This window comes from Pseudopipra pipra, chromosome 1 (genome assembly GCF_036250125.1).
Source record: "Pseudopipra pipra isolate bDixPip1 chromosome 1, bDixPip1.hap1, whole genome shotgun sequence".
NCBI lineage: Eukaryota > Metazoa > Chordata > Aves > Passeriformes > Pipridae > Pseudopipra > Pseudopipra pipra.
The window spans coordinates 110,774,312-110,841,608 of record NC_087549.1 but is presented as its reverse complement, the minus strand read 5'-3'; the positions used below and the strand labels follow the sequence as shown (position 1 = coordinate 110,841,608).

The following is a 67,297-nucleotide window of genomic DNA, read 5'->3' as shown; positions in this document are numbered from 1 at the left end:
TTATTGGAGTGGCCATGGAGAGATAAGAGCTTTGCCTGCTCTCTGAGCCAAAGTCCAGCCCAAAAACCCTATTGCACCCCTCATTATTTTTAGACGGATATTTGTTTTTTCTCCTGGAGTTTGAGTTAGAGGAATACTGTGAGCAATCTACATCTGGTTCATCCCTGACAGTGTGATGGTTTTGGTTATTTGGTGGATAACCACTTCAAATACACTACTTGGCTTCAGTGGCACTGTGGTAATGTTGCATACCCAGGTGGTGACTTGTCCTGTTCCAGCATGACTGCATTAGCTCCTCAGAGCCAGCCAAAGTTCTTTAAATTCTACTTACCCTCCATGTTACTGGCATCAGGGAGGACATAAAGTGCTGAAAGGGCATGTGCCTGATACTGGACTGTCCCTGGAGATGTGTTACAGCAGATTTCCACCACTTGTGCATGAGAGAACTGGTTTTGTCCACGGGGCAATGCTTCAGGCAACACTAAGACTGAAGTTTCCCCACTGCCGGCTCTCTGTTGCTGTGGCACAACCCCATCCCATGTGAGGATGATGCCAGAGGTGTGGAAAGTTGAGCAGAAGCCATGGAGTGTTTCCCAGGCAGAGCTGCAGCCACTCGTGAGGGAAAACTTAGCAGTAGTTCATTAGTTATATTTGTGAATGCAGTGTCAAAATGCTTCTGCAGCCTTTTCCTCCATAAACTGCTGGGCTTCATGGGGAGCAGAAGCTCAGTTTGCTGGGGCCCTCAGCAAAACTCCTGCAGCCCTGGCCTTGGGGCTGTTTCCACACTGCAGCATCTGCTGATGGAGCTGTGGGATCTGCAAGCTGCAGCAGTGCTGCTGCGGTCACAGTGAAGCTCCACTTCGTGTTCAGGCAGTGTTTGTGCTGCTGTGCCCAAGCCACTGTAGATAATGTGCTAAAGTGCTGTGGCTAATGAAGAAGGCATGGTTTTTACTATAGTGATGGAGTTTTTTTCTCTTTACCTGGCCTTGAGCCCTCCAGGTACCTTATATAAATAAATCTGATAATAACCTTCATATTTTGAAGTTCCTAAACATCTACCAAGTCACTGAATTATTTACTTTGCTGCTATCTAAAAACCCCCCAAAAGTCTCCTATGTGTGAAATGTTTCTTAATTAGAGGAAGGTTTGGATCTGCAGGCTTTTACAGGAGAAGCCTTGGTTCCCCCAAACAGCTTTGCTTTGACAGAGGGAGAATGGAGAAAGGGGAAGGACACAGCAGCTTGGGATGTTTCTGCAGCTGCTGTTCCCCAGAAAAGTGAGTTAGTAACACCATTTAAATAAAGTTCCACCTCCTACTAACCTGATCTGCACGCTTGATCACTGTGATAGTTTGCCCATCCTCAAGCAGTCCAGGTAACAGTGCTATGCCACTATGGTTGTTTTCATTTTATTTTCAACCGAGCTGAAGTTATTTTTTCTCCCTCCCACATTTCCTGGACAGAAATGACATTGGCAGCTTCAGCAAGCATTGCTTGGTTCCCACCAGGGAAGCTCTGCTGCTTTTATATTCTGCAGCTGTTTCCTTGCAAAGCTTTTTCATTGCCTGTATGTAGCAGTGTTGGGTGCAGTGTATCCTTACTCCCGTGCCAGCCTTAAGGTGGGTGCAGAGCTGCTGAATTTCTAACCTACCTGCTTGCTATGCCTGGGACCAAACCCTCCCGATTTCCCAGATCTGTGAGCTGGGTTAAATGATGCTAAATCCCACTCCAGTTTCCTTAGGCATGAGCCTCCAGGGACCAGAGCTGAGCTCAGCACAGGGGGCTCTCCTGTCCAGCCGCTGCTCTCCTGCCTGGGTCTGGTCCCCAGGAGGTGGAGAAGACCCTCTGTGGTTGGCCCTCTCCTGTTGCCACCTTCAGGTGACTTTTGTCCATTGGGTCTTTTCATTGGGGTTGGATGCTGATGCACACAAAGCTTTTGCTGCTGGCAAATAGCATCTGTCCATCCATCCCTGAGTGGCTGTCAGCTCACCTCCCTCCACCTGCATGCTTGGAGCACCAGCCACAGAGAAATCTCTTTTTCTCGCTGCGTTCTAGTTTTGCCGTCAATCATGAAGGAGCGGTGGAGAAAATATTATCAATTCTGAAATATTTTAAAATTCACTCATCTTTATCTCGGTACCTGTGTGGATATGTGCTCACACAGACTGTCTCCCGATGTGTGGGAGCCTAGTGGCCTACGTTTGCTAAGCCCGTGGAGAAGGTGGATATTCCCTGAGTAGCACCACGTGTAGTAGCCAGTTTAAAATTTAGAGACAATGTTCACAACTGGATTTGGATGTCTATAGATGGCTGAATTGAAGGGGATCCCAGGGAGTTGGGTCCTGTGATTGCAGCAAAGCCAAGCCTCCCTATATTAGCTTGACACGGCACAGCATTGTGTTGGTATGGTCCATTTAAAACAATGCTGAATTCTGATTCAGCATTGATGACTATGTTGTGTGAGAAATGGGCCAGGACCTAGAAATCCTTGGTTTTCAGAGTTGCTTTTTTCCCCAGGGGAAAACTGTATCTGAGCATTTGTGAGTGATAAAGCCTTGGCTGCAAATGAAGCCGGGCTGCCACCTGCCAAAGGACAAGCTGCTGCCTCAGGGCTTAGGCAAGCATCAGGAAAACCATGAGAGAGAGGAAAAAAAAAATCCCCACAGCTGTCAGGCTGGAGAGCTGATAACATTGCATGCAGAATTAATCAAAATGGGGTGGAGGGGAATCACTCTTTAAAGCCTTTTGGCAAAAACTTCTCTTTTTTTCTTTTTTTTTTTTTCCTTTTTTTTTTTCTTTTTTTTCTTTTTTATTTTTTTCTTTCTTCTTTTTTCTTTTTTTCTTTTTTTCTTTTTTTTTTGATCAGGACATCACTGCTTTGAAAAGATGTGGTTTAGAGAGGCAGTGGGGTCAGGCTTCAGAGGTTCCCATCTGACCTGCTTTGGTGGCAGCGAAAGCACCTGATATATGGTTGTGGAGAGGGGCCTGAACATGCTGGAGTGCAGGAAGGTGGGTGACCTGCTGTACCCACGGCCTGCTCAGGGCAACTCAGGGGCCCACAGGACATTAGAGTCTTAGTGCATCTTCACCAGCATGGAAGCCACTCTGCTGCTCCTGACACCAGCAGAACCCCTGCCTTGCTGGGTTTCTGCCAGTGCCAGCCTGGGAATGCCCACCTTTTAGTGGTGCAGCTATTTCTAGAAATAACCCATTGAATTTTCTGTATTTGAAAGCAAAATGCCATTATTTAATTTTGAAGGAATTCTGAAGTCTCCTTTTATTTCTGAAATTCTGAACTCTCTCCCTCGTATCTCCTGGAAGTACTTCTCCAGGGCTGTGGTCTCCTTTAAAAGCACAGACATCAACAAGTGGGCTAAGTCTCTACAAATAAGCACAGCACATTCCTGTGAGGAATCAGATGCTTAAATGCTTTTGTTGGGTTAGATCTTTAAAGAGGAATCCTTTTCCAGTCTTCTTCAGGTCTGACCTAACTGGACCCCTTTGTTCAGTTCCTGGAAGGTGGACATTCCCAGACTGGCACTGGCAGAGCCCTTGCCCAGCCAGGCATGCTGAGCAGCATATCTTGTGGGGCAGGATAAACTGCAAAAATACCAGTTTCCATCATCAGGAATTTTCTCTGGGTGTGGTGAAATGGCTTTTTTTTTTTGCTGTCTTCCTCGCCTGGATTCATCAGCATAAGTTTCTCAGGGTAGGTCTCAGTGGATGCTAGAGCCCGTGCAGCTTGTGGCCCCTGCCCCTACAGTGGCTCTTGCAGTATATGGAGCCTCTTTGTAGCTAAGAGGTTTCTTTATCTTAGATGTCCAGATGACATCCCTGAAAGAAACTAAAAATCCATCCCCAAAGCTCTGGTTTGTTAGCTGGTATGAGGAAACCCTCTCCTCCTGCCATGAGCAGTGCTGTGCAGTGAAAAACAGTGAAGATTCTGAGGAAGAAAGGAGGTGGATTACTCATGAGACTTCCGTAGGTCAGATTTTCAAGCAAGGTGACAATCCTATGGCCATGAAGGTTCAGAATGTGTGATAAATGGTTTTGTCACAGTGCAGGGTCGGCTATAGGAGCAGAGGATGAAAGAGGGCTCAAGATGATCTTGACTGCTTGTTTGGAGTGAGGGAGGTTATGCTCTCCATGGTAGTGGCATGCAGTGCTTGTTTCCCTTTCTCTCCTCGGAAAGCTTCATATAAGCTACCTGAGAATACAAGCTCAGATGTTTCAAGGTTTTCTTTTGAAAGGAACTTATTCTCCTTCTAGAGCAAAAGCTGATTTTTCTGCTTTGGTGAAGTCAGGGTGCCTTGGTACTGAATACAAAATCAGTGTGTTCTTTGCATTCTTTTCTGGCTTTATGAGCAAACCTGTTTAGTGGTGTCTACTATCTTATGCTCATTGCAAGTACAGAGCAGTTTGTCTCATACTATGGCTGAGCACATTATGGTAGAAATGGTTGAATGGGATTTTTTACCCCAAGAGAAGTGTACATGTTGTCTTCCCTTTCACAGCTCATGTTTAGCCACATGTGTTTTGCAAAATTGCCCTTTAAAAAATTATTTTTTATTTTGTTGAAATTCCTGTTCATCAGTAACACTGAGCAGATGCTCTGTCTGGCCATGCAAACTAAAAACATGCCCACAAGAGCTGCCTGTTTAAAAACAAACCTTTGGTGAGAAGAAAAATAATTAAGCTTAGGTATTTCCTTGGTTTTTACCAAAACCTTTTGAATGCAGCGTTTGATCTAGTGGCAATACAAGATGGTAAAATTTGCAATGCAGAGGGCTTTTCCAGTCATATATGAATGCAAACTTTTCTCTGTGTGAGATGTTACTAGGAGTCTCCCAGTACTCACAACTGAGCTTTTTTCTTTTGTCTTTGCCCTTGAAGTTAGACTGAGCCCTGGAGGAAGCTTGGGATAGATATAGTCTTTCAGCAAATGTTGGGAGGTTGGAAATTAATGCTGAGTTCTCAGACAAGAGCTTATTGCTGTTCCTAACAATAGAAAAACAGGGATGAAACCAAACACTACTGAATATTCCAATGACTTTGTGGAGTTTAACCTTCAGTTGCATGTGAGTAACTGGTAAATGGATTCAAAACTCCAAGAGAAAAATAATCTTTTCAGTCAATACAAGGACTGAGGGTTGGAATTTTTACCATTTGCAACTGTGCTCTAACAGAGGAGTTAGGGAAGAGTTGCCACTGGTCTGTAGAAATTGTTCAGCTGATACTATCACTCTCGTATCCTGAAGTCTCTGAGCTTGCAAAACACATTGATCAATGCATTATAATTAGAGATAAGCAAACCTTGAAAGATTAATTAGCTAACGGGCAGTTGTGTGCTCCAGAGATGGCAAAGTGCTTTGTAATGTTCAATGTTATTGCAGGTCTGAGTCAGGGGCCTGATTCGGAGAGCATCCAAATTCTGTAGTAGTTACTCATCTGGTCTAAGTCTGCCTCTTCTTCTTCAGTTGTCAAAACCTGTCTGAGTTCCTTATGGCTTCTTCATAATGTTTCCTATTGCCCTTATATTCCTACTTTAACTTTCTTCCACGTATGCACATATGTATGCATGCACATTTCCAATCTCTTTCTGTTTTCTAGCAGAGGTGAGTGAGATTTGAAGCCGCATTCTCCCCTTTCCGAATGATTTTTCAGTGTGATCTGAGAAGCGCAGAGGAGGCAAGTCCTATTCCTTGTTATGCAACTATTCCCAGATACTAGAGTGTTCAGGGCAGACCAGCTGGGCTGAAATAAGGGCACTGTATTGTTTCTGTGACATGCTTCTGGATTAGCAGGCTGACAGCACCTTCCCCCAGCACTTTCTGACCAATATGGACACCTGCAAAGAAGGATGGGGGGCCACAGCTTCTGTCTCCTGAAAAAGGTCTTCTCTTGTCTGACTTTTTCCAGCAGAGTGACTGGGCATCTCTGCGAAGAGAGATGGCAAGAGAGGTCACCATAGCTGTGTTGCATCAGCAACTCTCACAGCAAAGAGGCAAGACAAGACCTTATCTATGAGACCCAGCTCAGAGAAATCTCCTTCCAAGGCTAGGAAATAAATCCGCTGAGCAGTTTTTATCGTGGAGGCCCTGGGAGAGCAACCAATCCTGACCATAGCAGTGTGCCTGGGAACAGCCAAACCAACTTCAAGATGTGCACCAGGAACAGCTAGTTCTTGAAATAAGACATTGACTCCTCTGTATTTGAACGCACAATGCAATGATTTATTTTTTGAAGAATTTCTCAATTTTCCTTTTATTTGCCCCTTGCTTGTATTTTCTGGAAGTACTTCTCCAGGGCTCTGGTCTCTTTTATAAAGCAGAGATCAACAAACAAGCTAGATCTCTATCAACAGATAAGCACAGGACAATATTGAATCTCATAATTCCTATGAGGAATCAGATGCCTAAATACTTTTGTTGTTTTGGACCTGAAAAACTGAATGTTTGTTTCAGCCTGCCTTATATCTGACTTAACTGGACCCTTTTGCCCAGCTCCTTGAAGATGGATGTTCCCAGGCTGAAGGTCAAATGCTCTGTGCTCTGTCAAGCTATAGAGGAGAAACAGTTTACTGAGTTTGCTGTCCTGACCATAGCATATATGACAAGATTTGTGGCGTTTAATGGAAAAATTCAAAGTGAGAACTTTTAAATCCAAATATTCCGGCTTTAGTGGAATTTTTTCTAGCTATGGTTATGGATTTGGTTTTACTGAAGAAGTTAATTTTTTATAGCAATTTTAAGAACAACAAGACATGTTGATCTAAGCTGCCTTAGATCAAGGGGGGGTTGTGTAAACAACAAGAAGAAACTGTAGGTGTAAAAGAGCGGGTCAGCCCAGAGAAGCTCTGCCACGGGTTTTGGGAAGTCCTGTGGATATAGAAGATACGTTCTGAATATGTTCTGAAATTGCACCAGGAATTTCTAACTGGTTATAATCAGAAACTAGGCCAAAACACTTAGTCTCTCAGTTGTGCTGGGTGGTGTTGCTAGACTAGGAATCCTATCCAGGGATTGAAATAGTGGTACAAGCTGCTGTCAACAGACTATGAAAAGAGGAACCCAGAGAAAGTGGTGGTGAGATTGAAACAAAAATATGAAAGTTTGGAGCAGGTAGACTGGAGAAAAGCTATCACAAATGCAGCTGACAAAACGTCCTGCTCTACCGGTTTAATAGGAGTCCTCTACTCCTAGTAGCAGCTGGCTTGCAGCTGGACTGGGACACTCACTTTTTTTGAAGAACACTTAATTCCTCGAGTACAAGGACAGCAAAAAAACCTCCAAACCACCTCTATTGAAATGACAGGTAAACTCACACCACTTTTATTAATTAAAGAAGCCTTTGGAAGGACTGACAGGCAGTTGTTCCACACAGCGAGCCCACCACTGTTAGTGCTGCTGTTAGTGGCCGCAGGGCTGCGTCCTGTGTGGAACAGTGTAGCAGGGCCACAGCTGATTTTCATTCTGGCTGCCTCCCATTTCCTCTGCGATCAAAATCAGCGCAGCCTTTGGAGGTTACAAATCCAAAGTACTACTAAGTGTCTAAACAAATCTCTATTAGGTAGTGTTGGATAGATAAGAGACCATCACGAGTGGATGTGCAACATTCAATAATAATTTCCTGCTAAAACTACAGTAGTTCATGCAGCACCTCTATTTTAATGTCAGATGGGAGAAGCATTGCCGAGCTTATTAAGCAGCCTGTAAGTAGCGTGGCTGCCCTCTCCCTCTTCCAGGGACTAGTCCCCGTGGGTGCCCCCGTGGCCTGGGCTGGCCAGGATACGGTGCCCAGACACCTGGTGTCAGTGGCTGTGTCACAAACACGTGTGATGGTGGGGTGAATGCTGCTCCTCTCCCACCAGTCATGGGGCTGCCGTCCGGGACTGCTCCTCTGCCGGGTTTCCTGACAGGGCTGGTTCTATCAGGAGACTCCATTTTCTTTTCTAGAGCAAAGATTATGAATGTTATTTTCTTGAGAGCAAACACTACCTTTTGTCCTCTCCCCAGTGGCTGCTGTTTCTTCTGTGTGCAATAACCAGAGTGTCTGGGGATTTGTGTTTGGGCATCTGAGAGAAGAAACCACAAGTAAGACCATTCAGCCCCAGCCAACAGCCAGTACATGTCTCTTCTGCCCAAGCCATTTTTGCAGGTTCTTACTGATGCATTTATAAGACATGATAATCCTACTAGCTGTGCTGGTACACTTCTAGTCACGGGGTGGTCATGGGTAACTGCTGATTTTAGTCTTTAGTTTCAGTGCACCTGAAACACTGCCAGCACTATTTCAGTCTAAATGATTGCCCTGGGTCTGCTCTGAGGGGAATCTGTGTTGGGTTACTCTAAACTTTCCAGCTCATCTCAGCCCATTTAATGCAAGCACTAGTGGTGCTAATGCCACTAATGGTGGCACTAATCTGCTTTCCTCATCTTTATCAAGATAGAATTAAAATCTTTCACATGTTTCTTACAAATGAGAGCAGGAGGTCTGCCAGTCAGGAAGTGACTGGTTGAGACTGAGCCTGGAGGATCCATTTTCCTTGAAAGTGCCCAGATTCCGATGCCTCCTCCTGCTTTTTGGACCCCCACAGCAGAGTTTACAGCATGCATTTATTTGCCCTAAGACCAATGCACTTCTGTGAAAAGCTTCTGTCTCATTCATGATGAATTTTCCAATGAAAACCTCAACTCAGAAAAAAGTCTGTGCCTGACTCAACTCATCAGCCCAGAAAAAACACTGGAGTTTAAGCATTGTTCCCAGAATAAATTGCTGGTTTCATGACCAGCATGGTTAATAGCTGAGATGTGAATTATAACTTTGGATTACGATTTCTACACTGTGATAAGCCTGTGTGAGACACGATCTAACAAGTCCCCTTACTGGGTGTCTATTCGCAGGTGGACTTCCGTGAATGAAAAAATCTATGCTAGTTATGCTCATCTAATAGCTTGCAAATGTGTATCCCTCCAGTTTCTCAATCCTACCCCATCATTTTGGTGCTACATGAGCCTTTTCAGAAGTATTAAAGGGACATTGCGTTTTACCTTCTTCTTGGTTGGGGTGACTTTCAGTCTTCGTACTTGGTGTAAGTAAATCCTCCAGATCTTGCAGCATGGGGTTGGTGGTGGCTTTGTTGTTTCTTTTGTTTTTCTCCTCTTCGCGTTGCTGCATCAATAAGAAACATTGGGGTTAGTTTAAAACTGCAGATGTAATCTGTGAAATGGTGGCCTGGTGCCATGGTTGACCTGGCTAAGTGTTTGTTGGTATGAATGCAAACTCTTTGCGAAGTTCAAGGGGCTGAATCTTTGTCCAGTGACCAAGTGTTTTTGGGAAAGAAAGTATGTCCCAGGTAGGGGGACGAGAGCCTGGGAAGGAATGGCTCTGCTCCTGTTAGGACAAAGCACTTGCTCGTAACATGGTTTAGGTCTACCAGACTCTGCATGTTTCTGCAACTTCCAATCTATCCTCTCTGTCGTTTTGGTTTATTTGAAATGTGGAGCTCTTGTGAGAGAGAGTGTCAGGGATAAATGCCAAAGGAAGAGGAGGAGGGTATGGCAGCACGGGGATGGGCTATAAGGTTGTCTTTGGTTTCACTTGCATATATTTATGTCCTCAGAAGATTTTCTTCTGGATGGTAGAGGGAAGAAAATAACCTGTTTCTGCTCAGAACAAGCATGCTGGAAAGGGAAGGGAGAGGCTGCCCTCTCTTATGCAGTGAGAAACTTTGGATGGACTCCACTCCAGCTCCATCTCTTGCCCTAAAAGAGGTATTTGCTAATGGAAGTTTTTGTGTACTGGAGCCATGGAATGCAGGGCAGCTCATGGCCTTGCTACAGCTGAGTGGTCCCAACCCACAGAACAGCCTTCATCCACTTGGCAAATGTGGCAGACTTTGGGGACAGCCACGACAGGTCTCTCTGAGCTCAGCAGGTCGTCATATGGGGGTCTCTGGTGGGCTCCAGCTGCTGACTATCCCTGCCATGAACAGGCAGCTCTCATTCCTCTCTCCCTGAGCAGCAGGGCTGTGCCAATACCCTTCCTTTCCGCTGCTCTGCTGTGTACCTCTCCTCTTGCCTGACTTGGTTGTCTCAGCAAACCTACAGGTTCCTGTGGCACAAGGATATGTAAAGGCAGGTCCTTGTGTTGAGGTGTTTCTGTTCCTTTGGGTAGCACATGGGCCCTGTTTTGTGATGCCTTAAACCCTGATCACACCGTGGTTGGGCAGTGTGGAATAGACCAAGTGCCCTTAAGTCCAAGTGTGCTGCAGCACGTGTTCAACTCTTGCAATATTTGAGGATGCCCTTTGCACCAAGGCACTTATTTTAAGCCGTATGCACGAGTGATCAATTTTGGATTTGAGCATTTGAATGTAATTTATGGAGTCTCATTTCTCAGTGCTCACATCCTCACTTTTAATGTTGCACCAGTCTCTGCTTTATGCAATGTTTTGCTTTATGTGGCACTGCTTCTTTGGTTTGCAGCCTGCCTGTGCTGGTAAAATGGCTGATAACATTTGATGACATCACATCCTCTCCTGATGCAAGGCTTGGTAGTTTGGGCACATCTATGTCATACCAAACAGCACCAGGAAAGCTCCAGAGGAAACTGCCAGACCAGTACAAGCCATGGTACCAGAACACCTTTGCTGTTTCTCACTGAGAATCGTTCTCTGAGCAAAGTTGTGCTTTTGCAGGTGTTCTGCTGCCAGACCTTGTTCATATTAGTTCAGGATTCCCTGTGTTATAGTCCTCTACATATTGCAACCTCTCACAGTTCTGGATACCATGAGGTCCAAATCCTACCCTGCTAATTCAGGTCATTGCATTTGTCTGTACCTTGCTTTTCCTATTTGCACAGCAGAGACAGATGCCAACCTCCTTTGTAAGGTGTTTTGAGAATTACTGGTAAAAAATATTGTTATTGCCATGTTGTTATTTATGGCTCATTGCTTTTCAACTTGTACAAAATCTGGCTGTAGTTTTGATATGCTTATCATTGTCCCTGGGAAATCTCAGGCACCAAAGCATTGCTCAAATTTCGAAGTAACTTATTTTTGTAGGTGGAAAGCACAGTTTACAGGAAAATGAACTGTAGTTTTGATGTATGAAATAGCAGCCTATTATGGGATGTGACCATTCTTTGCAGTTAGCCATTAAATGCCATCAGAGGGGACTGAACAAGCATAAAATATGTCTTTTTCTTCTGTCACCAATGTATTCAGAAGTGAAGAGTAATTTAAAAGTATATGTTACACATCAGAATTGAAAGATGTATTTCAAGGATGACTTTGCCAGATCAATACTTACCATTTGCATTTTCTTCTTCAGCTCTGCATTGGCTCGCTGATACGCTTCAGACACGGAATTTAGGTAATAGATGGCAAGGCTAGAAAAAGAAACATGTTGTTGTAGTGATAGGATCAGGAGAGAGAGAAAGTTTCACCAGGAGGGAACATTTAATTTTTTGCTTCCCTTCTAATACCTAGTTTTCCCACCAGCTATCTCCAAACTGCTTTTAGAGGCTCAAGGCTTAGGAAGAATTCAGGCTACCTTGAGACATGGTCAACTGAGATGCGCTGAGCCCATCCAGTAGCTCAGTTCTGCTCAAACAGAAGAAAAATGACAACCCTACCCTCCTGCCTCCACCTTGGATAACCATGGTCTCCCTTCACTTCCTTTCCAGCAGTCCTGGTGAAACCAGGCACCAGCCTTGAAATTGAACAGGCACCAGGTAACACGGAGACCTTAGGAAAAAAATAGGAAACTCAGGAAATAGTGGCAGAACAGGGCCTGAAGCCTCTCCTGAAAAGCAGTGCTCAAGGAACAGTCCTCCTTCCCCCTTTGCCAGAACCAGTTGCATCCTGTATCCCCAGAAGGGACCCTTGAGAGTGAGCAAAGACAGGAATCGAGGGCAAGCAAAAGCCAGGTTGGAGCAGAGCCACTGGCTTTTGTTTCAATCCCTTCTTCTCCAAAAAGGACATGCCAAAACCAGGGGAAAACCAAGCCAAGCTGGAGGGAGCTGAAAGGCAAGCGGGGGTGGGAGAGCGCATGCTGGCTGCCAGTCTTTGGCATGCAGGGAGGCTTGTGTTTTAAAACATGCCTAAGTGTCTGTGTCTGTCTCGCCACCTCTGACACCAGCAAGTAATATTTTGGTAGTAAAAAATGTCTCCATGATTTTTTTTTAGAGTGCTTTTATTTTTCTAAATTATAAAAATCATGTGCTCAGTGGCTCAAGCCATTCCCAGGAAAAGTACCAGCTGTTCAGTTCACCACTATAGCTGGTATTTTTTTTAAATAAAGTAGAAAATTCTTATATAAAAGGGGAAAAAAAAAAGGTAGGGAAAAAAAGGTTTCCTGACAATTCATAACCTGATTGTGTGGCTTCAGCCCAGATTCAGCATCCTCAAACCAGATTCCAGGATTTCATCAACAGAGTGCATGTCTCTAAGCCCAGCAAGACATCATGTACTGGCATATTAGTTTCCAGGTGGGAGATCAGGAAGGGGTACTTAGGATGACCTTTCTTGAGTCTTTTTACAGGGGTCTGTCTAGAGGAAACACATTTGCTTCCTTTTGCCTAGCATTACCTCAAAACTGGTGAACTGGGCTCTCTGTCCTCTTGAAAATTGTTTTTTTTGTTCTTCTGTAAAGATGTGGTAGTTTTATTTCTTCTGTGTTATTAAGCTCATTGCCTAGAAAATATTACTTTTTAATCAGGGCTTTGTGGCTGCCCTGCCATTTTTTTTTGTGACCAGCCAGGATGTAAGCGCCTGGAGCACCCTTGTTTTCATAAAGATAACTAGAACTGGCTGTTCAAAGCCATCTGGGATGCCATGTACTGTGTTTCTGAGCTGGTTTCTCAGGTTCACTGAGTAACTGAGAAAATCCATTTCCAGTCCCTTTCCAGCCCTTTCTCACCCTTTGCATTAGTGTCCAGTATTGCCTCCAACCACCAGGGCTTTTTCCCCTGAAGACTCCTGCATTGATGGGAAGGGCATGAGCTCACCAGGTCCCTCTCCCAAACCACTGTGAGACATAAGCCCACTGTGCCTCCAGGCTAAGCCTGAGTTTCCTCTGTCCTTGGTTTACTGCAGGTTTATTGCTTAAGGGAGGTTGTGCTTGTTCAGGATTGAACTGCCCTGAAGGGATCTTGAAAGGGAGAGGGGAAAGGGACAGTGCCACAGAAAGGTGATTTGATGGGCATGCCTTTGATGCAGTCCAAATCTGCAGGAGTCAGGCATGTTTGGATTGGGTTGTCCAAGCAATGATGAGGCAGTCTGTGTGATCCTCCAAGGTGCACACCAATATCCTGGACAGGTCCTACAGGTATGCTGGATTTATTGCTGAATTTCTGATTTGCACTGCTAGTGCTAGCTCCCAAAAAAGGCAGAGCAAAGCCAGATCTTGGTCTGACTGTAAGCTGCAACATGAGCAGCTGTAAACTTTGCTGAGGAATGGAGTAAGCATTAGCAAATGGAGTTTATCCACTTTCAGTGGGGTTCTTTAGGTCTACTTCCCTCTAAAATGGGCCTGCAGATGCACCCTCATGTTTGAGCTGCTAACTCTATCAGGTGGGAGAGAGTTAATTAATTTCTTACAGTGGTGTGTTTTGGATTTAGAATGAGAACGGTGTTGATAACACACTGATGTTTTGGGTTTTACTGAGTCATGTTTATCCTAAGTCAAGGAGTTTGTTTTTTTTGTGTTTCTTTTTTTTTTTTTTTTTTTTTTGTTGTTGTTGTTGTTGTTTTTGATTGGGTTTGCTTTTGGTTTTTGTTTTTGTTTGTTTTTTTTTTTAATTCTCATGCTCTGCCAGTGAGAAGGTGTGCAAAAAAAACTGATAGGGAGCATAGCCAGGTGACCCAAACTGGCCAAGGGGGTATTGCACACCAGAGAACACCATGCCTAGTACATAAACTGAGGGTAGTTACCCAGAATGGGGGTCTGGCATCAGTCAGCAGGTGGTGAGCAATTGTATTGTGCATTACTTGTTTTTTCATTTTTATTATCATTATTATTATAATTTACCATTATTACTATATTTTACTTTGTTTTCACTAAGTTCTTAACTAAACTTACAAGTTATACTTTGATTCCTCTCCCCATTCCACTGGGGGGGGGGGGAGAGAGAGGGGATTGAGCAAGTGGCTGTGTGGTGCTTAATTTCCATATGGGCTTAAACTATGACACCCTGACTCCTCTCTTCTCTGATTTACTGCTTCCCCAGATCGGGGGAGAGTGTGGGTCCCTGTCCTTTTGTAGTCTGCACAGGAATTTTAATTTTCCCCTCTTCTTGATGCAGTAAGGTGCTTCTAGCTTCTGCCAGGAAGCTCTGCAGGCCACGGCTTGAAATCCTGCTTTCAACCTGAATGGAATTAGGCTATGTGCCTGTGTGTACAATATCTCTGCTTCTTATTTCTCTTTATTTCCTATTTTCCTTGTTCTTAGGCAGTTAGAAGCACGACAGTAAGTTTGACACCCATGTTATTCACTGGACCCCATCATTGTTTGAGACCAGGAGCTAAGAACAGAAAGAGATAGAAGATGCATTTTGGATTGGACTTGGAAAAAAGAGAAGGGGTTATCATGGCTAGAGAAAATTACTTAATTCAGTCCACAGAAGTGGAAAAGATGTTTTTTTCAGTGTCTGCAATCAAAATCCACAGACTGTCCATTTACGATCCACATGTCACTATTGTAGAGGCTATTTTTACTTAGGCTGGATTGTAGGTTGCCTTGCCTGCTGCTTTGAGAGTGGTTCTCTGCCCATTGGGACTAAATGAAGCTTTTGCATTTCCCTGGTTTCAATCCTTTGGGAAGCTAGATGGGGAAGCGTAAGGACAAGCTCCAGCCTGGCCCTGTCTACCTGTCAGCAGCACAGCAGAAGCAGAGGGGAAGTTGAAGATTTTCAGAGACAAGGCAGGAAACTGGGGACTTGACTGAAAAGGAGAACAGAAAAGGACCGAAGCCTTAGGAAACAATCATATATGGTAGCTATGGTTTCATCTGGGATTATCCCAGACAAAGTGTGCATGCAGATAAAAAGCAGTATTTCTGCAAGACACCCAATGGTCTTGGGGCATGTGAGAGCTACTGCCAAGGGGCTGTAGGTCTGACTTGCCCAGGCACCATGGGGGAAACCACTTTTTTAGAGCTGTGACCCTCTTCAGAGCTGAATGGCTGGAAATCAAAAATATATAATATCCTCAAAGGTCACACAGGCAGTTTATCTGGGTGGGAAAGGAGAATGTTTTAGGTAATGTGGACATAAAGTATCCCTCATTTTTCAGAGAGGAAGCAGGGCAGAGACAAAATGGTGTCTCAAGGAGAAATGGACTGATGGTAAGGCCATGGTGTGGGAATAGCCGAGAATGGGAAGGGGTGATAAAAAGTGTCTCATCAACAAATAAACTGGATTTGTGCTGTTCCTTGTCCCAGCTGTCAGTGGAGGAAAGGGCAGGAGATTGTAACTGAAAAAACCCCATTATTTTCAAAGGTATTACTGCTCTCCCATCAGCTTTTTTGAGGGTTGCATCAAAGCCTCAGAAATCTGGCCTACAGCCCTTTTGTAAAGGTGGTCCATTTGGGAAGTGTTAGTTCTGCAGCCTTCATCTCATGTTTGCAATAGTATCTGCCAGTGCTACTGTGAAGCCCACAGGAATAGAGTTTATAACTCAATAATATGCTTGGTCGTAATAGGGATGCGATGTGAGACTTCTTGTCTCCTGCACGTATCTGATCTGATTCTTCTAAGTGTAGGATCTGTCTGCACAGTATACGATCATCCTTTTTAGGTTAAAATGAGTAAGTAGCTTGAGTCAGGTAGAGGGGGTGACATGTCATTTTAAGTTTAATTGGGATTTTTCTCAGGTTGTTTCTGTAAGAAGCTTTGTAACAATGGGAACTTGTGTTTGATTTAATTTAATGGCATTACCTTCGGCGTAACTATTCAGAATGAAGCATCTCTGTGCCCAAGGAAAGTTGTATTGGATCGGCCCAGAGGCCCACCTCCAATGTGTGTGGATGACCCAGGAAGAGTCAAGCAGGCAAGCTCTGTATGTAATAGGCACCCCAGTTCTGTCTCTTTCTCACATTGGTTAGCCTAAAGTCTGCCTATAGAATCTGGCCACAGCTCTCCTACTTACTTTGATAGTTATTGGAAACTTCGATAATAATGGCAAAAATATCTTTAAAACAAAAGAAAGAACTGCCCTGATCCTAGTACTGCTGAAGGTGCCATGGGTTTAAGAATGATTTCAAAGCTGAAATGATCAAATGGCACTGAAACAAATTCCAGAGGTATTATTTGGAAAATGAAAAATTAAAACTCCTAAAAACCCCAACAAAACTGACAATTCTTCACATTTTGGAACATGTAATTTTTGAATGCCCTGTCATGGCTGTGCTCTAAATACCACCAGCTGTGACAGAAATTGCTTCTCCAGAAAGCACCAGGCTGAGACTGTCCATTTATTTCCTGCTGGCTACAGAAAATTTTTCATATGGAAGCTGTGACAGCTTTGATATCTACAGGGCCTCTGTTGGCAATGTGTTTCATCTACAAAGTTGTGTTTAATTGGGTCAGGTAATTAAATTTGGGAAGTTGGGTTAGGCAAAGGTGAGGGGGGTAGAGAGCATGTGTCTGCCCCAATCTGTACTGTTATCTCAGCAGAAAGTGTATTTAGACCTCACTAATATCCCAGAATTTTGGTTTTTAACCTTCTTCCCCAACCCAGACATGTAATATTGCAAGGAAAACTTACACCATGAGCAGAATTGCAGGTATGATCAGTCCTGGATTTGCCACATAGCTGAAGATCTTGGCAACAAAAAGTGGGAAATCAAGCTCTATGGTCTCTTGAATGACGTCATACATTCTTTTTTTCCCACTGGAAAGACAAACAACCAGTTAAGGAGTGTAGATATTTCCTGTAGAAAGCCATTCAGTCTAATGATGCTAAGTAGCATGCTTTATCCCTCTTTCAGTGAGCATCAACTCAAGCTACCAAGGATTTTAAAATGCCTTATTTTAGATTATCTGTTGGTCCATTCATTCCCTCCCTTCCTCCACTGATTATAAGAACAAACCTTGCTAGGCCAACTTGCTCATTTATTTCCTTTGTGAGTTCTGACTGTTTACCCTCCTGAAATATATAAAACCTACAGACTGCAGTAACTATACATTTCTGATCAATATCTTGTTAAATATGGCCTTTTCATGACTTTCCATATGCAAATTCCTGCTTTCTGAAATAATGAGCCAACTTGAAGAGCTGCTAAGTAATGACAAAAATAGCAAGCTGTGATTATTGCTTAATAGGAAACTCACTGAAAGAGTAATTTCTAACCGGATTGATAAAGCAGATGAGAGTATTCTGTATGAAAGGAGAACAAATCTGTAGAAGGCTGGATTATGCAATCGACCTTCTTCTCTCCCCAGCACCTCTGGGTCTGGGAATTCAACCCTATCAGTACTATTCCTCCTATTTAGGGCTTGTTGCCTCTTGGGAGCTTGCAGGATTCCACGGAGGAGGGTGTTGGACTCTGTTCTGATGATGAGAGTCAATAAAGGCAAACTTGGCTAAACAGTGTCCCAACTTCATCAACTGCCAGACACTCGGGAGAGCTGAGCTTTCAGTCGAGCTGAGTGGTGTGCCAGGGTCTGAATCAGGCTGAGTGGCTTTTGAAGGGTTGATTGGGAATTGAAATAGCTCTTTCACATTGCAGATTAGTCATCTCCAAATGATAGCATGCCTGCAACAAGTTTCTTGTCAGATCTTCTGACATTACTCGTTGACACCTGTCCTTGTTATAGAACTAAGGGTATTTTGGTCTCTTGCCTTCTCCCCCAAGTCTTTCAGCTTTCTGTTGTCGTTCTCTGTTAGCAAGCAGATAACCTAAAACACTGCATCTACAAGAACAATTTGTTCCAAGCTGTCTCCTTGCTGAGTCAGATCCAGCAGGCCCAGGAAATGGCATTATTCAATCAAATTAGACTTTATTGGCATGTTAATCCAGTCCACTGAATGCTCTATGCAGTACTGATTCTGTCTTAATTAAAAAAAACCAAACCTACAACTTTTTTTTTTTTTTTTTAAGCTGCAAATCTTCAGGCCACCCCTATCCTTTTCCTGCTATTTTCCAGCTAAAGTCAACACAAAATCTCATGCTGTGGGAGTTCTTATCTTTATGAAGGAGTGTTTGGACTCATTTTGCTCCCACAATGTTCCAGAGAGCCTTAGGGATGCTCCTAATTTTTTTTTATTTTTCTGGGGGCTGCACCTTGCTGTCCTCTGGTGCTTTCATTGGTGTGTGTTGGGGAAACACCGGGAATCATGTAGCAAAGGAAAATAGCAGACAGGAGGATGTTCAGTGCTCCCAGCTGACTATTTATACCCCATAGCTGGACATGACCCTTTACCTCACATTGCTAAGGATTTAAGCTGATGGAGAAAGGAGGCATTTCACCACCTCTGTTGGAGTCCAGGTCTTCTAACTTCACAAAAATAATCCCATGTCCCAGAGCAAAAAACATCCTTTTTGGTGTTTTGCTAGTACCTGAATGGTCCACAGTCAAAGGAGGGAGGCAGGGACATGATGGTGTAAGCCACAGGCAGGAGGCTGAGGAACAGGATCAACAGCAACAGTCCCATGTAAAAATTATTAGACTTGGATGCTTTGAAGACTCTTTCGTGAGGGACATTGCTAGTCATAACAGCCCAGCACTGAAAATACATGGAGGTTAATAAGCGCAGCACGTTTATACCCACGAGCCCTGGCGCGTAAAAGGATCCCATCCTGAAAAGGAAAAGAGAGGGACAGGTGCTGTTTTTTGACAGGCTGGAAGGTTTTCTGTTTTCAAAAGCAGGAAAACAACTGTTCATGTGGTGGCAAGTGTGCCCACAAATGAAGTCTGGGCTTTATGCTACCCCGTGCTCCCAGAGGAGAAGCCACCTGCATCCTTATTAGGGTATGGTCCCATGCATTGAGGACCAGAGAGGACTTAGTCTCTTAGTGGTTGTGAAGGATTTTCAGTTTGTGACAAAAATGGCTTTGAGACAGCTTGGAAAATGTCAGGTGAATCTAACCTGTACAGGAAGACTCTCTCAAATGTGCAGAGATGTTGTGGTGTTGTAACAGGAAGAAATTATCAGTCCATGGCAAAAGGAACTTTCAGAGTAGGTGAGGGTGCTCTTTCCTGTTGCCTATTGCCTCTGGTGCTGCCACAATAGGGCAAAGCAGCTCCCATTTGCCCTCCCTTGGGGCAGTTCTGTGACATGCCCCTCCTGCCCAGTTTGATCTAGCTGGCTCTATGCCCACCCTTCCAGTGATGTGTAACCTCGTGATTCTCCCCAAACCCTTTCTAAAGTCTACATGGACCTAGTCCTCTTGGATAAGTAAGCTGGCACTTTTAAATTTTCACTTCTATAGTCAAGCACAGAAAGCCAAACAATCAGAAAAACCAGAACCTAAAGGTTTATCTAGTTGGCTTTCTAACTCCACCGACAGATTTTCTAAATAAGAAAGGAAAAAAAAAAGTATCTTACCAAATCATTCCCTGGTTGAAAACCAAACCCAAAACATTGCCGCTAATGTCAAACTCTGCATAGGACGGCTGTATGGGAAAAGAAAGGAAAGTGTGTTGTTGCTAGAGGTACCTGCTTTTGTTTTCTGCTGGGTATATGATGCTTATTTAAAGCTGGTAAGAAGGGATTCCTGGAGGGAGGGGAGGGAGGGCTCCCGCTGTGTGCCTACTGCTCGAATGACCAGCAGCACTGTGGCGAAGGCAGAATTGGAGCTACTGTGCTGTGGGCTGCTGCTTCTCTCTTGGCTTGCTCAAAATTGGAAAGATATATGGAGGTGCTTAGAGCTGCTCTGTGTTTATCTCTCCCTGCTAATATAATGCCAGCTGCAAGCAAAGGAGCCAAGGCAGGGGACTAGGTTTAAACTCCAGCTGGTGTGTCTGGTTATGGACTTACAGTTCCACTGTGGTAAAGTAATGAATGTTTAGATGGTGATAATGATGAGCTGGAGGGCAAATGCTATGCTGAATATATCCATGTACCCAGGTCCAAGCTGCTGAAGAACAGAAATATAGGCAAAGGGACAGAAATATGAGGGAACATATGACCTGATGGGTATTTGGTGACATTATACTCTGTGCTAGGTTGCTCCATATAAAGCAGTATTGTAACTATCTGATGTGGGTGCTAATAGTGGCAGGTCCAGAACAGGTTTTCCAGACCACTCCCAGTAGGATAGCTAGGGAGTGGGTGCACTGATCTACTTGTAATCTTGCAAGGTACTTCCATCTCTCTCTGAATCCATCTGGTTTTGTCTCCTCTTACATGAAACAACGGACTTCCCTCCACCCCTCCATTATTTTCTTCTGTGTTTTGTGCATCTGCAATACTGGCTGCTTTGGTAATGTAGCCTTTAGGAATACCAAAGAGTCCAATGCTGTTGTGAGTTACACATACATGAGAGGGCAAGGAAATGCTGCTTCCCCCACTGCAGCAGAAGTAACACCAGCTTCCAGCATCGATCAGAAGATGGTGCTGTGAGTAAAGCAGGTTACTGCCTGCAGGGTGGGCAATGAACAGGAAGTTCTGGGGCTTTGAGGAGAGGTATAGAAGGGCCCAAAGGTTTGGAGTTATAACAACGGAATGAATAACAGATTATTTTTTTAAACTCAGCTTCATGTTTTAAAGTCCTTAGGTGAGGATGGAACTGATTGATCCAGAAAAGTGATGCAGATATTATCCACACCAATGAAATTATCAGACAAGACCAGAGGGCCACTGGAAGCATTCAGAACAAATTCATTTGTAGCATTTGATCAAATGGCCCTAAATTACTTATATCTTCTCAGCTATAAGATACTGACTTACAAATCCAGCTTCTAGGTCCCAGCACCAACAGTAATTCACAAATCTCACAAAGCAAGCTCGGATGAAATCTCCCACCAGAATGGTTATGAAGGTCACCAGGATATCGGACACAGTGAGCCTCACAAACTCCTGAAATTTAAAAGAAGGGAAAAAACCATTTATGTCCTATAATTTCAGTAGCGGATTCAGGACTGTATTTTTTTATTAGGCCATTTGTCTTTATATGACAGTTACCTTCAGAAAAGCATAGCACAAGCAAACTCCCTGCCTGTTTTCAAACACTCGGCAGTGCCTAAGCTTTACCTTTGTGCTTGGGAACTACGAGCTCCATTACAGCTGTTAGACCCGATAGCTATGCTGCTGGCATTATTGACTGCGCTTGTATGCTGTGGCAGCTCATAAAATTGGAGCAGAATGTTAATGCCAGCAATAATGCTGGTGTAAAATACACATACACCAAGAGTAATTTTGATTGTGCATCGCTCTGGTATGGCTCAGCTCCTTGACCTTCACATGGACTCCTGAGGAAAATGCTCAGTTGTAAACAAGAGCTATGAGTAAGTGTAGACAAGGGAGATGTGCAAGACAAAAAAGGTAAAATTGCAGGTGGAAGTAACACTTGTCAGATGGAGATAACTGGTATCCCAAGGATTCTAAAGGAAAGACACAAGAAAAGGTTTAAAAGTCTGGGGAGGAAAAAAACAGCTCAGTCACACTGAGGATCAGCCCTTTCTGAGGAGTGATGGTGGTGGGTCTTCTCCCACTCAACTGAAAGCCACTCAGCTAGTGAAGACCCGCCGTGTGTGCACAGGAATGCACAGCCTCTTAGCTTGGCAAGCCCTAACTACATCAGCCAATAAACAATTCCTTTTACTTTTTAAGCTGTGGAGAGTGTGGCTGCTGAACTTCTTGGTGCAAGGTAAATGCAGGGTGGTGAAATTGAGGACTTGAAGGCCACCCTACATGCCTTTCGAGGGGGTTACTTTTGCCTAATTTTGTTTTCATTCCATGGCCTCACTGCATGTTATGGGTTGGGATATGTCAGGAGTTCCCTTGAGGCATGTCCTCTGGCTGAGTTTTGCTCCTGCATCAAAGCCTCTCTGCAATGTGAAGGAAGTGCAGAAATAGATGGAGAAGAGCAGTTTGCTTCAAAGGCACAATCATGATCTGAACAAGAACATGATGCAGGCATGGCTGCAGACTACCCAGCCTTTTATGCTCCTCCTGGCAAGTGCTACAGAGCTGTGTCTGCCCTGGTTGCTTCAGCTGAGGATTTCACTACCGAGGCTTGAGAACCATGGCCAAGAACTTGCATTGCCTTGGTGCTGCTGTATGAGAGTAGGCAAAAGATGTGTCATTTGTGAGGAAAACTTCAAGCCTGGAAATGCTAAAGACATCAACAAGAAAAACAAAAAAATGAATCACCCCAAACCAACACAGAGACTTGCTACATAACAAATTTCTTACGATGCCAACAGTTGTCTCCCAGCAGGGTCCTCTGGGCACATCTGCAGGGTCAAGGGGAGGTGGTGTAGCAGTGCTGTCATTCCCCACAGACAAGTTGTGGTGGCCAACCAGTGTCCAGTACGTGATGTTCTTTACCACGTCCTCTTCCGCCAGCTGCAACAAAGAGACCCCCACGGCTAAAAACATCACGAAATAGAGGTCTCAGTGGATATGTTTGGAGAAATCCAAGGCATTGGGCTCCCCCTTACCAGTTACCACCCATCATATAAGGCACTGCTTACAACAGATTTTATAATCTGGCTATAGCACAGAAACTGCTTCCCTTGGCCAGGAGCAGGGGAGCAGCAGCCCTTCCAGACCGAGAGCAGGTTGAGACTCCATGAGTTTTGGGGAGCAAGCAACCTGCTCCCCACAAATGGAGGAGTCAGACCTCTTTCAAAACACTGTGTGCAGAGGCAGCCTCTATCCAGTCCTCCTTCCTCATATTCCTCATAATTTTTCAGGGCAGAGCAAAACACCTCAAATTCCTCTAATTCTTCTCAGCTTAAAACAGGGTAATTTTTTTCTGTGGATCAGTTAGACGTTTATCCTTTCCTGCAGTTATCTGCCCACAACACACTACCAGGATAATGTTAAAGAGGGGAGGCAGGGAAGAGGATTATAAACTATATCCTTGGGGTCTGCGTTAATAGAAATTGCACACAGTGTCTGATGGAGAAAAAAATCGAATTACCCTAACATGCTGTGATTATAGGAGACAATAACCATGCTTTTTTCAGGGCTGTAAAGAGAAGCTGGAGACTCTGCTTGGTGAGACGATGCTCACGAGGACTGGGGACAGAGGAAGCACCTGCTGCAAAGGGGGTGATTGTGCCTGCAGGCTGTGGGGACAAGGTGCGCTCACCCTCGACTCTGGAAAATGCTAGTGGACATGGCTTTTTGGCTCAGTTCTTACTTTTTCGTTGACATCATCCATCAAGGCCAACAAAAACGTGTAGAGGTTCCCAAGGAAGAGCGCAAAGATCCTCCCCAGCTGCCATTTCAGCCCAATGCGGGGATGGTAATTTTCTAGTGCAGCGATGGTTTCAAACAGTGGAGGGCAAAACATGCCCAGCAAGGACATCACAATTTCAACCTGACACATGAGGAAAACGAGATAACTGCTAGTAGTAACAACAGTGACTATCTTACTTCGACCAGAGCGGGGGCTGCCGGCAACTGGTTGGATATTTTTGAAGGATTTATGAAGGGGAGGGAATCAAAGCAAACTCAGTTTCTGGCTTTGCTTAGTGTGCAGGCAGCACAGCGTCAGACTTCAGGGCTGGGTTGCACAACTTGCTCTTGCAGGAGCACTTTTGCTGTTATCTCAAAGCTCTGAAGGATTTGTTCCCTGTCAGTCCAGATTCATGAATATTTAGGTTCCTCAAGTACCTTGTAGTACTGCTTGCATCAGCTCCGAGGTTCTTATTTTAGTTTTGGAGGAAGCGCAAGACTGGCCCGTGTGCCTAAAGATAATTAGTTGATGCTAATGTTTATTTTCCACGTTCAGCACCTTTGCTTTTGCAATAGGTATTTACAGATTTGAATGGAAGCACATCAAGGACTCAGTTTTGCAGCTCGGGAAAACATGTCCTAGTGGCATCTTTTTTCCTCTTTATCATGTGAGATAATAAGTTGTACTGTGGTCAGTGATGTCATTGGCCAGTCAGGGTTAGCTCAGGTGTGACTTACAGGCTCTGTGTTTTTTTACAGCCCTACGGTGTCCATTGGCCTGTAGAGGACTTTGTTGGTACAGGTGCAGTCAGTCTCTGACACACAGGTCTCTTCTTTGTGCTTTTCTTTTCAGGACAAGAAATAGTACCCAGAACACTATTTTTTTAGATCTCAGGTTGTCACTAGAAAGTTATCAGGTTATCACCAGAAAAGTTCACCGTAATAAATCAAAGCATTTTGAGAGCAGGTGCTGTCTTGCTAAAGTTTTCCATGGGAATTGTGAAAATGCACGGCTTTGGATTTAATTTGGCTTTGATATATAAATACATGATAATGTAGTATATGTTGAAATTAAAGCTTTCCATAGGTTGACATTTTTGTGTGTGTGTGAAGAGCTTGAACGTTTGAACTTTTCATTCCAAAATCAGACACAGAAAAATTTTGACTACTGCAATTTTTCTTCAGATTCTAAAATCTTATTCCCATAATTCAAGGTGGATGATAAGGATTAGAGTTATGTCTGATTATGGACATTGCTAACACCCAGAGAGCTTTCTAGTACAACACTTTGTAAGCGTTAACATGCAATTTGATTCTTAAGATGGTGGTCAGTGTTGTAAGTGCCAAAGAGCCATTGATTCTTATTGTGATTTACTGTAAGACTAATTTCCCCTCTCTGCAGGAGGTGTTAATTTGTCCTAGAAACTTTCAGTGAGACCAATGTGCTTCCCAGCTACAACAAGTGCAAAGGTACTGAAGGGAACTAGTGAACTCTGGTAGCGAATCTCTCTGCCTTGGATGCTGACCTCAAACTGTTGCAACAATTATGCTGATGTCCAAGGCAAATTATCTAAACAAAAACTGGAAGCAAAGTTTCCTTACCTCATTTCTTTCATACCATCCCGCGTTTTGCATTTTGGAAAATGTCTGTGAGCGTTTCACCACAAAATAAATGAGGTAGCCACTCCCACACAAGCAGCATATGATGAGGACATTGGCCAAAACCCGCAGGAACCTTCTCAGGTGGATATTCTCATCCTTGTTGCTTTCTTGTTCATCTACAATAGACTCCTGAAAAAACAGGGGTTCTCAAAGAATTGGAATGAATATCTTGCAGCACCGAGCATAAGGTGACATCAGACGTTTTCTCACCCTATGAAATGCAATCCCATGCTATTCTGGCTATATTCAACTTGGTAGTTTGTGTTCAATTCAAGCTAAGCTTCATACAGGCATCCTGGTTGGACTGAAAGATATCAAATGGCAAATAGCCTGACATGTCCCAAGGGAACGTGGTGGGGGAACTGCACTCTAAAGTAACACAATTTTTTTAAAAATCCTAAAGAAGAGAGTTAGGGGGACAAGGGCACAGAAGCTGGAGCTGCCATGGATCAGCACCATAACCTGTTCATACGGAGGGATGCTGTGCAGGTACTCAGATTTCCCCTTAAACCTCTGCCATGGCAGGCACTGGGAGCATCCCCAGAAGCAGATGAGGAAATGCTGATTAGGTTTACCTTGAAACTGGTGGTGATGGATGCAAACTTGTTGTCTGCTGTCTCTGCATTGCCAATGAGATAGTCCCAGCTGGTGAACATTTTCCAGCTGAAAACGAAGTTGTCATCATCCCCATCTGCTGTACTTTCATTGGCATTGCGTGCCATCCTGCATAAGGATGTGTGCAGTGACAAGGTCAGACAGTGTTTCACAGAGCCACTATGTCTCCTTCAGCTTTGCAGAACAGCACCAGTGGATTACTGGTGGATAAGATGGAGTGGGATGACCATTCTTGGGGTTTTGGAGTGACTAATATGTGCCATGAGACTTCAGGTTTAAAGTGAACTTGACTGTCAAATGGTGTCTTCAGGGCTACGCGGGTCTTGTATTAAAAACAGTAATATGGAAAAAAACTAGTATGGGTGATTAAAGAGGTTAAGGATTGCTTCCACCAGCTAGTACCTGAAGAAAGTCTATTTATGGTGTTTCCAGGTCTTAGGATACAGTATATGATTATGGCTACCTTTAGTTAGCTAAATTTAGTCAAACCCCCTTGATGCTGTACAATACACCCACCACAGCACAAAGTTTTAGTGAGACTTCACTTGCTGCACAATGCTGGAGCCAAAGCCTGCAGCAAGTAATGCAGGGAGAGAAAAAGGATTATTCTTGTTAATCAGCGTAGGAGCAGATATGGCTTCTGCTGTTTCCTCTCCATTATTTGATCCCTGAAATCCTTCTGTAAGTCCCACTAGAGTTCCTAGCACCAGTCCCTCAAGGAAGGCGAGACAACAGATGCTGCAATTTCATGGCAAATGTACAGAAAATCCCCATGTCCCACTCAAGCCAAAGGCTCAAGAGGCTCTTTCTGCTGCACAGCAATAGGGCATGTTTCAGCAGTGATACAAATCCATGGACTTATTCTTTCTTCCAAAGAAAGGAAGACCTTTGCATGGCGTGTCATTCAGGCAGAGATAGGAGGTTTCATTTTTTTTTTTATTTTGGACTTTGCAGAGATCATCTCAGCAGTGACAAGTGCCTCAGCTGCATCCTCAGTGCCCTGAGGATGCCGCGGGAGCCTCACTGGTGCTTGGGGACAATGCACAAGGGGCACAGAGATTGTGGCCACTTTGAAGCTCCACTGATTGTTTTAGGGACACATTAAAAGAATCTGGTAGCATTTGGCTCTTTTCCATAGTCCTTGCACCATCTGTGTGACCCACACTGGCTTTCAGGAATGTTTATTTCACAATGAAAGAATGGAAAACAGAACCTTGGAAATTTACTGCGAGTAACATCCTCCTTCATGTACAAAATCTACCTATTTGATGGCCCTGTACTAATGTTGAAAGAAGGACTAAAGAGGAGATGAGAAGGAAGAAGATGGCTGGAGTAGGAGATGAGAGGGTTCAAAATAGTGCACATGAGTACATGGATGAGGCAGAAGAGTACCCAGGTCTGCCCAGCCCACCAGAGCCAGGGTGGTGGATGGGGAGGCCGAGTGCATGAAAACAGCAGGCACACAGCCCCCTTTCCACTCATCCAGTAAGGCTGGACCAAGTCATGAGCTGTGCCCATGGAGGGGGACCCAGCTGCGAGACACATCTGGGTGGGTTTTGGAGAGAGGACAATGTCAGCTTACTTACGATCTGATAACAACCATCAGGCTGTAGCCGAATACACTGATCCCAACCATGAAATACGCCATTGGTAGCCTGTATTTTAACCAGCCAATTGTCCTCTGGTTGTTGTAGTAGCCATAAAAGAGTGCTGAGTATTTGATGTAGCCCTGGAGGAAAAGCAAAAGCAATCCTCTGTAAGCTGTGAAGCTTTTCTTCTGCAGGAAAGAGATTTCTAGTGAAAACTGAAGATTCAAACAAGGAAAACCAACTTGGAAAATTTTTACTGTCTCATTCTTGTCTGTTTGGTGCCCTGTCACCTTCGAGAGCCATCTTCCTAAGAGGTTATCTTCCTAAGAGAGGGAAGATGAGGGAGAGCATGTAAGAGGGTAGTGGCTCAAAACTAAAACGTATTTTTGATCCATCACTGCTTCATCCCTCCCAGAAAAACATCCTTACTGCTCTTTGTGGCTGTGGCCCACCTGCTTCTCTAAGCCAATATCAAACACTTGGATCTTATAGAAATGCTGTAGCAGAGGGCTTTCCCACCATGATAGGAATTTTTTCCTTTCAGGTAGGAGGCAACTGACACTTAGTACTTTGCAGATTTAGTTCCTTTTACTGGCTGCCACCTGCAGAGCAAATATAACTACAGAGTAAAATCAAAGCATTACTTTCCTGTGGAAAGCAGAGCTCAGATAAAATATCAACCATGTTGTCTCAAGACCTATTTTTTGCTGTACAAACTGCTAGGTACTCAACAAGTGTGCAGACCTCCTAACCGGCATTAGCAATCTCTCCCTATTTTTCTGTTGTATCTCATCCAAGTTGATGTGTATCATTACGTATTGTACTTCTCTATTTTTTGCTTATTGTCTTTTGGCTTATTAGTTAAGTGTACTTAGTCAGTCTGACCATGATAGTTGAGCAATCTCCCCGCTCATCAAGCCTTTGGAAAGACCAAAATTGAGACATAACTTGAAGCTCATATCAGAGGCTGTGTAATGGATCTTGTTTAGAGACATTGAACGGTTTACATGGGAAAGGACCTCTGGAGGCCATCTAGTCAATCCCCCTGCTCAAAGCAGAGACAATCACAAAACTAAGTGTTGTTGCTCAGGGCTGTGTCCGGCTGAGTTTTGAAAATCTTCAAGGATGGAGATCCCACAACCTTTCTATGCCTCTCTTCCAGTATTTGGCCACCTTCACTTAATTAAATTAAGCTCTCCCAAAGTGCTAGGTTTTTCTTTCCTAAGGTAATAAAAATCTTTGGGTGCCACGTTAGCTACATGTTTGCATTGAACAAAGTACAGTGCCACAGATACAGGACCACTCTGCATGTTTTCCTGTCAGTGCTTCTGGGCCACTGGGGGAAACACAGGAAGCCCGTGGCCAGCACACCACTGAACATCTGCTTGGGGCTTGTAGCCTGTCATATATAACGTCTGCTAGGGAGGTGTGGTGAAAAAAGCCGTGTAAAATATAATGCCCCTGGAAGGCGCTAGTGAAGTTTGTTTCTCAGCTTCTAATTTCCAATCCTTTGTCTTTTTGATTCATCACATGCTGGGGACTGAAAAATTAGTTTCTCCGCTTACATCATCCAGTATGTTCTTTAAACTCCATTTGTGAGACATGGTGTCCAAGTGAGATTTATTTCTTTATACTCCTCTAAAAATCCATGGTGTGACCTCCTTGCTGCCAAAGCATACATTTCCTGAGCTCCTCTTTCTTGAAAGGTATTTTTCAGGATCACAGTATTGACTCTTTGTTTTATGCCTGCTCTGAGATATATTTCCCCATCGCACCTCTCCTGTGGAGCATGCTGGAATAAGCATCTATTAATTTTCAAAGGGCAAGCCTCTGCGAAGGGCTTCATTTGACATCTCCTGGCTGCAGAGGGTATCAGTGTACATTGTTGCCCCATAGCTGGAGACGACCTCTCAAGTTTGCATGGTTGCTCTCTTAGGTCAGGCAGCAAGGGAATGGGTACTGGATGGAGACCTGTATGACAGAGGGGTTCAGAGGATCAAGACCTCAGCAAGGCAAGAGACTGGCAGGTCATAGGAGCCAGCCTTTCATGCAAGGATACAGACTTGTCCAGAGGCAATTTTCCTTACTGATGTATCTACAGCTTATGGTCTCGCAGGCAGAATCAGCAGCTGCAGTTCAGTAGCACTCTTTCAGACTTGTTTGTTTGTTTGTTTGGGGGTTTTATTTTACCTGGGCTTTTTTTTCTGGATTAATGAGTTTAAATGCTGCCTCTTGTATTTTTACAGTGCACTACTCAAACGAGCTTTTCATTCAGTGCAATGCTATTAAAAATGTCCATTATTCACCCCTGAATTTTGGGTTGTGGCAAGTAGGTGAAAGGGCTGGGAGAGGAAGAGCTAAAAGGATCCTCAGCAGAAAATGGGGAGTGAATGAAAGCCTGGCCCTGATAGGTTCCTGGACACCAATATTTGAAGCCTTTTTAATAAACTGTTTTAAATAATATGGCTTATAACAAAGTAGGATTTGGGGTGTTGTTTTGAGGGGGGTTTGTGGTGTTTTGTTTTTTGTTTTTTTTTTTTTTTGGTTGGTTGGTTTGGTTTGGGTTCTTTTAGGTAAGGAAATTTTGATGGGGTTTATTAGAGAAGGACTGGATCCCGTGCTTGTAACAGGTGGGCCAGTGCCAACTAGCATTAAAAAAATATTTCCAGAAATAGCAACTTTGAAAGTCAGGTCCCAAAGTATTAGTCACAGCAGAATCTCTTCACTCCCTGCACACATCTTTTTTTTGGGCTACCTGGTAAAAACACTTAATCTGTTTGGCCTAATTCTTCAAAGGAACCGGGGTGGGAGGTGAGTTGTTGTTGCAGCCAAGCACTAAACAGATGGCTGAAAACTTGGATTTTCCCTTTGGGTGCAAGCCATAAATTTTGGTTCCTGCTTCAGGCTCATATAAATACATCAGGGGAACAGGGAGGGCACCTACGTGAGGAGCAATCCTCTTTCTGAGGCTATGAGCAAGTTCAGTGGTCTGGCAAGGTGCTCCCTGCCCATGAAGGGGGTTCACAGCTTGAAGTCACCTTCTAGCTGCCTGGTTTGGAGCAGCTCCAGCCTTTCACCTTCATTCTGGTTGCCTTTGGCTGCCTTTTGAATTGGAAGCAAAATGGCTTTTGTGTATACATACACACGTGTGATGTATGCCAGCCAGCACTTTTGTATATGGAAGTTGTTCAAATCCATATGCAAGTGTCTGCATGTGTACATGCTGGTTTGGCCAGAAATCTCTGGGCATCCACAAAGATTTTGTTGCAACAAAAGACAGGTGTCTTCAACTTCTGGAAAAAATAGGTGCTGGTGTATCTTAGAACAAATTTATCCTTGTAGCACTACTAACTTCTGAAGGGTTTCAGGAGGTATTCAACTGATCTTTTATGATTAACACTCACATGCTTACCTCAAAATCCCAAAGTACTGAAAAATCCATAGCTGTTGCTTGTTCAGCCCGGGGTACAGTTTTCCTTGGCATGCTCCCGTACGGCATTCCCATCAGGACCTGGAGAACATTAATAACAGATTTTACAGGTTTTTTTCTTAATGAGTCTCTTTTGGTTTGCTTTTGGCTGATTTTCTTTTTTGTTGTTGTTGTTGATTTTAATATATATTTTATTTCTTAATACTACAGCAGCAGTTTAAAATATTTAGAATTAATTTCATCCAAATAACCAGAGGATTTCCCTTTCCCTGGCCACATCCATTGCACAGGAAATATTTTGCCGAGGAGGAACTGTATCCTTCAATGAACAGCTTCAGTTGAAATGTCCTTAGTTTAGCAAGAAGTTCTTTGATTGAACTTCATGGGTCTAAGGCAATAAAGGGATTAATTTCATCTATTTGTGCAGGGCTCCTCCTCTGAGAGGAGTCAAAAGCACTGAGTTGAGCTTGCAGTATATTTTGTATTATATAGTCTTGAATTGAAAAATGTTCTCAAGGTGAGGTAGAAGGCAATTAGGTTTGGGCAAAAAGCATACAACAAAAAGATGCAAAGAACAGTTTCAATGGCACTGCCTGTCCTGATGGCACCATACAAAGCAGGTCTTGCAGCTGGTCCAGCAGCTGTTGAAGTCCAGACAGAGAATGGCAAGGGCTGTGGAAAGTTAATATATTTACAAGCAAACTCTGCCTGGTGCTTATACCAAAATATCTCATTAGCATTCATGGCTTAGAAAGGTCCTAGCATATAACTATCACTTATTTTTTAGGGCTATCTAATTACATTCAAAATAATTTATGATTAAATGTTTACTGCCCAGCTATTCTCCGTATCGTAACAGCTCAGTAGGCAATGAGTAACAGTATGCATCCTTTAGAGGCGAAGGCTTCTACCATATGCATAGTTCCTAACAAAACACATTTATATTGTTCAGTGCTAATGGTTATGTCTCTTCGTCCTGGGAGGAAACTGAGCTTTCCCTTTTGATAGTGTGAGCAAGCACATTAAGGAGAACAAAAGCATGGTCCTCAGGAGAGACTCTGCTCTGCAGTTTTGCTTCATAAAATTCTGCATTGAACAGAACAGATGCCACTGTCTGTGGATTGCACAGCCTTTAAATACTGCACTGAGTAATTTAGCCAGAGCTGTAATGGCTACATTAAAAAAATCTTCAATAAATGATCATATCAATTTGGCTATGAGATCCTTTTTCTTCTCCAAGAAAAGCAAGAAATAGAAAAACTAAAAATAAAACTATTGCTTGTGAATCATCTGAATTGGAAGGCTATTTCCCAAGCAAATGTTAGTTGGCAAAGTGCTGGGAAATTTTTTGTCTATTCCCTCAAGAACTCCTCCTGCAGGACTGTGCCATGGCTGCTGTTCCATGGACATGCCCCTCAGAGGGCCCAAAACAGGAGTTCTTAATTACTTTCTGAGCACAATCCATTTCTTATGGCTCTTGCAAACCAGATCTTGTGTCTAGGATTGATATGTCATGTTTCTCACTTTAGCCAAAATGTAAAACTAGTCTTAAATTAGGTTTTTGAGCTCCTGTTTCAGCTCCTGTTTCAGCTGGATGGGCAGGATCTTTGATAGTGTTTTAGGTCTCCTGATATCAATCCATCTTTTGCTTCTGTGTCAATAACAGTCTTTGTAATCAGTCTTTTGTCCTCATATGTTTCATTTTTCTAAAGCCTGTTATAAGATATTTGTTTGTGTTATCCATCTCATGTTTGTGTCAAGCGCTGGGCAAGATATTACTGAAAGGAGAATTAAGCACTTACCTCTGGAATTATAACCAGTCCAAATATTAACCCAAAAAGGACAAGATTTACTCCATACATCCACCGTAGGAATATGAAGTAGGAAGCGACTGAGGAGCCAAAGTGACCTTAAATCAGAAGACGTTTCATGGTTAGGAGCTTGGGAGGGTTAAACTGTGCTCAGCAACACCTGGACCCCTTTACCCTCAGGTCTCCCCAACGTGTTGTCCATGACCCTCCCAACAGCCCCCACAACTGATGGAGGCAGTGATGCCTGGAGCTGCCTGGGGTGTGTGCTCCTTGTTTGGCGCTGATGCCCAGGGTGAGTGATGATTGGGGACCAGAGAGCTGGAACATTGTTAGGATGAAGGCAAAGCTGTCTTGCAAAATGTCTCACTGCCACCACAGAGCAACTTCCACTTACTCTCCACTTCCTTTATCTTCATCTCCCAGGGTATGCACTGGGTTTTAAAATTTTCAAAGTCTCTCTTAAATTTCACCCATTTCTGAAACAAGACAACATCACAGTGAGTAGAGTGGTGTGAAGGGAGAGGCTGCTTTCTCTGCAGGGCTTTCTAATGTCAGGGTTTGGTAGCATGGCTGGGAGTGGGTGTAAAGGCCAAAGCAAGAACTGTGGTCTGAGTCTGTTCTTTTGGACTATTTTAGAAACACCCTTCAATCTGAAATCCCCCCAACCTCAACCATTCACATTCATTATCTGAGTTTTAACTATTCCAGGCTTTTGGAAAGCTGCAGCTGAGCTATGAGCTTACCATACTGCATGGGGGTAGAAAATTCAGACCTAGCTCTAGGTTGAAAGAGTTGGTTCAGAACCAACTCTATTTAAAACGAAATCTAATATGATAAAATGCGGAACTTGAATCCTTCCTCATCAGACTGGCAGCTAAACTCCCATTGATTTCATCGTCTCAAGCCTGTCTCTGTTTTGCATTTCTCAATATAATCTCCATGACAACATGCAGCTTCAGTCTTAAAACACAGCCATCGTTCTCCCTATTATCTCCTCATCATTGGGGAAGATGAAATTTTATGGGAGTACATGGGGTATTGCAAGAGTTTGACATGGCCTCTCTCCCCCTTAGGGGTACCTTGTCTCACAGATCAAGGTTTTGGAGGTTGCAACCAGAAAGCCGTGGTTTTCCCTGCTCCTGCAAACCATCCCTTGCTTCAGGGAAGGTCACAATGGGTGACCTTCAGGTTGGGGTAAATTTCCCCCTGTTCTTTCTGCAATAGATTTGAAGTCAGCTAATATTGTTTTGAATGAGGACAGGAATTTTTATTCAGACTTCCTGGTGCCTCTTTTGCTAAACAGAGGTTAATAAACCCACAAACGTACTGAATGCCTGACTGAGTATCAAGCCTTTCCTTGACATCATTGCAGCACTTACCTTTGCCATCATCATCTTATATGCATACAACTTTTTGCCCTTCCCTTTTCCCAGAGCTCCTTCAAACTTCTCTACAAAAGCTTGTGCCTCCCTGATTGAAAAATAAACAGGCAGGTTATTAAAACAGCAAAGGGGTCTTTAGCTTTTCACATCTGCCTCCAGCAGTGGGATAACAGCTATGCTTGTGTGGAGGTGGGGGCTTGATTTCTCTCCACAACACGTTGTGCATATGGGGTTCTGGCTGCTATCTGCTGCTGGTGTTGCTATGCCATGTAGAGCTCTCATGCCCATCTGGGACTAGGTAGGAGGTCCCCAAAGCACTTATGTTCATGTAGAGATGTGCCCCAAATATTGTTCCACACTTCTCCCTGGGTGTAAACCAAAAGTCCGCCTGTTTCTCTTCCTACAGAGCTCTCCCACCCTGCAGGCCTGTTATAACTTCTCTCTCCTGATGCATAGGTCAAGAAGGAGATAACATTGCCTAGCGAAAGAAACCCCAAGAGGATTCAGAATTTCCCTCCATGAAGACCTCCCTGGATAAATATCAACAATGTGCAGTTGGCCCAATGGTATAATCTCAGCACCGGAGGAATGAGCGTACGCTAGTCAGGAGTAATATCAAGCTGCCAAATGAAATTAGTTTTAGAATAGGATTTCTAAGGGAAATAATCTAAGTAGATGCCGTTAGGGTATGCTGAATTTGTGAATAAAATTATATCATAAATTGGTGTTGCTAATACATCATGAGAAGAGATTAAATTTTAGGAATTGGGAGGTTGTTTGCAATCCTAAACCTATGAGAAAGACGGACTTCCACTTGGTAGAAATAGTTGGCTAGTTCAGCCTTTAACCCTGTGAAAGTCACCTGCGACCTCATTTGCAAACCTAAAGTGAGATTTCTAAGTCTTAAACATATTGTTTCACTCTCTTTGTGTATTACATTCCTCGTCTGTGCAATGGGGCTAATAATTTCTTGTCTCAGGGTTGAGTTTATGCATCCAAAATAATTAATGAATGTACAGCATGCTGAGAGCCTTTCTGGAGATCCCTGCATAAGCAATGCAACAGTATTGTTTAGGTTTGTTAGTAGGCAGTTATGATTGCCGGAGTTCAGGAATAAGATGAAAGGATGGAGGTATGTTGTCAAATATGATCCTAGGTAGAATTTTAGCCAGGATCCTACACCAAAGGGAAAAAGTGCCAGAAATAACTCTGCTTTGCTCTTTTTTTCTTTTCTTTCCTTTCAGAACTTTGGAATTTTAGGGACATAAGAATTTATTTGTAATGAGCTCAGGCTCATAGCATGCCTGTGAGAGAGAAAAGCTGCTTTAATGTAGTTTCTCTGCATAGATCTTTACCTAGATTTTCAGAATTAATTGTCAGAGTTCACGGCTCATGATTTTATTGGAAGATGGAACAGGTCATTGCCTTTAGAGTGTAAAAGGGAGAAGCAGAGACACGTGGTGACTGCCAGCCTTCACAGCCCGGTCACTGCAGCTCTGAGCAACTGAGCAAGGGCATCACCACACCCCATGAGGCTGTGCGTGCATGCAATGCTATTGTAAAATCTCTCCCGTCAGAAAGGGGTTTCAGAGGATTCTTAACCAATAGAGCTGGGATTTGAATCATTGCCTCAATATGGGAATGGTTTGATATGAGCCATTCCCTGTTGACCTGTGGGTTTTGATTTTCCTGGTTTGCCCTTCCCAACCGCCTCCCATTTCTCTGCACTACCGGGTCTCTGCTGTTGCCTAAGTTGTTCCCACGTTCAGCAGGGTCTGCATGGCAGTATTAGCTTTTTTCCATAAACCCCTGCAAACAACGTAGCATTTTTTCCAAGCAGACCCATCTCAGGCCTGTGCAGTAACGTGGCACTTTGCTGCTCTGATTTGTCTGACAACAGACATGAATAAGCAAACCAGGGTATGGAGTTGGCTTTAACAAGTAGCCTGTCAGTAGTGAGTCATTTGGTTTTAAATACAAGGGTAGAATGACCTGGCCATGGGTATCAGTTGAACAGATTTGCACTTTGTCTGTTCTTTGGTTACGGAGGCTGAAAATCAGATTGCACATTTTAACTGCTCATTTAAACCCAGACAGACTGGCCAGGCTCTGTCCATCACTTTTTCTGAGACTGTGGTGTTACAGCAGCAGCAGCAGCAAATATACAATTTCAGGGAAAGGCAAAGTGCATCTGACTACAGTCAGCAAAGACGCCAGGGATGGGGGATTCCAGTTTGAGGGGTACCTGAGCACTGATAGCTTCTTCACCATCCTCCAGGGCTTGTTTCTCATCGTGGAAATCAGTTTTTTCTTTTGCTCCACCTGCTCCATCAGCATCGCAAGCTCTTCCTCTGACAAGGACTCCTCATCAGATGAGTTGGAAGAAGCAGAAGTAGTGCTGGATGACACACAAAATAAAGGACACAGAATAGAAAAAGTCACAGGAATCAGAGGGAAGGTCTTGCTTGGGGTAAGCACAGTGCCACTGGCCCAGGAATCCCACTCTGATGTGGGCACAGTGCCTCGCCATCCCCTGGCTCAGTGCAGTGCCAGTGCCCTTCACACTTGGAGCAAGGCTGCTTCCAGCCAGAATCATGAGGAGGCAATTGCGCCCCACCATAATTCACTCAACATCATGCTTTGGACTGTACTTCAGCTATATAGAAGCATTGCTGAGGGCTACAGCTGGCTCTGGAGAAATGCTTTTCATGCCTTCAGAACAAAATGGGAGATATGGGGAGAAGCAGAAGGTTGGGACAGGTGATATTTGGAAGAGGAAGAGACTTGAAAACCCTAAAAGGGATCCATTTTAACCTTGAATGTTTCCACAAACCAACCAAAAAAATGTGTGCGGATCCGAAGTGCTCAAGCTGTCTACCCCGTGCTGTAGGCATTAGGACTCCACTACATGCACAGATCTGATCCTGGATGAGAAATGATAGTGACCTGGAAACAGTTTGGTTGTGTGGCATTTTACACTGTGTTCCTCTGTTGTGTCTCTTTTAGGAGAACATAAACTTATTTGCACTCTATTGGTTTTGCCGCTCTGATCCATACGCCACTAGCATGTCAGTATCACTGCCAGTCTGACACAAGGCACCATAGTCAGAGATTGTTTAATTACCTGTTTTTCCTGTCTTCCTTCTGTTTGTTCTTCCCCTCATTTCCTTCCTTGGTTGTTTTCTTTTCTTTGTTTTCTGATTCCTTTTGATCTTTGGTAGGAGCCTTTTTGCCTCTCTCTCTCTGTTGGCTTCCTTCCACTCCTGCCTTTTTTCCATCTCTGTTTTTCCTTTGGTAGTTTTTTCTCCTGGAAGCTCCATTTTGTTGGCAACCATCGTCTTCCTCATTGCTGTCATCTTCTTCTTTGTCTTTCTCTTTCCCTTTGCTTTGAAGTCTGCTTGCTCTGCCAGTTTCCCTGAGGCGTTGTTTGTTAGTTTTCTTGTCCTTTACTTCATCTTCTGTAAGTGATAAAAACCAATTACTTTGGGATCCATGCTGGCCAAATAAGGATTCATCAGAAAAGTGTGGGCAGCCAGGATACCTGATACAAACCCTGGTGAAGTCAAAGAGCAGGTGCCTGTTGACCTCGGTGGGCTTTGTGTTATGCCCTTTCCAAGAAGTACATCTAACTCTGGTTATGCAACTCCCATTTAAGATAGTACGGTTCATTTAGCACATCAGTGACTTTTATGTGACCATAAGAAAATCAGAAATTAGTTACAAATGCAAAAGCCCATTCATCAGAGAGCACAGACAGATATCTTCCTGACATGTAAACACACCAGAACAAAGGAAACAGAAATTGCAGTCTGGTATACAATGTGTAGTTTGTTTGTTGATGTGATGTCCTTGAAAGATGTTTACTTTTCAAGGTTGGGAAGGAGTTCTTCTATTTATAGAGAGAAAAGGTGCAGCTCAGGCAATATCCGGTTTTGTTTCTCTGAGTTTTCTTTTGTATTGGAGGAGGAGAAAAAGCCCAGATAGTCTCTGAGGCATATTTCATTCTTACTGGCATTGCAAGCTAAACCCCTCTTTTTTTCCAGAAGTCAGAAGTGCTTCTAGTTTCAAGGATTGAAATGGAGCATGATTTAATTGCAGAATGTTATGGAAAGGAGAAAAAAAAAAATACAGGTCCCCATCTCTTTTACAACCAAGTGCATTAAAATCATTAGTACATTTTCTAATTTTCCAACATTTCTGGCTGATGAAAGTAAAGTGTTCAAACAAATAAAACATTTGTAATTTTTTCTTTTTTTTTTTTTTTTTTTTTGCTAGAGTTAGAGATATTGTAATGGACGAGGGAAACTGTGCTGGAATGGGATCCAGAGTGTTAAATGAGGAGCCTAAAAGGTGAGATAAATAGAAGCAGAAAGAATTTGAGGATTTGCCTTTTTGTTTTGGTGAAAAGTTAGAAATTGATAACAAGGCAATAGTTTCTGCTTGTTAGTGGTAAAAAAGTAGTAGATGGTGGCTGTCACACTTGACACTGGGAATGAGAAGGAGCTTTTAACTAATTTCTCAGGAGCCATTTGGCAGGTTTCAGTTACTATGTAATTGTCCATCTCAGCTGAATTTCAGTTGTTGATCTAGGTCAAAGGACCACCTATCCTCTTTGGGAAAATGTTCATTTGCGGCAATCAACTGTCACAGTTTTCATTTCAACCCATCAAATATTAGGTTAAATGTGAAGAATTCATTTTTTACTTTTATCTTATTACCTTTTTTGCCTATATGGAAAAGGCGGATACGATTTAAAAAAAAAGAAAAAAATCGCAGTCATTTGCTAATTACTTTCTCATATTTTATGGATAATACAGACACATTTGTGAAGCATTTTTTGCAGTGGCAATTCCATTTATATCATCTATCCAGTGCTGTTACGATCTTACCTCTTAGCTATCTCTCTTTATTTATACTCTACATGCAGGGTTAAAGATGTTTTTAATCCTGCTATGAGCTTTTCCTGATTTCCCTCACAGCCATCAGTCTGCCTCCAATCCATTTTCATTTTTGTTATCTTGTAGACATGATTAATCAAGATCCCAGTGTATTATGGTCTAAGAAAGCATTACAGGAAGGGCAAATAGACCTTAGTACAATGCAAAGCGGTCCCAGCCCTGCACAGGGTGATGCCTTTACTGCAGTGCTTGATTTACTAGGGTTTCACTCCCAAGCAATGTGGGTTCTGACAGCCTCCTGCTGTGGGAGCATGGATGAAAGGGGACAGCCTACTTAAAAACAGTGGTTTACATATCACTGTTATAAGTCAAACCTCAAGGGAAAAATCTGTTTGCTTGCAAGTAGCTCATGAAATAGTTCATGTTGTAGAGCAAGTCACAAGCCAGAGAGAAAAAGAAAAGGTATTACCTCTTGTATTTCAAAAAAGATCACATTTGTTAATCTCTACATTACCTTCACTCTCTGTGTCACTTTCGACTTCTCCATCAACTTCTATTCCGGCTGCAAGACAAAGAACAAAGAGCAATTACATTTGTTGCTGGAATTTATACACGTGATGCTTTACACAGCTAGCCTTAAGTTCCAGCTGAGCTTGCCAGAATGTCCCTTATTGATTATACATTATATTCTTTTCCTACAGCGATGATCGTAATATTTACTTTAGTCTGGCAGATTGACAAAATTTCCCTGCACAAGCAAGCTGAAATTGTATGATATTTGAGACACTCAAAATGGTGTGCTAGGAAAGTCCCAAGACGTTTAGTCAAGTGTTTGGCAGCATCCGAACCGAAATGTTCTCACAGTGATACCAACCATCTTCCATGATGACCTGTAAAGCACTTTTCTTTTTCTTCCCCATGGCAGCCTCCCGTCTTTTGCACAGACACCGTAGCTGCTATGCTGTGCACGCACACCCCAATCATACACACGTTACTCTCTCTTCCAGTGCCCATGTGCTTGTCTCCTGGGCATTGCAGGCAGAAGGGCACGTCCGGCTGTAGGTGACCTCTTTCTCATGAGCCATGTGGACAGGGAGGGGTGGGAGAGGCAGGAAAAAACCAGGCTCTGCCTCAGCCCACCCAAATGCTTTCACTTCTTCTCCCTTCTCCTGGTGAAAAAAGCACCTGTTGGCATTACATTGCATTTCATTATTTAAACATGAAGGAAAGCCCTTTGGTGGGTACTTGGTGGTGTCGTATGAAACACAGACACAAGTCACGTCTGGTTTGGACATAGGCACGTGGCTGGAAGCTCTGAAAGGATCAATTTTCTTAATGCCATATTCTTTATTGACCTGTGTCAATCTGTGTAACCTTGTTACTCATTCTTCTGCACCTTATTAAACTTCTCAGTCAGTGCCCCTTGGGGAGTGGCTGTAGGTCACCTTTTGTCCTCCATGCATGTCCCTTGTAGGGGACTCATGAGCTAATAGATGCAGCAAGGAGTCAGGAGTCAGGATACCAGGATCTCTCTTTCCTTTGCTCCTCTATTCTGTGTGACCTTTGCATACTCATTGAGCTTGCTGGTAAAATAGGATAGATTTTCCTTCTAGGTGCTCTGAGGCTTAATTAATTAATGTGAGACCCTCATTTGGAAGGTCCTTTAGTACCACAAAGTATTGTGTTGCATGCTGCAGCTTGCAGTCTTTCAGTGGGCCAAGAATAGGTTTGTCTGAGCACCATCTGCCTCAGCTGTATCTTCCTCAGAAACCATCCGAGGGCACATTCCCAGGGCAGGGTTTCTCTTGCAGTCATGCAGATAGTGCAAGAAGGTTTCCCAAAAGGAGAGCTTACCCTCACACCATCTACGAAACATGTTTCAGGCTTGCACAGGTGTCCCTTGGGGGACCTGGCATGGTGACAGTATGCAAAGACTTTTTTCCAAGGGTTGGCAGGGACAGTGTTAATTATCTCCTTCCCTCCCAAAAGAGAGAAATGTTGTGGAGATCAATTTGAGGCTACTGCCACCACTGACTTATGCAGATGGCTCCTGCTCTGGGTCAGGTGCAGTGACTGAGGATGTGCCAGCCTGAACCTTCCTCTGCTCCTTTTTGCTCACTGAATTTTGATCTAAGAGCAGCTTTCAAGTACTTTAAGTCCAATCCCATGGATTGTTTGATCTACCTTTGACTTTAGCTGAGCTCTCCTGAGCTTAATGCATAATGTATGGTAAATGCCCATACATTATTAACAGCTCTAACCCTACAAGTTCATTGCACAGGGCATTTTCACTATGTGTTCCCCACACCAGTGGGTCTGACTAGGTCTGAAGACAGTGATAGCATTTTCAGAAGGTCTTCCCAGTGAGTGAGTTTCACCTATAACTCTGAATGTTGATGTGGTTTGTTTCAAATGTGATCGCTAGGTCACTGAATTAATACTGCTCCAGGCAAAAATGAGAAATTCACAGTTGATGGAGGCTACTGGAACAGATTTTCTGCAGGCTACTTCATTTGCCTCAACCCCAAACATCTCTTCCACAAACAGAGGATCTAGGGACCTAACTTTGCTAGTTAAATGAAGATTAGGGTTCTCGAGAATCCTGTGACGGGAGGCAAAAGGGATGTGGATGCTCATCCCCCCCAGTACTGTACTCAGTGATAGCACTTCTTCTGCCTCATAGAGTCACAGAATGTTTTGGGTAGGAAATGACCTATAAGGGTCATCTAGTCCAACTCTGCTGCAATCAGCAAGGACATCTTCAACTAGATTAGGTTGATCAGAGCCCTGTCCCACCTGACCTTGAGTGTTTCCAGGAGTGGAGCATCTACTACCTGTCTGGGCAACCTCTTCCAGTGCTTTACCACCCTCATTGTAAAAAATCTTCTTCCTTATACCTAATCTAAATTGACCTTCTTTTAGTTTAAACCCATTACACCTTGTCCTTTCATGGCACCCTTCTTTTCCACCAAGGCATACTCAGACACTTGTGGCATGCTCAAGCGAGGATCTCATTGTCAGAGTTGAGTGCCCCGTTTTCTACCCCATCACACATAATCTTCCATGCACCCATAATCTGCACTGGAGCTGGGGCAGCTGCAGGCTCCAAACGTGCTTGTGTCTCTTGCTACACCCATAGGTATCAAGTACATGATTTTGAAAAATGGTAGGGACTGCAAATTCATTTTACTACCAAAATGTGCAGCCAGGCAATACCTCTGTCTCCTGCTCTGAGTTGAAAACGCCTATTCTTTGATTTTATAACCTGTTCACAGTGGTGGTGGCAGGGTGTGATGTTTCCATGGCAGTCACAGAGGCCCTAGGCACCCCTTGCCACATGGGGGGATGAGATCACCCTGCACCTCTCTCACAGTGGGGATGAGAGCTGAGGGGTGCCAGGATGTGGAACAGAGCAGGAACAGTAGCTCTTTTACACAGTGCTCATGAATTAACACATCAGCACGACTGAACATATTTGCAATAAGCTCTGTATAGATGTTGCTTTGCTCCCCTGTATCTGTGCTTTCAAAGGTAATGAGATTGACCATAATAAAACTGTAGTCTTACAGGCTGGGTGGCAGCATTTCACTCTTGCATAGGTAGGGATCTTTATCTTTCATGCTTCCTACTCCATTGGACTCCATCCCATGGAGAGGAGGGAGTTGCATAATGCATGGCAATTATTTCCTGATGAAGAGTGTTATCAAAGTGGCTACCCAAGGGCTTACCCTTAAGGAGAAAATCCCTACATTACCTTTCCAACTCAGTGTATGGTGCAACAGACCCTCTGCATATGATATGCTGCTCCCTTTGCTTTAGAGTCTCAAGCTGATGCTATCTTACTCTTCCAGAAGTGATGGTCCACGTGAGGCTGATGTGCAGCCACACAAGCATGATGAGAAACCTTGGGGTCTTTGTCCCTTGTGGTTCATGTCCTCAGGGAGGCATGTAGCAGACTTGCAGAGCCACTGTCAGTTTTGAGGAGGACCAGGCAGTGCTAGAGGGTGTGACGCAGAGGGCTGGACAGCGGAGCCTGGGGAGGAGTGGGGTTCAATGCAACCAAGTGGTGTAATGCAAGCTGAGACCAAGAAAAAGTGCAAAATGATTTGGCCAAACCACAGACATGCCAGTCTTGTTTACCTTGCTTTTTGGTAGATCTTAGAGGTCTGTAATTTCTCCCCAGAATCAGGCTGGTTGAGATCTCACCTTATCTCTGTGCTGGTTTTGTCTTGTAGTTCGTAGACACTGAATAGTGTTGATCAAAAAAAGAAAGTTTAAAAAGAAAAAGATATTATTGTTTATATGCAATATGGAATTATTCATGGGGAAAAACCTCAGGGTATGATAGTCTACAAAATGTTATATTTGAAATAAGTAAAGTGTACTTCATTTCATATCCTTTTGACACCTGTCTTTGATGGTAGAAGGTGCTCCATTAAAGCAAAAATGAACACAAAAATGTTACAACAAGACTCAAGCATGGTAGGCTTGGAAGAGCAATAAGACATCTCATGAGCTATGAGGGAGGTGGACATATGGACTTTCCATGCCTCTGTGCATGCATTAAACAGATGACAGACCTGCACAGGACTGACCAGAGCTTGCATAGCCATACCATGGGGAAATGCTGCCATTCTTCAGCACCAGACACACTGCTGTCCTCAGCTTATGAGCCTGATTTTCCCTAAGAGGATAAAGTGTCTTGCAGTGCTTAGGATTTCTTAGGATTGTAGACTGAGGAGTGAAAATTAATGGATGAGTCTTTTACCTCTGAGTTATTCCACACAAGGTGTGAATAAGTAATGCACAGCTACGAATCCAGCTATTACTTACATAAATGTCAGACTTTGTATGCAGAATGTAAGCAATTTATGGAGTTGTAGTGCTAATATTTTGTCCTATACTATTTAGCATTTTCTCCTCACATTGGTGATGACTAGCACTATATAATTTTACAGTTTTGAATTTTAACATACGAGGACACTGGGTATCTCACACACATCCAAGTGTTAAATAAAAAGCAGTTGTGTTATGGAGAGAGGGTAACTGAATCCTGGAAGCACATATAACATACTTGTAAATGCTTAATGAGCTAGTGTTTCTCCCTTTCTTGCTTTCTGATTAACATAGGGCTTTAGCTAATTAATCCATGGATTACATTTATTCAATATTCATCTCATCTATAAGTAATCTTTACTTGAGAGGATTTTCAAGCAATAATAATAATACCTGGCCTGTGTAAGGATATTTTGATCAGGGCCTAAAACTTGCAAACTGCCAGAGCCAACTTTAATGATATATCTGAGAGACATTTAGAAGTTACAGATCTCTTCCAAACACTGACTTGGTTCTGTTGGACTGACTGTTGAAGAAAACTAAATTACTAAAAAAAATCCCAACCATAATAATGTTTTCCAGGGTCTCTCAGGCATGCTTCATAAAACTGGATTCTGCTCAGCTGTGATCCAGCTGGCCTTTTGTTTGTATCTGTGTTTAACTTTGCAAAAACAAATTTTTTGCTAAGCCATGGAAATCCAGCATGGGCTACTTGTTAACCTGAGCATATATCTATGTAGAGGTCATCCTTCCCCTCATATAATCTCTTCAATGCTGTAGTTTTTCTCTGTACTTTGGTACAAGGGTCTGGAGCGACCTCTGACAGAGTGGCATGGAAATGCTCAGAAAGTAAGGACTCGCCAGCAGCATTGATTACAAACAGGTTGAAAGAGAGTCTCATTACCTTAACATAATCTGAAAAAGAAATTTCTCAGCTCTTTGCAGACTCTGAAAATAACCCTTTGGCTTCCATACAGAATGGTAGGTCTGGACTACGGCTGAAGGCAGTAAAACGGTGCCAAATACATGTCCTATGCTGTTTGTGCAGGGTGGGCATTAGCTACTTGTAAGGATGCAGTCCCACTGGAAGAAATTGTGCATGTTGGGGATGCTCAACTCAGTGCCTTACTAGCTTGTGCTTTACCTGTGGAAATAACCATTATCTGTGTAATCCCAACCCAGGGTGGGGAGCACAGGTCCTCAGAGCAGAAATATTGCTTTTTTATTACTTTCCTGTTGTTATTTCATAACCTCAAGGCACAGCTGGGAATTTCCCATAAAGGAGTGCAACAAACTCTGTACATGCCATTGTTCTGTGTTTTAGCTGAAGAACAATTACTGCCACAGAGCTGCTAATTCAGGTGCCCTGTCAGGAAGAATTAAACCAAGACAGTGGGAGGATGTGCAGTGGCAGGTCCTGGAGCTGTGCCAGCTTGGAGAGATATCTCGGAACATCAGATCAATCACAGGACTCAGCCCCTTAGTTTTCCAATTTTCCACTGATTCTTACTGTGTAGGAGCCAGGAAGGATTATTTTATTGGTTTTTAAAGGTGCTGATATTGCCCAGCTGTGTAAGAGTAGGGCAACCCATTAACAGCAGCCTTGTGGGAAACATTGCTGTTATTAGGACCCCAGACTAATGCAAAACACAAGCCAAACATCTGCCAGCTCACAACCATCTTCACCAACTCCATGTCTCAGGCTAAGCACATGGTTGGAGTCATCCTGGATCCACATGAGCTTGTCAGTGTTCTCCAAACACAACATATAGGATTGTTTAGCAGTGGTGCTGGTCAGATGGTGTGTGTTGCTCCTGTATCATCCCTCCTCATCATTGGCCTTGTTAGGGACAGTCTTTGAAGGGAGTAGGCTCCTGTTCATTGGAAAAATGGTGTGCATCATGGTCCTGTGGTTCTGGCACTGCATGACTAACTAAGCGGCATTGGAAAAGCCATTTGATATCTAACCAGATATAGACACCCCTACCCATCTCCCACACTCCTTTCAGGGAATGGAGGCTGCACATTTTTGCCAACTCATTACTCCATTTTTGCAGAGTAAATGAAGTCCAAAAATAAAGTTCTCATGAAGTTTCCAAGGATAAGAAGAGAAAATTATTAAAATAACAAACTTCTGGAGTGATTTAAAGCATGAAACTAGTCAACACACTCATGCAGGACTTAAATGGAAAATGATTTTGTCATAAAGTATATGAGGAAACTTCTGGTTTAGAGAATGTATCTGGAAAACCAAGAAGAGGGCATATTTTTGCACAGATTCTGAAGTAGGAGGTTTCTTGGGAAGGAATATTTTTGCTGGGCTCCTTTCCTACCTTATGCACCTGCTCAGCCCTATTCTGGAGGAAAATATCAGCGTGGTCCCCTCAGCTTTGTAGGAGGTGCCTGAAAGAACAGAGGATAAGAAGATCAGGAGAAGAACATCCTGTATGGGAGTTGAGCCTTTTTTGCTGACTCCTGTCCAGCCCTCCAGACACAGAGGGGATCCTGCTGCTGGATTTCCCTTTCTTTCATTCTGCATCTGAGAGGATTTCTGTAGAAAAAATTTCTTTCACTTTTTTTTCTAGAATCTCCTTGCCTGAAAAGCAAGTTGTTTCTTTTTCTTTTATTTAGAAGCCAGAGAGAAAGCTGCCTGACAATCCATTCATGGCAGGAGGTTGTTGCATGCTTTAACCTCTTCCTGAAAGCTCCCTGAGGAGCTCTTCTTGCATCTGAACAGGCCAGATTCTCTGCTGCTACAAGCTCTTAAAGTTTTAGTGACTTCCATGAAGCTCACACTGAGCTTCTGCTGGATCATAGGCTCAGCGATGCATGGGATTTTGAGGGGACTCCCCATAACGCTCTTGCAGAGTTTGAAGGTCCCTGTGAAGGTTTCAGTTTGTGTCAGAAGAGAACATGTAATAGGGTTGACTGGAAGTCAGATATAATATCTCTGTTTAAAATTATCTCAAGGCCCTATACATGGTTGATTTATACTGGATAAAAAAAATGAAACCCCACGTGCTCTTGTGCCATTGTTGGAAATGTAAAGCCATATTAATGAAACACTTTGGATTATTTTTATTAGGTTTCCCAGGTAAGTTTTAAAAGATAATGAAAGGCAGCATCATGGTAGTAGACAGAACTCACGTAACATGAGAACTAGCTAAGAAAAGGACCAGTTTGTTTGGGGAAGAAAACTACAATGATCTGGCATCCTAACGGACTCTTCTAGTACATTTATGTCACGCCACGGTAATGTGCTTCCTCCTTTGGCTCAGTGTCACTGTAATGAACACAAGAGAGGAACAGATATTACTCACAGGAATTGTATACCCCTTCTGCCCCCGTGAAAGCAGGATTGTTTGTGTATAACATGCTCCCACTGTATCCTAGCTAGCTGAGATCTGGCCCAGTTCAAGACTGATGTGCAATCAAAATTACTTTCATCCTGTGGACGGTTTTTGCACAGGCAGGGAGAGGTGAAGGGAAGTGAGAGCATTTTAGGGGGATGGTGTCTGTCTTGTGAAAGACGAGCTTGAGAAACAGCAGGGAAAGAGAAACGGTGGCTAGCAGGCTTTCCTGGCAGGGGAATGGAACGGGTGAGGGATGCTCCATGCAGCTGAGATGAGTGAGCCCAGTTGCAGTGCAATGGGACCTCCCTCTTGTGGCAGCCCCTTTGCACAGCAAATTGCTCCATTTCAGCAGATTTACCATCTATTTGGGCAGAGGCAGCACAGTGGATAAAGGAATGGGGGCTTGCCCTGTGTAAAACTCATATGGTTTTTTTTTTCTAGCATGCTAACCAGCCAACGACCAAAAGATTTCCCACATCAGCCTCATTGGTATTAAAACCTGAAATTGCTGTCTTCTGCTCTCCTAGGCAGAACTGGAGCTATGGCCTTGAAAAGCAGAAGTGAAGAAAGTGAGAGAGATTTGTGGGCTTAAACTTTCACCATGTCTTAAAATACTGACATACCAGGCCATTTATAAAATTAATTTCATATTGTATAAGTTCTTAATAGAAGACTTTTTATATTTTGTCACTTTTTCTAAATCACTGATATCCAGTATCTGTTGAAGGATATTTTCTTTTTTTCTTTCTTTTCTTTTCTTTTCTTTTCTTTTCTTTTCTTTTCTTTTCTTTTCTTTTCTTTTCTTTTCTTTTCTTTTCTTTTCTTTTCTTTTCTTTTCTTTTTTTAATTTATGTTTCATGTGCTTAACAGAGTAGAGACGGGACTGGAATTCCCACTTTGGTAACAAAAGCAGATCAGAAAAATCTCTTAGAAATATTAGCCTGAAGAATTTAAAAATCGTTTATCACAAATATCTTTAGGAAGAACCCCAAACTACTGGAGCAGGGGCTGGAAGAAAATAAACTCATTATTTCCCAACAGGGTGGGTTGATGAAGCATCCATCACAGCTGAGCTCAATAAGTCAGCCGATGTGTGCAGGAGGGCTGAGCCTGCAATCTGAGGTCAGTAATTCAACATAACAATAGAAAGTATTTACATATGGGGGTAAGGTTATGCAAGTGTGTAGGGATTTATTTTCAAGCAGCTAAGTAATTCAACTGACTTCAGCCATACCACGTAAATACTTTACATCAGGCATGGTTTCAGAAACTTGGTGAATCTGAGTCTCTGATGGCACACAAGGCAAGAAATGATACCCTGTTGATTTCTGATGTAACTCTACTGATGCCAGAAAAATCTGTTTTAGTGGTACCTTGAGCCCTTGTTGTAGAAAAAATTCTGGGCTGTCTCTCAAAATTATTTCAATTTGCTTTTATGATGTATCTTTCCTGAATGTACTACCAATGCACTTTGGTATCAAATCTTAAAACAACAGGCCAGCATATCTTGAGAAAAACATTGTTAGATTCTCATTCACAGCAAAATATTCCCTAAATTTAGTGGAAACTTCTGCTGTTTTGTCTCATGAACAAATTAAATACCTAATAAGTAGCAAAGGAAGAAAATACTTTTTTTTTTTAAATTTAATTTAATATTATTTAAATATTATTTAAATTTATTTAATTTAAATATTATTTCCATGCTTATTGTTAAATATGACTGTGTATTATTAAATAGTGACTGAGAAAAATGTAATGATAAAGGCCTGTCCTTTACCAGCCCAGAGTGTGTTGCTGATATAATTGGCTCATGAAAAGTTATTGCTTTTATCTGGGCTTTATTTAAAGTTGCTGAACACCTCCAGGTGCATTTATTCCATTTAGACAGTTTGTAAGAAAGCTCCCTTTGTTTAGAGATGTAAGAGGGAGGTAATTTGTTACTATTACTCCTAATAAGTGTGTATACATATATAGACCTATATATTTGTGACCATATATGTATGTGTGTATATGCATATGTAGATATATCTTCTTTTTTTTTTTCAAAAAATTATGAACTCAGTAAGTTCTGGGAGGGCTGGGTGCTCTGAAACTTCATGTCCAGCATTAAGTGTATAATGTAAAACATATCTGCACACCTCTTCTACTGAATGGCCAGAAATATATATGGCATATGTTCATATTATTTTTGAGCTTACAAATATCTACATTGACTTCATCCTCCTTCTGGAGGATTCAGTTTTTGAGTTGGGTAAATCCAACTTTAAAACTAAAACTGAAATGGTATGGATGAGGTTTTCAGTATATAATGAAACTGGATTTTTGGTGAAACTTTGAAATAAATATCGAATGCAGGTGTGTGCAAGCAGTCTTTTCCATCATCTTGATCTGAGTTACTGCCTGGGACAATTCATGGTCTCCCAAAAGTTGAAGCAGGCTGGCTTTAGGCTGACAAATACCAAAGAAGTATTGTGATGTTCACTGAGCAGATTAGCCTTAATGTTATTGCTGAGTCACTGCTGTTAATCTTGCCTCACATGGTAGTATAACAAGGTAAAATTTAGCCTGATGCTGTAAATTTTATCAAGTACAGAGTCAGTTCTTTGGGTGCTTCTCTGATTGCCCACTATTACTACAGGATTTGTTGAATCGCCCTTGAGTGAGTTTGAGATCAGATGAGGTACATTGCCATGAAATGCAAAAGATAGCTTATTTAAAGAAAACCCCCTGTTGACTAACATATTAACCCTCTCTGTGGAGTGCAGAATGGATTTGGGGGTTTATTTTTGCTTTTGTTTAAACTGCATTAACTTGTTCCTGAGGCAATTTGTTAGCAAGTGCTCATTTAGACTGTCACTACACTCTCATGCTTTTGGCTTAACAACCTGCCTTTAGATTTTTAGTTGCTTGCTATGACTGCGGGACTCTTGTCAATACCAGTATTAACTTGCTTTAGCCATTGGAGAGAGAGAAAGAACGAACTGTTTGTATTTATTAAGACCAAATGGACAAAGTCCTAAGAAACCTAATCTGAGCTCATCTTGGACCCCTTTTTGAGCAGGGAGTTGGACTAGAGACGTTCCAAGGTGTCCTTTCATCCTGAACAATATTTAAAACATCATGCACTTGTGGGCTAATGGGAACTATTCTCTGGGGCATGAAGGAGGGGTTGCTAATCCAGACTATATAATCTAAACCTTTAGTTTGGGCCAGAGTTCTTAATCCCTCCTTCTCATTGCAAAAAGGATGTTAATGTTCTCTCTGTTTGACAGAGAGAAATGCTGACTGCACCTGCTGTTTCCAACCTGAACCCTATCCCTGTCTCCCCAGAGCACTAGACTGTTTGTTTTCTTTGCCTTTACAGAAATTTGAAGAGTTTTCTCTAGACCTCATCCCTTTATGCATATGAAAGGGATGTGAAAGGCCTTCTTTTTGACCTGCTAAACTTGGAATCCTTCTGGGGTTTGCTCAAGAATCAAGTTTTTATCTTGTTACGTTATACTAAAATAATTTTCAATGTGTGGCATTTTAAGTTACTGCTCATATATTTTGTATTTCTATACAGAAATAAAATTTGCCCCAGGAGAAATCTAGCTTTATTCTTGTTTTACTACAGGGAAACTGAGTCTAAAGGGTGTTAAACTAGGAGCTCAAGAAGGTCAATGAAGGTCTTCAACTTTGATCTTCTAATTCTCAGATTTGTGCTTTACCCATATTTATTTGCAGGTTTTGCCTCCCACCTTTGGTTTCATGAACATGTGTTCCTCCTGCTAGAGATTCCTAAGTAGGACCAAATTCTCGTTTTTATTAAATTGCAATTCCTAACACCATTATTAAGACATTTCCCTGATGAATAGGTCAGGGTGAGAATGCAAACTTGGTGTAGCAAAACATTTATTTTGGAAACAGAAATACTATCAGTCTCTGACCAAGGCCAGAGAGGTATGGGGAGAAGTGAATGAAAGCATCATCTCATGCCAGGTCCAGGAGCACCACTGTCTCCCAGCACCTTCTTGAGGGTCAGCATCTTCAGTGACAACAGTGCTGACCAGAAGTAGATTGAGTGCTAGAGTGAGCTAAAAATGCAGGTGCCTTGGGCATGTTGTTGCTCTTGACTGTATCCTGAATGGGTTGAGTGTAGTGAGAGATGAGTAACAGCTGCCAGATACCTCACTGTCTTTGGGCAGGTGAGGTAGCTGAAGATTCTGCAGTTCAAACAGTGATCCAGGAGGGCAAGCCACTGCCTTCTCAACAAAGACTGATCAAGATGAAACAAAAACTAACTCTACGTGCTTATTTGAGCCAATTTATTCTGCTCTAATTAACACGAGATTGACTATGATGTATGGATCTGAGAAATATTTATCATAGATCCTTCAATATTTAACACTGCACCGTTTCAGTAGGCTTTCCCTTTTGACCCCTGCCTCCCCTGGTTGCTGCAAATTGGTGCTGTCTCAAGAATTTATATATGATTTCTTGACATCATGTGGGGTTTGTTACATTGGGTGGTAAAAGAAGGATTCTTGCTGCTTCCCAGAGAAATAGTGTTGAGCTGTATTACTGCACTCACTGACAACAACTCTGTAATTTGCTGGGAATGAAATGTCACTATTATAATAAAATATATAAATTATAGAAATTAGATTGCTCTGTCAAGAAATTCAGAGATTCAAGGGCCTATTTGAATATATATATGCAGACCAAATGGATGCAAAGCTATAAATGCAAAGGAGAGGGAATGATTACAGCAGTAGATTTGTGTAGTGATCAATCTATAAAAGTCAAATAGCCAAGGCATTTTTAAAGGAAAATTAGGATATCATTAACAGAAGAGTAAGTTTTCAGACAAGATAAATAGAAGATAAACTGTGATATTTGCCAGATAAAAGCAGAATGTTTGTGTTCAAGTCTCCAGACCCCTCCAAAGTTGCTTGAATAGATTTACATCTTTAAAAACCTTTCTGTCTGTCAGAGGGGCCCTCCCAGGTCCCTACAGATAAAATCCAGCCTCTTTGTCACATAGCAAACTTCATTGCTGGGCTTATCACCAGCATCACGTGTCGGGATGGACTTCAGACTGCTCTTCACTCCCTTGAGTTTCTTACGAGTTTCACTTGCAGGATCCATTTTTTTTTAATTATTATTACTTCCCTCAATTTTGAGGCACACAAGCAAAGACAGCTATTCCGGAAAATACTAAAATATTCTTCTTTTTGGTATTTTTGTTTGTGCATGGGTTTAGCAGAGTGATTTCACAAATAAAAATTTCAAGAGTAAAAACTGGTAGCAGAGGTAGCAGAGGTTGAAAGCACAGTTAAGATCCTGTGTGAAATCAGAAAAAACTCTCCTGGATAATCTGTAAAAGGAAATGTTGAAAAGAATCTATTTAAATGTCAGCTTCATGAAAGATACAGGGCAGGATGAAGAGAAGATTGCCTTGAGGAGACTGGACACTTTAAGAATCCGTAAGCCATCATATTTTAATAAAAAGGTAGTTGGCATATGTATATAGTCTTATATTGACTAATACAAGCCAGAGTTTTAATGTATATAAGACTGAAGCAGAAAAAGGCCAATATATGCTAAGTCATGAGAAAATGAATTGAAGAACTACCCCCCGGCAGTTAATGACACTTTTTGATCACAAACAGCTCTGTGAATAACCAATCACAGTTTACAATCCCCATGCCAAAAAGTAATGTGTGCCACAAAAGCCCACACATCATATTGCTGTACTGGAGTGCAGGCAAGAGTATGCTGGGGCACCTATTGGCTTTTCGTATAATTTGGATTAAATAGGCATATTATAAAGTACTGTATTTTGTTAATTTGCTCGCAAAAAAGTGTTATGCTAGAGTGAAAAGAGTCATGGGAAGCCACACCATCGTGAGAAGTGCTGTAGTTAACTTCACAGTGAGCGTGAAGCACTCAGCAATTCACAGTGTAAAGCATGACCATGATGTCCTGTGAGCTGGCCAGAAAGCTCTTGGCATTTTAAATTTTGAGTTTCCTAGTGGTGGGACATCTTGTCCTTTTATCTGTACTTATTTCTTCCTGCGTTTATCACAAGTTCTGGTACATGTCCAAGCAACTTGTTATGATGTAAAATGCTTTGGAAATTCTCAAGAATCAGAGAAATGCTTAATGGAAAAGTTATTCTTCTGAGTTCTTGAAGATTCCTTGCTCTGTGAAAATATATGTGTGTGAGTATATCTCTGTCTCTTGCATATGAAAATAATGTTGTGACTTGTATGTAAGTGTGAGGACCCAAATGATACCTCAAGGTTCAAGGAGTGTAAGTTAGCTTGCCAGGTTGAACAGCAGAAGACCGTTGCCATTCTTATTCAGTGTTAGAAACCTGACCAGAACTGTATTCAGAGATATCCACTGCCTCCCTTTGTAAGCTGTGCATTTCCCCAGACAACTGTAGTTGAGAAATGCTTTCCAAAGCAGGGTTGAAGTAAATGCTGGTTTGAGTACAGAGTAACATCAGTGTTTTTGAGAGATATCATTAATAATTCTCTCTCATCAATTAAAGTCCATAATTCAGCTAGACCATTTCATTAACATTAGGGAAAACTATGGTAAAGTTCCCAGCCTGGATTTAAATATGGGGTGACACAAAAAGAATTAGCTTTGGATATGGTCCTGAAAGTTGAGGGTATTAATTCTCTCTTTAAGCATTATAATACTACTGCAATATTTTCACACTTACAAGTATTGATAAATTAACTTGCCAGCACCATATGAAGCAGGGAAGTCCTTTATTCCCCAGAACAAAGGTAAACTGATTATGTATTTGCTGTTTTAATGGCGCTGGGCTACAGGACAAGGTGTGGGCTGGCTAGGCCAGAGCAGTGAGGATGTGGGATTCTGCAAGCTGGCTGGGCAGGATTCGCTCTGGGTCCTTGCTGTCACCTCTGATGTGGCCTCTGTCTGCCTTCTGTCTTCTTTCAAGACAGTTAGCAGAAATGCACACAGCCTTTTTTCCCTGGCTGCAATTTTTCTGGCTGACGTGTTGAATTTTAAACAAGCTATCTGGCTCTTCCTCTAGTTTACTGTGGGGGGAGTATTTGCTGCTTGACTATTGATGTTTTATTCTTGAAATGGAATAGAAATAATTACAGTATCCAATATTTCAAAATACATGCTGTCTAGCGTGGCCTGTGAGGCACTTTTTTATTCTTAATAGAGAAAAAACAAACCTCTGATCGTAGCTGAGTGCATTTAATGCAGACACATCTCTTTCTCAAGAGATGTTTCTATGTGGCACTTGAAGGTTAGAGGAAGAAAAGAGGAAATTAGTGGAAAGACTCCAGTTTAATCATGGTTTTCTTTCTTTCCCTCCCCAAAGGTTTGAAAACAATTTATGAGATGCACGAATTATTTCCTTTTGTGTGTAGGCTCTTTCGTAATAGGTCACATGAAGATAACGTATCGCATACACGTACCCATGATCATGTCTGTGTATGGTGCTTTAAAAAAAACAACTGCAAATGGTGAAGAATAGACTTTAATACATAGACTTTTGACACTTTGTAATGTTACTAGTATTACCAATGCTTTTCTATTGTAATAGTACTGAGAAACCAAGCTGGTTGGAACTGTGCTGCACTAGGAGCAGAATAAAAATTCTCTGTCCCAAAAAGATTCTAGTCATCTTCTATTGTGTCACGCTTGGTGAAAAAAATCCAGCTAGGGTTTTCCAGGTTTTGTCTGGAAGACATTATTGCTCTCAGGAAATAGGGTTGCTGGTAAAGTGGAGGATAGGGTTAGCCTGGAAGGCTGCTTTTGATGCAAAGGGTAAGATTGAGTTGTCACACTTGATGTGCTAGGAGAGGAGGAGATGGTTTGGGACCTGCAGGGAAGGTGACAGTAACCTCACAAGAGCCAAGGCACGTGAAGATTAACATCATGGTTAATGGTTGGGCCCAATGATCTTTAGTTAGAGAGACTGGTCAAAATAAAAGGCAAGATCTTCAGGAAAAAAACCTAAGTCAAAACTTCTTTCAGCCCCCAACTGTTTTTCTGTACTGTATATCTTAGTCCATCATTACACCTTGGAAAGATTAGATTTCTTAAAAATCCCAATTTATCCTTTTTATCCCAGCCATAGAGACACTATAGTCTGATCTAAACTGCTTCATGAGCCCTCCATTGCTGCCAATGATGCACTGGGGCAGGATCTGCCCCATATCTTCAGGGACATAGAAGGAAGACTGCAGGCTGCTCTTCTGCAGTACACAGATTTCCCGCAGGCCCTAACTGTATCCTGGCCTTTTTTTGGATGCTGAACTCAGGGCTGAGCTCCAGACTGCTTGTGATAAAACGTTCAAGGTCATGCACAGCAAAAGCAAGCAGAGCAGATTTTGAAATGCAATGTTCTCAATCATGCATGAGAACAAAATCGCCAAAGAAAGCAATAGAGTGAATTAAATGTTAACTCCTGATGTTCACAGGAGAGTGATGGTCTGTAGGGAGTTCACCCAGCTCGAGGGGCTGTGTGCATGATGCTGCTGGCATGGGGCTCGGGGATTTTCCCAGAGGGAAGGAGGCAGCACCGAAGTCCCTCTGTGTTTTTTTATTTCCAAAATTAGGTGGCTACAGACCCATCTCCTCTGGTTCTGCCTGCATTTAAGCAGATTAGGTCCAGAATTCTTCTCTTGCTTATTGCATAAATACTTACGGAGTGGCAATATCCCCCATGTTTAGAGCAGTATTGGCAGTGCCTGCAACTGGTTGGCTGAGCGGAATATAAACAACATTGGCATCAGGTGGAAGTGGATGGAAACTGAAAATTGGAAAAAGAAAGGCTGTGAAAGTCTGGAAACACATTTGAGAAGCACTGGTGTGTTTGACATTACAAGGCAGTATGCACTGGCCACATCAGCATACAGCACTTGCTTGTGGTAGCTTGTCTTTCGTGGGGTTTCTCATAGTCCCATAAAGGACACAGGCTTCTTGTTAGCTAACAAAACATGCTGTGTAGTTTAATTAGCTCTCTGGGAAGGGAAAATCCCCGTGGATTTAAATTATGAGAAGACTTGTGGAATTAAAGAAATTCTGAAAACACAAACCACATTTTTGGCTGGTCTCCCAACTTCCAGTTTCACAGGATTGTTTTTATCCCTTTATCAGCACTGTGTTGCTTCCCTGTGTTTTATAATGTAAAGGAAACAATGCTTTTACCTATAGTATCTTTTTATATTGTTGTTGTTTGAGAGGTTGTTTTTAATATTTTTAAATCAGCATTCCTGCAGTTAGCAGAAGCCCCCACCTTTCTGCCCCAATGCCTTCAATTTCTGTGTCCCAGGAGGAGGCTGCTACCCTGATGACTGGCACATCACTCGTGAAGCTATGTCCTAATCTTCCTCCATGGGAACCCTTTCCTGAGGATTCCACTCAATTCTTAAACATCTGGCATCAGATTATAGTTAACTGCTTTTTCAGCAGTTAAATTTAAAGTTGCCTGCCCCAGGAGACTCAAAAAAAAGCAGAGAGCATCTGTTAATTTGTCTTGGACTGTGTTCCTGCACCTTTATGGCAATCTGTTTCTTAATTATGAAATGCAGTATCAAATATCCACACACACAGCGTAGGGACCACAGAGCCCAGAGAGGTGTGTCCATTCCTATTGTCCTCTTCCATTTGCAATTAGCGACAGAAACCATTCCTTAGCCTTGGATTTTGTATATTGCTCCTTGTAATCTGACCTCTGCTTCAGAGAAAGCATCAGAAGGTGTCTTATTCACTGATCAATTCTTAAAAGTTGGTTTCTTGGGGCATTCATTAGTACACACACCTGGCTTCAGTTTCACAGCATTTCTCTTTGAAATAGTTGATATCTATTAACCAGTTAGTATCTGGTTGCACACTTCAAAAAGAAGACTTATGTGTAGACCACAGGAAAAAAAAAAGAATATTTTTGTAGAAACCTTCATAAAGATAGCATAGGATAAATTTTAGAAATAGTCTTTGTGGAAATGGCAGAAATCCTGATTTTGTGCAGTTTCCAGATCATCAAGAGACAACAGGTTTTCCCAATTTGTATCTGTGAACAGGGAGGTGCTAAACAAGCAAAAATCATTTTGGAGCTCTTTTCAGGGGGCTTTTTACTGCAGAGTAAGACAGAGGCTGAGACCCTACCAGCCCTGAAGAACAACTTCTTGCAGAGGTCCTAATCCTGACCCTCAGAGAGACCCTCAGTCTAGTTAAATGCTGGGCAAATCATTATGATCCTTGAATCTGGCTTTCCCTGTCACATAGGCAATGTAATTTCATTTTGCATATTTATGAATGCCCAATTTTTTTTAGCTGGATTCAAGTATTTCTTTCCTGAAAAGCTAAGGACTGTGCACAGCTAAGATCCAGAACACTCAAGCTTCCCTATTTGATCAATCAGTATAGAAAGAAACTTTCTCCTACCTTTTAGCCTTTTTTTGGCATCAATCTTGCTATCATGAGTATAATTTTTTCAACTCTACCTGATAATTTGTGTTCACCTATAAATATATGTGTATTTTTCTTTATAAGTCTAGGAGGATTCTTATCAAATTAGGTATAGATAAACTTCTGAGTAGAGTTTGTAGATTGAACTACATTTGTCTAAAGTTTTAAGGTAGATTTGCTAGGTCACAAATTATAATTTATGAACTTTTGCCAATTAACAAAAATTGTTTGAAACGTGCGGAAGCAATAAACATCCTGTTTCACAGTCTTCTTCATTTTTGTAGAAATAGAAATGTTTTCAGCTTATTTTGACTTGGGGTGCTCTTTGTCACCTGTCCCAGATATGCCTTTGCCATCTTTATTAGTGCATTATTTCCCACCTTCTTCACAGCTTTGCTGGCCCCTTCAAGTTGGGTGCTTTGTGATGGCAAAGGGTGTGGGACTCTTCACCTGTACAAAGTGTAGTGCAGGGAAGCAAGAGGGTTACCTGTGGCCTGGGCAGCCTGAGCTTACCTTTGAGGCAGTGGAACAGCTCGGGGAAGGTACAGTGTATGTGCATGTCATGACTGCATGGTTTAGCCCCAAGTTTGCTTTTCAACATAAGTTCTGTGGTTTTGCTAATTGTGACCTGGTTTAAGTGGGTACCACCAAATGACCAAACTATCCACCATATGAATCGTGTAACATCCTCACAGGACAGTGAATCTTTGGGCCAAATTCTGCTGTTAAACAGTGGAGCCTTGGAGAAAATCAAAACTTGCAAATTTTAATCCCCTGCAATCCTCATGTCCTTTCTCATGTTTCATTCTCATTCTCTGACTTAATACGGGTGATAATCATGTTCTTTTTGAGCTTGTGCTATGGAAAAAGCAGCCAAGTTTTCTGTCCTCATGACATGTGAAAGCAGCACCCTGCTGTCACAGGAGGAAAGAGACAAACACTGCTGTCATGTCCTCCATGCCACCTCACCAAGGCAAACTCCATCCTCTAATCTAGGACTAAGTGGTAAATTGAAGCAGAGGGCCATGAAGCAAGCTCACAAATTAGTCTACTTAAAAGGTTGCACTTTACATATTTGAAGATAATTGAACGATCGTGACTAATTCATGGAATTATGCTATGTTGACAGGAAAAAGTTATCCATCCTCCTAAGATTAAATAGCTGGAAAGTCTGATTTTTCCCCCCCTTCTTTCTATCTTAATGGATTTGATCATGAAACATGGATTTTTTTTTTTTTTTTTTTTTACATAAAAGGATCTTTCTCAATTCTGCACTATAAAGGCACGGATGAGGCAATGGACATCAAGGAGAGTCTTATTGTTGTTTATGTGGCTTTGTATGAGATGCCAAGGACATTGTTTGCATTGTAGCCCAGCCTTGTTCAGCAATGAAGTAAAAAAAGCCCTCATGCCACATTGTTTTTTTTTTACTGTGAACAGTGCAGCAATCATATTTGCAGGAAGAAGCCTTTTGCTATTCATACACTGGCTGCATCAAATTGATGACAACTCTCTTGTAGATGGATATCTGTTTTGCATAGCTCTCTTTGCAGCAGGCAACAGAAAACTGTGCTGCAATGAGAATAATAAGGTAGCCTTTCCTTGATGCCCACAGTTATTTCCAGAGAATTTCTTTCAGATTCCTAATTATTAGCCCTTCTGCACAGATGCAAAAGGGAATACTGAAAAAATTTTGATTATTCCTATGAAAGAATCCTGCTGTAAAAAAAAAAAAAAAAAAAAAACAACTAGAAAATTACTTTCTCATCCCTCTTTAATGCCTCTCTATAGGCTGATCCTTAGACGTGATACAGAGCCTTCAACACCACAAAAATCAGTGGAAAATTGGAAAGAGGAAAGGAAGCAAAATAGCAAGAACCTGAAGTTTCTATGCCTTGGGCGTAAACAAACATTTTTGCTAGTAATCACCAGTATTAGATGAGCAGTGAAAGACATAAGATACCACTGACTTTCCTATTTTTTAATCATTCTATCATGTCCTAGAAGGACTGTGTGTTCAGCTATATGAACTGACTGAAATGCAAGTTAACAGCAGCAAATCAGTTTTGTCTTTGTTTGCTGAATTATTGGGCTGATAAGCTACAAGTCCTACCCTCTGTCACTCCTTGGTTTATGTCACACTTGCCAACACTCTTGTACCAGTTGTATCTCTGAAATAGGTGTTCCCTTGTATTGAGTGGGAATTTACAGACCCAGGCACTAGCACATGAAAGCAAAAAAGCCAAAAAGCTCCTCACATCATCTTTTCCCATATCTCACATCTCTCAGGGACTTTTATTTTCCTTTTTTAAATTTTTTAAAATCCATTAAGGTCTCTTCAATTTTTGTTGCATCTCTCCAGACTCTGTGCTGTAATATGTCTGATGTTCTCATATCTTCTCCCTTCCAGCTATTCCAATTGATCTGTTTCCTCCTGCTGTTACTTTTAATATTTATTCTTCCCCTCAGTCTAGCCACTGCTTTTTCAGCTTTAACACCTTTACTTCTTCCGAGCCGAGGCTTTTCTGATCTCCCTCACTGTGATTCTCTCCACGATTTTCTCTATCATCTTCCAAAACACATATCTTCACTTCCTTCCTCTATGCCTGCTTTGAGGTCACCCTGTTCAGGCTCCTGCCCCTCTTGCAGTGCTACCTCACTACCTGTAGAACAGATGAGTGGTTGGGCTTGTGCACACAATGTTTCTCTTTGATCTCTAAAGCCACCAAGAAGTCTGGCTGCAAATCCCTTGGGTACCAAAACCTGGAAATACAGCTAGATCCTGCATCCTGCTTGCATAGGCCCGGGCAGCTCCACTTGAGATGCACAAGGCTGTGGTTAAGGAACCTGGAGCTGTGTGAGAAAAGAGCTTGGGAATACCCTATATCTCATAAAATTTTATCAGGAGATGAAAATTGATCTGAAAGATCCTGATCACAAGTGAATAATTTCTGGCTCTATATGTTTGTTTTCCTCCTGTGTGCAGCCAGAAGTAAAGCGAGCAGCCCCTACAGCCCAGCCACATCTTTTCTCATCCCTGTCAAACCAATCCCAACTTGCTCTCTTTCAGTGGATAATTTTTAGAAGGCAGGTCTTGCATCTGGACTAGATTTTGCTTTTGACTTTCCACACAAACCAGTGTCATTGCTGTTTCTCATGTTTCTTGTTCTAGCCCAAGTGTTTTCCCCAGAGGCTGTATGGGGCTGCAGCCCACCCATGGTGCTCACAGGCACATGTGGCACCTCTTTTCTCCCATTTGCCAGCATGGAGTGGGCCATGTAATGAAAATAAAGCTTTATTGTGAGCCAGGGAGTAGCCTGTGACAGGAGTTGTGGTATGCCCTCATCTCCCCAAGTGCTGCCCTGCTGATCACCCCAAGAGGACTCGATGTCTCCCCTTTTTCTGAGCAGTGTTTCCCTTATGTCATGTGGAGCCTGCTCATCAGCCTGTGCAACTTGACTGCTATTAAAACTGCAGGTAGCTGTGCTGATTTACACTTCCCAAGGACCAGCCTGTCCTGCTGGTGTATTATTTAAGTGATGAAAGCATCAAAAGTCATTGACTTTTCCTACTCAAAACTGCCATAATTTTCTGTAGTGATGTGATATTCCTTTTAATTTATTTATTTATTTATTTACTTATTTTATTTTGTTGAAGAAATACTGTGAATACTAAGGGTGACATTTTGTCCCACCACATTCAATGCCAGGTTCAACGTGACACAACTAAGAAAAAGTAGGGGGGACCTCTGTGTTTGTGTAGTGTTGATGCAAAAGAAGTGGGGTTTCCCTGGGGATGCAGTCAGGGCATGATGGGGTGCTCCCTTACATGGTTCACCAGGATGTCCTTTGGAGCAGCATTAGCCCCAGCAGCACTGGGTGGTCCATCCCCCATACTGCAACCCCGTGGAAACTGCAGGATGTGGGAAAAGCTTGGAATGTGGTTTCAAGCAGACAGACACCAGGTGGTTCATCAGTTATGTCAGGGTGAAATGAAAGGAAATCAGTCTCTGAGGGGCAGCTGTGTGAACATACATACTACTTTAAATAAAGAGCTTATGTTATGAGAGCAAGTGATGCCATAGGTAGGGAGTGATGGGCTTGTTGCCATGGGAACTGCTCTTTCTACTTGAATAGCAAAATCAATAATTGCCTAAAATCTCCACTGTGTGTTTGGAGCTTGGTCCCCTTTTGTCATGTAGGTTTTATGAGAGGGGACATGAAGGATTCTGCAAGAAAACAAAATCTCTGTGGATGCTGTGTGCTGTTCCTGCCTATCTTGGGCCCTGTGAGGTGATAAGTTAGTGTCATACCTTAATGTAAATAGATGGAGGCTTTATCCTACCATGCTGAAGGCCTAATTCTGTAATCCTTGCCTTTATTTTAGTGGAACAAAGCCTACACTCCTAGGAATGGTAATCGAAGAACCAACAAGATTAGCAGTACAGGTCGAGATCACTGGCATCAGCTAGGACTGTGTAGACTGACCACAATGTGAGGAGCATAGGGGTTGCTGAGTTTGAACCAGGTGGTCATGGTAACTACCTATAATTCTGAATCCCTTCCCATGGAGGAATCTCTTTGGGAAATGGTGAGCCAGGTTCTTCCCTGGAACAGCTCCTCAGAGATGTGGACATGGCTCCCTCATGTCCTGGGGACCGTCTGGGAGAGCTGGCACTTCTCCACCCCCACAGAGCCAAAATAGGGTATTGCTCCAAGTATGTCATGAAATTTTCTTTTTTTTTTCCTTCCACACTTTGGTCAGCAGCGAAATAATTCACAGTGTTAACGTGTTGGAGGCTCATTACTGGGAATGACGCTAATGCCCCACTGAGATGAACAGAGGTGATTCATGCTGCTCTGAACGGCTGGATTTGCTTGTTTACAAACTCAAGCTGCTGATTTGACTGTTCAGTTACATCCGAGGTTATGAGTTAGCTTTTTCTCATCATGAATTTCCTTTTTGATTATTTTGGGGGGGGAAACCTTGAAGGCACCCATTTTATTTCTGCATATTTTTTGTGTATTTGTACTTGTTACATGAATAGATAGATGAATTGATTTATATGTAAATATTTGTGTTTAGCATTTTGATGTATACAGCAAAATGATTTAATGATGACAGGATATAGTTTGTGAACATTCTCTCCCTCAGCTACTTTCAGTAGTCCTGATCTTTCACACCTGGGAGCCCCAGGGATCTATTTAATCTCTGCAGTTTACAAAATATATCAACAACCTGAGAATAAACAGAAAAAATACTTGAAAAAGAACTTGATTTCTCTCCCTTCCCATTATAACCAACTTGTTTATTCTGGTTTTCTTTGGATTTTTTTGGATTGCAATATCAAATGCAGGGGGCATTTACTTTCTAAAAATAACTTTTTTTTTTCTCAAAGAGAGAACAGATTTTGTTGTTTATATATATTATTTTGTCCACAGGGAGTTTGAGGAAGGCAGACATCAAGGCCTGGAATCCCATTAGAGCTAGCAAACACAGTCTGGTCATTGCACCAGTGCAGATTTAGGTGTTAAGATAGGGAGACCACCAAAAATGACAGCATATGGGATCATCACACATTTTCTAATTGGTCATTTTCCTAAGGCGTTGCCTGGGCAAGCATACACCTGGTATGAGCTGTTGCTCAACGTCTTAGTGCATAATGGTCCCAGTTTTACCCTACTAGTTTACTGCAGATTGGTCTGGCTGTTTATTTGGCATCTACAAATGTAGAATGCTGCCAGTGAATCTATGAGGAGTTTGTTTCCAGCTTCTAAAATTTGTTAAGCTCAGTCAATTTTGTACATTTGAAGTTTGTTATCCTCAAAGCATTAAGGTCATAAAAATGGCCTGAGCAGGTGACAGTGGTATTGAGTATAGCATCAGGTACACAACTCCCCATTTATTTTACACTGTCTGGGGGAATTCACTAGGTTCATGAACTGGCAAAACCTGTAAATTGGAGTTTAACTTCAAGCTGGCGAATTAGTCATAATTGTAAGTAATTCACGTGACTCAGAGAAAGCTGGGTCCTGATCTGCTGCACAACCTGCTAAAGGCTCTGTGAGACAGGCTTTTACATGGCATAAGCCAACAATACCTGAGCTGGTGTAAATCTGTGTCAGGAGAATCTATAAAAGCCTTATAAAGTCAGCAATAACTTTCAATTATCTCTCTTATTCTGTGTTGGCAAAAGCACTCCAGAAGTCTGCTTTTTCCAGACTAGTGAATAGAAGCAGAACCCTTTTATGGGGGGGTTGTATTTTTGGAGGTTTTTAGCTTACTGGGTTTATTCATAGGATTATTTCATAAGGAATATGAATATTTCCATTGATTTCTCCTTCTAGTCTTGCTGAATGAAAGTGTTGTATCCTGTCTCATTTTATTTCTCCTCTGGTGTCCCCTCTAGTGTCTGGCTTCATATTCAGGAGTCCACATTCATTATTTCCCTTTGTCTAACGGTGCTGCCATCTGAAATATTTCCTGTTGCTCTTAGTGATTTAGACTGTTTTTCAAAGACTACCTTAATTTCCAGAAAGACAATGTTGAGAAGTCTTAAACGTGTGAGAGACTGATTTTTTAAATTTTTTTCTTGTTTTTTGGAGAATAAAATGGCAACTTTCCATCCAAGATGTAATTCTGTGTAATGCACACAAAAAACAAACAGCCATTTGTAATTAGGATGCATCAGCCATGAAAATCAAGTCACAATAATTGTTATTTTAGAAAAGATAACACTACCAGCCTAGAAGAGGATGGAGCTCTTTAAGTGCAGATCTTCACCTTCTTTCAGTTTCCTATTGCCTACCTGGACTCAGGACCTCTTGGAACCAGAAGATCTTGGTGCTCTCTTTCTAGGGGACAGGACAAGGCCAAATATCACATTGAAGAGATTATAGCAGGACCCAAGACTCAGTCTGTACCCATCTCACAGCTAACTTGGATTACCATATACCAAGTTGTTTCCTTGTACTTATCCCCCTCCAGGGTACAGGGATCCCTCAGCGACATGGGCAGAGATGTCTCCCTGTGTGCCAAAAGGAGAAGCGGCAGGATGAAGACCTTTAAAATTTCCTCCCTCACCCAGTTTTGAAAGCAGATTTAGGAATATTCCTTTTCTGATTTATTTATCTACCTTTCCAGCAAAAATAGTTTTCCTTTTTAGTTATTTATGGACGTACGCTTGTTTCCAGCTTCCTTGGAGCCTCTCCAGCGGCTTTCTGATGTGCTGACCTCAGCCTAGGCCATAGCAGAGCCTCACTGACATATCTGCCCATCCAAACTTTCTGGAGAGCATATTTTTTGCTGTTACAGAAGCTATCATGTTTTCTAGAAAAACAAACCCTCTGACACAAAAGGCAGAAAGCTGAGCTCAGTAAGCAATGGTCTGTACTTAAACTATACCCCCTCCCAGATAACTGGAAGTAATTGAGGCTTTGATGGATGAACTCTGTTACTCCAGTCATTCGCTGATGAACCTTTGTGCCTACTTGAAATTCATAGAAATGCCTGTTATTGAGCCTGTTTACTGTGTAGATGATGAATATGGGCCTGTCTTGCTCAAAAACATTTTTGCAGTTTCCCTTATACTTTATTTTACTGAAGATCTCCGCTCTCTTTTGTCTTGATGATTGGCAAAGAGCCAGTTGCCGGAGCAGGCTTCATTCCTGGGGGCCATCAGCTTTGATTTTCCTCTTGCATACTGCATTTCTGCTGCCTGCACACGGGAAAGCTGTGTTATAGCCTCTAAATCAAGATGATTAGTATCCCTGCTGCTGAGAGAAGTTGCTACCAAGCTTGCCAGTACATTGCTGAAAATTAGAGAAATTCCCATCTAAATTTCATCAGGGAATGGAGCTAAGATAACAAAAGAACCAGGCCGAACAGTCAGGGAAATTGGAGGTGTGTTGGCCTGGAAGGCAGTAGTTCAACTAATTCCCTTTATTATAGAACAGCACCAACATATGATATCAATACCTTGTAGAATAATAGCATTTTTCTTGGATATATGCTTCAGATTTGCATATTGTAGCATTCATCACTATAGAAATGGAATTATGCATTTTCATAACACTGTGCAGAAGTTTGCTCCACCGTAGTCTTACAGTGGGAAACACAAAAAAGCTCAGGGCTGCTGAGGGCTGATTACTTCATATCTGCATGGGATTTAATGCATAACTACATGAATTTGCTTTTGTGGTAGGTTGACCCTGACTGGATGCCAGGTACACATCAACTCTGCTCTATTGCTCCCCTTCTCAACTGAACAGGGGAGAAAAAACATAACAAAAGTCTTGTGGGTTGAGACAAGGGTAGTGGCAGGTCTGTCTTGCAACCCCAATATAACTATGTATTTAGATCTGTTTGAACTCTAACATACCTTTGCATATTTACCAAAATCAAGGTTCAGGCAAAGCTGATAGCATCCTATCAAGAAGGCCAACTTGTTTTCACTTATTCATATTTTTTCTTACGGAAATAATACAGAGAAATTCTAGTGACGATATACCAAGTAGCAGCACAGTTATAGGGTAGGAGTTTCCCTAATTTCTACTAACAGTATCTGTGAGAAAAAGCTCTGGGGACAGGAGAAATAAATTATGTGGGAAGTCACAGTGACTCTAAGTCCAAAATATATTTGCTCTTCTCTAACACACAGACTGTGCTCAATGGAATTTTTTGGCTTACTTGATAGACAAGGCAGTGACTCCAGTGAGGGCAGGATATTATCACCTTCCATAAGGTGATAATCTTTCATCTCTTATCACCTTAATAGAGTTTCTCAATCCCTGGTCCCCAGAAGAGTGTGCAGTGAAGCATTTCTTTGGCCTTGCCCTATTTTTGCACTCTGCCTTGGCACTAGTTATAGAAAACACCCTCTGGGAGGAGCTGGGGCGCCTTTGATCCCACACAGTACAACCATTCCTATGTCTTCTCTTCTATTTCCTGACCTAGAGATGTGGGGAAAACAGCTTGTAGTCTAAGTTAGCATGTAAAACAGGTCTCTACAACCACAGGCCTGAGCCTTTGCTGCTGCAAACTACCAAATTGAATAATTCCCACTATCAATGAATCCTGATCCACTTTAGAATAGTAGTATTTTTCAGGCAGTTTGGATTATACGTGCAAAGATACGGTAATTCAAGTGGAAAACTTCAATGACTCAAGGGGAAATCAGAGCCTGGAGATGACTACAGTACACTATCTCTGATGAACTATGCAAGGTTGCAGCCCTCACTGTTGCTGATTTACAGAATATTTATAGACCATATAAGGGCTGTACATTTGAAAATACGATGGTTCAAATTATTTGGCTTCCCTTATTTATTTTGGATGCTGCTTCAACACCCAAGTGCTCTAGTCCCCAAGTTACATTTATTCTTGGCCAGTTTATACTCCTGTGTTTTTCTACTAAGGGTAGCTCTGTGCTTCTGATCCTTCCTTACAGAGGGCAGCTGTGTGTCCACTCAGTCCTGTCTCACAGCCAGAAAAGGGCAAACCACGCTCTTAGATGGCAATTGTAAACCAGCTCCCTCTTCCCTGCTCTTCCTAGCATCCAGCTGAGAAGTATCTGATTCGCTATGGCGTTTAAGTGCACAATCTAGTGCTTCTTATAATTAAATTTCCATTTGTTCTTCTCTTCAGGGTTGTCTAGTTTTTCTTAGACAATTTTCTTATTGTCCGCTTTACTAACAGTGAGCTCTCACTTTGAAAGCTTGGTAAGAAATGTGCTGATTGCACAATGCAAGTAATGAAAACACTAATGAATATGAATAGAAAAATTGAAAAGATTGATCAGTAATGAATTCTGCTCATAATCTTCCTCTGGCCTGATGAAACTTTTGTTCAGCCCAGCTGGTTGCAGTCACTTTAAACACTTAAAGTTTCCTCTATTAAATCTCAATTTATGTCAT

The 67,297-nt window shown here is 42.3% G+C and overlaps 1 protein-coding gene across 1 annotated transcript; it reads right to left on the bottom strand.

Moving 5' to 3' along the window:
• Nucleotides 1–6,844: 6,844 nt before the first annotated feature.
• Nucleotides 6,845–39,662, bottom strand: TMC2 (transmembrane channel like 2). Its single transcript, XM_064666968.1, has 20 exons — nt 39,617–39,662; nt 39,257–39,304; nt 36,969–37,302; nt 36,090–36,242; nt 33,842–33,932; nt 32,857–32,938; nt 32,454–32,560; nt 30,634–30,732; nt 27,219–27,361; nt 25,593–25,740; nt 24,958–25,146; nt 23,318–23,497; nt 22,363–22,515; nt 20,896–21,024; nt 19,552–19,619; nt 18,563–18,802; nt 16,768–16,893; nt 11,312–11,390; nt 9,050–9,170; nt 6,845–7,950 (listed from the first exon to the last, which is right to left on the bottom strand). Exons 1-20 carry the CDS (start codon nt 39,660–39,662, stop codon nt 7,700–7,702), a joined length of 2,787 nt encoding a protein of 928 aa, XP_064523038.1. The 3' UTR covers nt 6,845–7,699.
• Nucleotides 39,663–67,297: the final 27,635 nt, after the last annotated feature.

Excerpts from the sequence above, each read along its gene's own strand:
- TMC2 (XM_064666968.1), bottom strand. The coding sequence starts at position 39,662 with ATGGGGAAGAAAAAGAAAAGTGCTTTACAGGTCATCATGGAAGATG. Across the intron at positions 32,561-32,856 it reads GAAGATAAAGGAAGTGGAGA|GTCACTTTGGCTCCTCAGTC; the intron begins GTAAGTGGAAGT and ends TTCTGATTTAAG. Across the intron at positions 25,147-25,592 it reads CCATCACCACCAGTTTCAAG|GAGTCTATTGTAGATGAACA; the intron begins GTAAACCTAATC and ends CTGTTTTTTCAG.